Here is a 72089-nt window from a genome sequence, read left to right as displayed (position 1 = left end):
CGTTCATTTGCCTGCTTCCACAAAAATGGTTCGATGCGGAATCGAAAACCTTTGTGACACCTATGGGACTTATATTATTATTTTCTTTGATTTTCACAAAGAAAGATAAAGAGAAAACTCGAACGAATAAGAATGTAACTAAAATAAACCCTGTTTTCCTTAACAATGTTATATATATATATATATATATATATATATATATATATATATATATATATATATATATATATATATATATAGTGATGGGACGATTCCAAAATTTTTCCCTATTCTAAATTTCCGTTTCTGATTCGATTCCTGATTCCAATTCTTTTAAAATTTATAAATATTTAATTAAAGATTTCTTTTTTCAAATTATTACATAAACCACCAGGTAATTTCCGGGTATATTTTTTCTCAAATATTTTCCTTGTAACTGATTGAAAGTTACGAGACGCAAAGATTTATATTTCTTTTAGAACAAAGCTGGTTTACAAGATTCGTTCTCAATGTTATTTGAATTTTTTTATAATTGAAAATAGTCGACGATTTGTATGCACAACTAGAGGACGATGTAAAAAAAAAAGAAAGAATAGTTTACAACATTTTTCTTTCCTAAAATAATTTCCTTAAAAAATATTCTTAACATGGGAATTTCGTGGGGGGGGGGAGGGGGCTATTCTATGACTTCCCTCTGTCAAAAAATGTTCATATTCCTTATTTAAATTATTAAATTTAATCGGTTATTAGATTCATTTGTTTTACGGTAAAAAGAAAAACATAATACAGACCTACTACTACTACTACTACTACTACTACAACTGCTACTACCAAAAACAACAACAACAACAACAATAATAATAATAATAATAATAATAATAATAATAATAATAATAATAATAACAATAATAACAATAATAGCAGCAGCAACAGCAGCGGCAGCAAATGTGTAAGATCTTCAGTTACCATTAGCTCAACCCACAAAATAAGATACTACTTTTTCAGGCGATTACGGTGAAATTATTTTTCAGTTGATTACTTTGTAAACTTTGAACAAACTATCGCGACTTGTTTTCTTTTTTGCCAGTTCGCAATTATGACATTTTGTTACGAAATAAATAAAGTTCTCATTAGAATTTTGCAACCCATGATAATCCACCAGCAAAATTAGAAATGTGATTCTTTATTTTTCAAGCGATTAGGTGTAAACGGCTTGAATAGAATGATAAATAAACTAAACAATATAAAGTCGATTTTGCATTTAAAGTTAATGAAAAATGTTCGTTCTTTCGGACCAGACAACGTTTTAAGGATATAGTCAACTTTTTTGTTTTAAAATTTTAGTCATGTTAATGTTCCTTATCAAATTTAGTAAAAATATATAATTGTGAATAGTCATAAAAAGTACGCCTTTTTTCGTAGTACTAACCCTAAGTCTGGGCAGTAATGCGAAAAATAAAGCGATTACAAGTGGTTTTATGACATAGTCAGTCAGACTTGAAATTAGTGGTAAAAAAGTTGCTTATCTGCCCTAAAAGTTAGAATGAACCGTCTAAGGGGATCATTTCATGCTTAGTTTACATGTACAACTCTGTCACTCTAAATTCTACAATGATTATTTGTTTTCTTTTTTGGTGTATTCACACATAATCGTCTAAAAAAGTAAGACCTCGTTGAGGTGGTGATTTTAAATATATATATATATTTTTTAATTTGATAAATTTCTAAACATTCATCCTTTTACGTATCTTACCCCCCCCCAGTTTTCATTAACTCATTATAGGCTTTCCATATTTTTTTTTCACTTTTGGCAATATATATATATATATATATATATATATATATATATATATATATATATATACATATAAAATAAATAAATACATGCAATAAAACGTAGGTTTATTTCAAAGGTGACCACTCCTAACAAAACAAGACCAGTTCAACACCAGAAAAATTAAAAAGAAACTGTGAACTTTGAGGGGTAACGCATCGACTTTTATCACCTAGGTGCAAAAATAAGTGCGAGCATTTCAAAGGATGTCCTAACGCAATAAAAGTAAGTGAACTCTTTATTATTTACTTTGTATGTCATAATTTAACAATAAAATAATTGAATTGGATCTAGAATTCCTGGTTCAGTGTCCCTTACTCTCCTGTTTAAAATAAATATTGTTCTCATAAATAAATACGCCTGGGTTGGTTTCTTTAGAATTTACAGGAAAAAAATAAAAGAATCGTTTTGGAATCGAAAATTAGGCTCAAATTTTCCCGATTCCAATAGCGATTCCGATATCGCCCAAAGTTCCGATTTTTCCGAATCCCGATTCCGATTCTGATTAATCGTCACGACACACACACACACACACACACACACACACACACACACACACACACACACACACACACCCACACACACACACACACACACACACACACACATATCTATATATGCATATATATGCATATATATACATGTATATATGTGTGTATATATATATATATGTATATATACATATATATACATTTTATATGTATATGCATACATATACATATATATATGTGTGTGTGTGTGTGTGTGTGTGTGTGTGTGTGTGTGTGTGTATAGCTATATTGAAAATAAATAATATTCCATGGCATCATTGTTATACAACAGAAAAAACGAAAACAAATTATGTTCTCTTAATTTTGACACGAAATACATGAAAATAATACTTGTTGGAAACTTTGAAAACTAATTTAGCGAACAATTAAAAAATAATTAGTTCTAATGGGTTTTCATCCTGAGTGAAATTGATCGTGTTCTCTACCCATTGAATTAAGTAAATAGAAGTATACATTTCTGTGTGATCGATTGTGTGGCACGCCATATATATATATATATATATATATATATATATATATATATATATATATATATATATATAGATATAGATATAGATATAGATATATATATATATAAGATGAATATAAAACCCACGCACATGAGAAAACACGTGCGCATATAAGAATATATCCGTATTCTACTCTAATCTCTAATAAACACAAGAGGAAAAAAATACATAATCAATACAACTAATAAATGATGAATGAATGCAATAAACACACTGAAATAAATACGTTGTATTATAATTCTATTTGCAAGCAAAAAATATAACAAATAAAAACACGAGTGTTGTGAAATTTCTGATTTTATATACGTTCAAATCATATAAATATTGACAAGGTCGTTTAAAAAAAAAAAACATTGATAGACGACCACTCAGGTGGCTTGGGGGATTTCTGGTTGAACGTAGGTTGCTGTCACAAGAGGATTGGAAATAGTAGGTGGAAAGTGTGGGAGAATCGGTCCAGATTAAGATGGTGACTAAAAAGAAACATATTGCTGTTGGTTGTGGAGAATTTGTAAGTTTATAGAATATTAGAGCTGAAACTAGAACATTATTAATGGGCATTACCTCAGTTTTTTGGGAGAATAGAGTTTAGAGCGACAAGAAATTTTAGAGTGTCGTTTTTTGTTCCAAGATTCTCATGTCCGGAGTTAAAATATGTTGGTCCACGGTTGATGATGTAGATAACCCTGATGCCAGATTGTGAATCCTAAAAAGATCCAGGTAATGTATGAATAAATGCCGAGGGTAGCTCTCTTGGTTATATAGAAGCAAATGCAAGTAAAAATGAAATTCAAGCCGATGTCAAAAAAAAAAAAAAGCAAAATGAAATACAATGTGACATATAGGCTGAAGCAAATGGAATTTGGTGGTAGGAACTGCGCAAAAAAAAAGAAAGAATTATAGAAAATTAGTAGTAGAATGATAAACACTAGGAGACAGGGGAATGAATGGGGCGAAGAGAGTGCGCTGAATTTCAGTGGTAATGGAACGCGATGGATTTTAAAGCATGGATAGTTGGAAGAGGGGGTCAGTTTTCAAGATTATATTTTTTCTCTATTTCGACTGATGCTATTTATATTGGGCTATCTGTCATATGTAGTACTTGAGGATTCTCTACTGTAATTAAAATATTTTAAGTTAGAGTTAGAATTAATGTTGAAGCTTTTTTTTTATAAAGACATGGCTATTATAGGGGGTTATTTGTAAAAAACAGTTAAATTCTGGACAGAGAAAGCCAAGTGTACGCTTTTGGATATTAGGATTGAATCAAGGGGACGGGACGGCGGATACTGATAAATTTAAATTTAGGCTTTAAGTGAAGGAGAATAAAAGGGTTATGGGCCAAAGCTGTCTGGGATGCGTATTAGGGAGAAATTACCTCCATACCCTTACACTATCATGTGTTTGTCTTCTCTATTATTCAACTGTAATCTTATATTGCATCTTTTATAATTTATAATTTCACATTTATTACCTTAATATTATTCATAATGCGCCCCTCTCTGAAATTTACACAGGACACCTGCTTTTTATCACGTTAATCTCATCGAGTACAAACGTAACACTCATGAGTTTGAAAAAAAAGAAAGTTTTTTTTTTAAATATCATTTTTATGATTTTTATGGTTGAGTTTGATGGGGTATATTTTGTAAATATGACGACGGGAATACCCTGCCCCAATAATCGCAAAAAAAAATATATTTCGTGCCCATCAAACTTAACTGAAACTCGAAATGAAATGAAACGTCATTTATTTATTTATTTATTTACTTATTATTATTATTATTATTATTATTATTATTATTATTATTATTATTATTACTTCAAGGTATGGTGGGACAAAAGTGTCATAACGACCAAGCAATTGGAACATAATCGTCCGGATTCGATCGTCATTTACATGGTCTAAAAAACTGGCAGATTGTAGAATTTTCAGTGCTCTGGGACAGGAACGTGAGAGAGAAGGAGAATGAGAAGTGGAGCAATTATGCTCCATTGGCCTTGGAGATGTCTGCCGTAGTTGGTACACTAGGAGTATTATCAAGTCGTCTGCCAGGACAATTGAAAAAACTACAAATCCCCGATGTTTTAGACGGCCTTCAGACCACTGCAATTGTAGGTACCACCAACATCCTTAGGAACACCCTTGATCTTTGAAGCTCCTGGTTTGAAGCCGGTATTGAAGGAAATCCTCTGGAAATGAATCCCATCCCTTTCCAGAGAGACGTTTATAAACGAAATCAGTTTTACGAAGTAGACCGAAGGTAAGAAAGAAAAATGTTAAATCATATTGTAAACACGTTTAGCGGAACTGAGGGTCAGCTGATCGAATATGCGTGTGAGTCACGTGATCAGTTTAGCTGGAGTCAGTGAGTTTGGATTTGGACGAAGACAAGAGCAGACGGCTTAACGGGTCGTCCCCTCCCCTTCACTGGTGAGGGACGAGCTGACGTATGTGAAAATGACCTTAACCGCGCAAGCAAAGATTCACTTCCCATTCTTCTGCGATCGATCTGGAAGGTGAATAAAATCTATATAAAACCAATTCATCGTCTTGGAGTGAATGAATATTCGTCAAAAACAGGTCCAGTGTCCCCTCCAAGAACACACACACACATACACACAAGCATATGAACAATTACATATGAACATATCACAAATAGACAGAACATTTAGACGATCACACACACGGCCACTTTTTATGATATAACAATATAACAATCAGAAGTATTATTATTATTATTATTATTATTATTATTATTATTATTATTATTATTGTTGCTGTTGTTGTTGTTGTTTTGTTGCTACTGCTGCAGAACTTTTCTTTATTTAGGCACGCATTTCCCAGAAAATAACGGATTATTATTTCGTTATCCTTTGAACGTACCTGTTCGAATCACTATTTCGGGTTCTCCTGACATTTGTGTCTCCCAATTTTTGGTTTGCTAAAATTTTAATCCCGTGATTACGGTGTAGCGACAATAAAACAAACCATTCATTTAATTGCCTCTTGTTATGGATTTAGCTGAATACAATATTAAAAATGACTTTATTGTACATATGCACTTATGTTACCGGGCTGGCGAGTGTTTTGCAACAGTTCTGTAGTTTCACATAACAATTTTATAAACAACAAAATAAATATCGTAAAACTTAAATTTATATATAGGGAAAATCATTTTATTATATATATTCTTGGTGTTCTCTGGAAGCTGAGTGATTTCAAGTCTCCCCAGTTTTCAAGTGCTCTCCGCTTCTTCTGATAAAATTTGCAAATGAAGTTGTGTTTTCGGAACAGCCGGCCACGTTAGTTTTCTCGCTAGCAGCGGCCATTGTAATTATAAAAAAAAATCAGGTAAAAATTCCATATATATATATATATATGTGTGTGTGTGTGTGTGTGTGTGTGTGTGTGTGTGTGTGTGTGTGTGTATTTGTAACATAGTACACACCTCTCCTCTACTGATGATAAGCGTTAGGATAAAAAATACATAGCATAAAGGACTATCAAAACCATTACTACATAAATCTATATTTATCAGTAAATATTTTTCTATTAACTTTTACTATATTATCTTAGCTGTGCCTGCGTGTCAACAACAAAAGGCCTGGCATATCAAATCAACAGTAGGTTCTTTTATATGACAGAGGCGCGTTCGAAATGAGTGTTTCTATTTATAACACAACTGAAACATGATACTTGACGTTTGCATTTTAAACTTGAATTCAAGCCGTTATATATAAAATAATTTTATAAAATGAACAGTAGGTTCTCTAGCGTACAATATAGACTACTATGCATTGTGGACGAATCACTACGGGGAAGCATGTAACATATAAAGTTGTATACATATATGCATATATATATATATGTATATATATATTAAAGATAAAAAAAATAAAAAGTGAATAAATAACACACACACACACACACACACACACACACATACACACACACACACACACACACACATATATATATATATATATATATATATATATATATACGCATGTGTGTGTGGGCGCACGCGTGTGTCTGTATCAAAATTCACATCCGACCAATCTAGCCAGTAATCAAAGTTGTTATGTCGTACACGAAATCAACAGCGGACAGAATATCGAAGAAACTGCTTTCAATGATATCAGGTTTGAGGGTGTGGATTATATTAAAAAGGGGAAAGCATTAGCAATAAAAGATTGGCGCGATGGCAATAAGCTGCATCGTTATAAAAACGCCAGCAGATGACTGAAACCTAAATAAACGAGGAAAGATAGAAGAAAAACAAAACAAAGCCAAAATGATACATTCGTGATTCTTATAGAAATAAAACTAAGCTCTATTGAGGCAACTTACATTTTTTTTTTATCCCAGTTGTTTCATTTTCCCGGCCACGCAGTAGACGCCAAGTATCGTCTGCCTGCATAAACCACAAAAGAATAATCAGAAGTCTGATTAGCTTGCTCGTGCGCTGGTAAGGGACAATTCCTTGGACGAATAAAATCTCAGCTCGAACATAATATGAATAACACTGGTAAACGCAAGTGTATGAGATTTGCTTTCATCTTTTATTCGGGCCCGCGGCAGAGCACAGCAAATTAGTGGTTGGTTTATCACCGGGTCGGTGATAAAACAACGCGAGATTTAACATCGGGAATTGGATTTATAGCCGCTGTAAAGTGTTGATTAAAAATAACGATATTGTCTGGAGGAATTCGAGACGAAGCCGTTAAGTGGATTTTCATAACAGCCACGGCTGTACGTAGCTAGAGGCTGGATACGATCTGTTTACTCGTCTAGGGACCAGTCGAATGAAAAATCCTGAGCTTGGCCAGTTATCGCCCTGCGGGTACCGTTATCCTTGATTACAAACGAAGGAAAACGAATACAATCTCATGAGATGATCTTGTATTGGCGACTTCAAACCAATGCATGTCTCCTGGTTATTTTGTTCAATATACTTTAAAAATAAATAAAATTTCAGAACAATGAGGTGTATCTATTAACAGTAGATCTCAGAACTTCATGACACATTTTTGCCCTTGGAATTCCGTATTTTCTTAATTATCTCTGCTCACTTACTCCCTCGCGAGAGCAGTTAAACACGACGCTGGTTTTACATTAATCAATTAGGTCAAACGCTCCTTAAATAGGCCACCAAATATTTCCACTTTTAAATCTATAAGATAGTATATATGATGGCAACTTTCGGTCTTAAAAGACAATAGCATTCTGTATCTAGTCTGGTGCACTGCAGTATCTGCTATGACTATACAGTTCGAAGCTGGAATTGATTCTCCAGATGCAGACCTAGGCGGATGATAAGGAGGCCTGGGTTTACCCAGTTACCAGGGTTCCCCTCTCGACGTTGCAGACAAAGTCGGACTAAAAGACCAACCAATACGGTCGGAGCCATCGCAGCAGCAGAAGTTGCTGGAAAGGTGTTGCACTGCTTCATCAGCCGCCTTTTGGAACTCCAAACCGGACTTTTTCATGGTTTACCCCCCCCCATCCTTTGTCTTTCCGAAGGCATCTACACGGTAGTGGAGCTATTTCCCCATAACAGGCTCCTTCAGTCTTTGACAGATATTAGTTACTCATGAAGGGGTGCCTGCGCGTGAGATTTTTGTGGCATAAGGTGCGCAACCTCCAACTACACCTCTCCAGAGTCGACATTGTTAAATACCTGTGGCAAGTGAAGTGTATGTTCAGGACGACTGAAAACAAATGCCGAGATAAGCGGAGATCACATACTGCGCCTAGAATTCCCAAATCATAACTTATCTAGAACTAAATAGGCTCAACGTTGCTTAACTTCGGTGATCTGACGAGAACCGGTGTGTCAGCACGATTATGCTGTACAATATTTGTCCATAGCTGGTGAAAATTTGAAAATATCTTCAATTTTAACGAAAATAGCGGAGATCCTCATTGTAGTTATGTTTATCTCAAAATGACAGCGAACATCCTTAAATGATTCTTCTTAAAAAAGAGTCCGGCGGAAGAAAAGAGAATTTGTAAGGGTGAAAATTTAGAAAAAAAAATTAATTTTTTACGAAAATAACGGAGACCCTCATTGTATTTATGGTTTTATCAACATTAATTTAATTTAAAATTGAAAAATAAAATCATGGATAATATATAATAGTACTGCTTACTGAATAATTACTCTGCAGAAAGGATAAAATTTATCTAAATTCATCAGCTTTTCTCTCAGAATTATTGAAACCCTCTTAAAACTTATTGTGAAATAAGTTGCTAAACTCCTATTTGTTCCATGATGTATGAACTTATATAAATGAATCTTGCAATAGTAAGTCATCAACTTAATACTAAAAGTGCAATGTAATTGTCTAAACTGCTTGCTTCCTATCTTAATATCTAACTTTATCCTGATTGTATAGCCACGGTCAACGCTAACGGAAGGCCGCTTCACTAAACGTCACGTGAACTGGAACGTCACAGAATAAAGCACAACTACTAAGGTACTCACTATTACGAAATATTACATCTATGCTTCTATTTATTTATATTGACTAACAATCGAAAAAACTGACATATAAAACCACCAGTAAGTTCTTTGATATGACAGGGGCGCGTTAAAAAGGAGTGTTTTTATTTAAAGAACAATTTTACCATGATACTTTACTTTTTCATTTTATAGAATTCAAGCCATTATCACCGCCCAAGAAGAAAGGGCAGGCATATCAAATTAGCAGTAGGTTCTTTTATAAGACAGGGGCGCGTTTAAAATTAATGTTTCTGATTAGAGAACAATTGAAACAGGATACTTGACGTTTGCATTTTAAACTTGAATTCAAGCCATTGTATATAAAATAATATAATAAAATTAACAGTAGGTTCTCTACAGTGCAATATAGACTACTATGTATTGTGAACTAATCACTGCCTAGAGACATGTGAAGCTTACTCCGAGTGCAATGTGATGTGTCCTCAACTAGGACAAGCAATCAATCGATTTGATTAAAAAATGATCAATTTTACCGATTTCGATGACAATAAAAAATATTTCGTTAATTCCCAGGCAACGTCGGATCTTCTTGCTAGTGAACATATATTAGCACGGCGAATTTATCAGCAAACATTGATATCGTTTGTGAAGTCAGTAATCAATATGGCTGTGACAACAGCATATTCTTTTCATTGTTTTGACACTCGAGTATATATCCGTTAATGCCTTATATGTTTTTATACAGACGGATGTGGTTATCGGTTGATTAAGTGTGTCTAACTGTCTCGGAGTCAAAACAACCAAAAGAATATTCTGTTGTCACATGCCTAGTAATAAAAAATAAGTTTGATCACCTATTTTAAAGCTTGCATCAATTTTATTGTACGTCAGTATAACCGTGTAGCGGCTAGAATTGGATTCGCAACCTTTCCAGCCAACTGTTCGTTGCATGTCTATTAGTGTCACACTCCATTTACTGCCATTAACCTATCTCTATCAGAATCAGTGGAAGCTGAATTCGATGCAGCTAACGAATTCCCCGAGCGCAGATCAAAATACAATCAAATAAAAAGCGTCTGATTCGTCCGTAGACACTGGAACCGTGTCTGCGACGCACGGTGACAAAGGAATGAAGAAGAAGAAAAAAAAAATAATAATAACTACATATAGGCCAGGGGGTCACATTGATTAAAAACGTGAATCCCTAACCTCTTTTTCACACCTCCCTTTCCTTTCTCCCCCCCTCCCCCTGTCTTACCCCCGTCTTCCCTCCCATCTTTCTCTCCGGTTGTTATCGTCTCACCTCGCACTCGACTCGACGCGCCGACATTCGATACCGACCCAAATTCCATCTGTGAGCGAGGCGCATCAATCCAGAGTTGCTGAACTGTAATTGACACGAATTCTGCACATAATTTCAATTGGATGTTTTCGAAGATCGAGCATGCAAAGAAAAAAAAAGTGGTTTATGATTACCCGCTACGATGTAATAATATAATCCATAACTTTACACAGAACTCGTCTTCATTGTAAATAATGTTAAAAGCTTTGCAATGCATCATGCAAAAGAACTCCTGCGATGTCTATTCGTTACGTGTTGTTTCATGTTAAAATATGCTCGATTCCATATATGATACAGTTGACAAAATCGATATAGTGTAAGATACATACGTAAGATATAGTTTACCTAAACGTGTTTCACGACTACTTCAGCATGCGACAATCACGCGAATGCATTTAAGCATGTGTGTACTTGTGTGTCTCTGTGTGAGAGTGACGTGCATCAGTTATGTTATCTTTATGCGTTGCAATAGGTTAATATTAATGCACATGGGATTTACATAAAAATTATACTTACGTATGTGAGTGCCTGTCTGTATGTGTATGCACACACACACACACACGCGCGCGCATATATATATATATATATATATATATATATATATATATAGATAGATAGGGAGAGTGAGAGAGAGACTAGATCATAACAATATATATATATACATACATATATATATATATATATATATATATATATATATATATATTTGTATATAGTAGTGTTCGGACGATTAATTGAAATCAAGAATCAGTCAAATAGGAACTTTTTGGGGTATCGGAATCGGAAACCCATTGTGTATTTTCCGATGCCAAAAACGAGTCCTTTAATTATCATTTTTAAAAAATGTCATTATGAATAAAACAAAATATTCCACTTTTTATTATAGTGATACAATTATAAATATTTATTTATTTTACACTACTAGTGACATTAGAATGTGTAGGTCAGACCCAGGTGTGGTTTTACGTTTTAAAAAATATATTAATATGTAACTTGTGTTTTTACGATAACGAGAAGAATAATCATTTTATGGTTAAATATTTAGAGATTCATAAAGAATCCGAATCGGTGATTGTATCGGATATTTTATATAGAATCTGTAATTGTATCAGAATCGGGAACAATATCGGAATCGTCCCATCACTAATCTATCTCTCTCTCCCTCTATCTATCTATCTATCTATCTATCTAGATATCTATAAATATATAGTTTTAACACACACACACACACACACACACACACACACACATATATATATATATATATATATATATATATTATAAAAAGTGAACCATATCGTAAATTCAATCAACTAAAAAATGGAAACCGGAGTGAGGAAAAGAAAAAAAATATATATATATAATGGGGCAAGTTATATGTACAATTAAATAAAATAAATAAGTCGATTAAAAAAAGATCGTTAAAATATACCCAAAGCGCTTTTCGTTCAGACAAACATTTTCAAGGGTCATAAGTCTGAAAATTATTATTATTTTTTTTTTTTTTTAGAATATTTGGTAGTGATATGGAATACGAGCGGAGAGGTTAAGAAGAAAAAAAAAAAAAAAAACCTGACTACCCAAATAATTCTAACTGAAGCCGGAGGTTTCTCTGCTTGCACAAAGTAGGGGGGTTAGCAATGATGGCAAGTGCTTCGAGGACAGACAGGTGGAACTTTGTGCGTCCTCGGTGCAAAACAGAAAAACACTCCGGAGAGAAAACAAGACCGCATTCCTTTTTATCGACCAAGTGTTGGCCGATGGACGATTCTATCAGTTGAGATTTTCTGGTAGTAGGTTGATGATCCCGGATGAAACGGGGAACATGTTGGGCGATTCTGACCTGAAGACGCTGGGTCGTCTTGCCTATATAGACGGCACCACACCGACATTGAAATTTATAAATAATATTACTAGTTTGGGAGATAGGCAAGACATCCTTACGAAATGAGGGAAAGGCGGTTTTTGTGGAAAAGGCAATACGGAGCGATAGAGCACCAAAATTAGAAGACACCAGAGAGGAAATCTTATCGCAAATAAGTTGGCCTTCAAGTCCAATCCAGGGTAACCTAAGGTATACCGGAAATCTACATGGACCGTATTTTGGTAGCTCAGAAAAGGATTGAATTTTTTTATTAATAACTAAGTTAACTAATGGAGGTGGATATCCATTAGTAATAAAACTCCTTTTAATGTTTTCAATTTCCACATCAATAAAAGGTGGGGAACAAATAGCAAGTGCCCGATGGGTTAAGTTTCTAATAAGATTTAGTTTCCTGGTTGTGGGTGCAAAAGAATCCCAACTAAGATAAAGACCAGTGAAAGTGGGTTTTCTATAAATAGATGTCATAAAGGAAAGCCCACGTTTAGAAACCAACACATCAAGGAAAAGAAGGGAGTTATCTTTTTCCACCTCCATCGTAAATTTGAGAGAAGGGTGTAAATTATTTAATAAGTGGAAAAAGGACATAGCTTCATCATGCGTTGCGAAACAAGAAAAAGTGTCGTCAACATAACGCATGTAAAATGCTGGTCTAGGGCACTTGTCAAACAACGTCTGTTCTAAAAAACCCACAAAAATATTGGCCAAAGTTGGGCCAAGGGGTGATCCCATCGATATACCGTCGAACTGGCGATACATCACATCGTTGTGATTATATATATATATATATATTTTTCTTTTCCTCACCCCGGTTTCCATTTTTTAGTTGATTGAATTTACGATATGGTTCACTTTTTTATAATTATTCTAAAATTTTGCCAATCGAATAAAGTTATATATATATATATATATATATATATATATATATATATATATATATATATATACGTATATGCAGGTTCCTTCAGTCTTAGACAGACTATGGATATCCACAAAGGGATGTTTGCACCTGAATTTTTTGTGGCAGGTGGTGCCACAAAAATCAACAACACCTCTCTTGAGTCGACATTGTACAAATGCCAGTGGCAAGTGTATGTTCAGGACGACCGGAAACAAATGCCGAGATAAGCGGAGACCACATGCACCGCCCAGAATTTCCATATAGTTACCCATCTGATACTAACCAGGCTCAACGTTGCTTAACTTAGTGATCTGACGAGAACCGGTGTGTCAACGCGATTATGCTGTATATATATATATATATATATATATATATATATATATATATATATATATATATATATATATTTAGTTAGTTAGTTAGTTAGTTAGTATATTATACAGCAAATATTGGTTACATATTCGCATACATGTTGCAGTGGAATACCAATTCAAAGTGACAACTTTATCAGACCTAAAAAGGAGCGATAATGAAATGAGTCAATATTATATTTGTTTTCTATAAGATATTCAGGTGCGGTTGTCGCTTAGGAAGCAGGGATGTATACTTTGTGAATGTGAGCAGTAACCCCTACTTTGGGGGAATGTGTGATGAAGGAAGATAGTATGGATGAGGATGAAAGAGGAAGGGTAGCATGATCCCATGTGGCCAAGCTGTAGCAGCGGGGAGGTAATTGTATTATTTAAACATGGCAGTTGTTTATTGGCCTTAGTAAAAATTAATGAAGTAATATTATACTTTCATTGCCGTTATTTCCCTATCTTAGATTTTTTATGGTTGTTTCTTTTTATTGTCTGGTGGCAACTTCATTATGCATCTATTTCATTGATAAGATTAATTTATTTATTAATTCATTTATTTTATTCTTCGCTTTTTTATCCACTTCTTTATTTCTTGTTTTCAAATTATTTATTCATTTATTTATTTATACGAGGGACGTGCAATAAGTAATCCCCCTGACCCACTTCCCATAGCAGTAGAGCAACAAAACTTGGCACAGTTATTAGTCTTTCTCTACATGGAAACCACACAGAGTTATGCACTTCTCCCAACGTTTGATGCAGCTCTGGAGACCATCTTTGTAGAACACCCCAGGTTGGTCTTCCAACCACGACGTGACTTCAGAAATCAAGGCTGCATTATCTGGGAAACGCTTTCCTTTCCAAAACAACTTCATGGCTGGGAAGAGGTGAAAATCAAAGTCTGCAAGTTCAGGAGAGTAGGGAGGATGGGGGTTGGAATTTCATAACCACATCCTCGTACTTCTGATCTGGCGACATGCGAGTTGTGGGCCGGAGCGTTGTCCTGCATGAGGAGGGTACCTTTGCTAAACTTGCCCCGCCTCTTGATTTTGATAGCATCCCTTAATTTCCCCAAACATGAAGCATAATAGGCTCCTGTAATTGTGGTATCCTTTGCCAGGAAATCTGTCATCACTACTTCGTCCTGTGTCCCAGAAGACTGTGAGCATTACCTTGCCAGCGGAGGGCTGCACCCTTGCATTCTTTGGAGGTGGTGAGTCCAAGTGCTACCACTTCATTGACTGGACTTTGGTCTCTGGATCATAGTGATGGACCCAGGTTTCATCCTGTGTAATCAGTCTATTGAGAAACTTTTACTCATCTTTTTGGCACATCTCCAAATTCATCCTCGAGCACTCGACGCATTCTCGCTTCTGGAATGGTGTGAGCAACCTGGGAATCTATCTGTCAGACACCTTATGCATATGCAAATGGTCATGAATGATAGTTTCCACAGACCCTGTACTAATCTTGACATCTTGGGCTATGTTTCGAATAGTAATGCGCCAATCTTCCAAAATGGCAGCCTCAACTTGACGGACAGATGCCTCATCAATGGCAGAAGGGTGGGCGACCATGTTTCGGAGCTGTTTCCATAGACTTCCTGCAATGTTTGAATTCACGATGCCAGCGTTTTACAAGGTCATATGATGGGGCATTATCACCATAAATTTATTTCATTTCATCAAAGTCTCGTGTGGTGTGCGTCCTTTTAAATACAAAAACCGGATCACTGCTCGACATTCAACAGGCTCCATTTCACACCTAACTTAGTTCAAACACCTGTAAAACAGAAACCACACTTAGTTCAGAGCTGTAATTTGCCACATAACCCGTAGAGATATAAATCATTGCACATGCAAAATTTCAGCTAGATCAGACAACGGAAAGTGGGTCAGTGGCATTACTTATTGCACACTTCTCGTAAGATCTATGTCTATATAGTACAATAAACAGCTAGCGAACAGATATGCAAGCTAATTTATAAGATTTAAGTAAAGGTGGTATACGAGGGGGGTTATATTTCCCATTCTAATGCTAGATCTGAAGTTATTACAACGGCAAAGGTTTTCATATCGATATATAAACTTAATTTTGATGGCTGTCATTCTTTCGGTTTGGTCGTTTATATTTTCTTCAGCCAGAATACTATAATATGAATATAATTCATAAGTTTATATGTTTCGTTATAGAGATAAGCTGTCTACACCATATACACGAAGACGGGTACATAATAGCATATATTTGTCTATATTAGTGGAGTATTCCGTTCCCAAAACCCTGTAGTTAGAGTACTTAGTCATCGTTTGCGTTCAATTATGTTTCTGGGTTCTTTATGTAGCTGCTTTACAATAATATTTCTCGTAAGTATTTATCAACGTTCCAATTACAAGCATGCTAGACGCATAGATTTTCGCGTGTTCAATAATTAAGTATTCAATGTGCACTCACCTTTATCCAGTATGTTTACTTGATAAATAATTACTATATATTGGGTCTAATATAAGCTCCATATTGCATAAATTCCCTTCTAGACCTATATACCTTAGGTCTGTAACAAAAGATACCACATAAAAATATCTAATGTCCAGACTATAAACCACTATCTTATGTTACTTTAGAACGACATTTTAGACACATTAAGTATTTATCATATAATCCTACATTTCATCCTCAAACATCACCATCATAATTGCACCATCTTTAGAGGAAATAGTTCCTAATTTCCCTGTAAATATTATGCCGTCCTACCGGCCCCAGGCATCACCGGGAGGAAAATGCACCCTTCGTAACTGGATTATAATCTCATAAACATAACATAATCTTTCCCTTTTCCGATACATACATTATGAAGGAACAACAAAAAATTCCGCTCATTCTGATTGGCTGAGCTCTGCTAATTCTTAGATTAAGGATTACCGGTATTTGTATGCTAATCGAAAGCTAATGTACGATTCAAATATGGCGTCGCAATGCTACCTACTTTTACTCTCTGAGTAAATTACTGCGTTACTTTCTTACATTTTACGGCGTCAACAATATCTACACCAGATTTTATTTTTTCTATCTCTCACCCCTCTATCTCTCTCTCTCCTTCCCTCTCTGTATATATTTTCCGAACTCTCTCTCACTCGCTTTTTGTATTTCTTCTTATGCTGAAAATACATTTTACGGGATCAATATTACCTACAACAGTTTTAATTTCACATCTTTCTGTTTTGCTCGCTCGCTCGCTTGTTCGCGTTTTACATGTTTCTCTGGCGAAAAAAAAAAACAACATTTAACGGCATAAACATTATCTACAACAGTTTTTTAAAAATCTATTCTCTCTTTTTCTCTGTCTCTCGCTCTTGCTTGCTCGCTTTTTATATTTCTTCCTCTCTTCTTTTCTCCTTCATCCTTTATATATTCTTACCCACTCCCCTTCTCTAACTCTCACTCTCTCGCTCTCTCTTATCTTACTCCGATTATTTCCTTTGCTTTTCATTCAGCCTTTATTTACGTATTCCCAGATTGTCGTAAAACAACAACTATAGGAGATAAAGATAACAGCCCGCAAATAAATAAATACATAAACAATTTTCTTTATCAATCAACTTACTGATTATTTTCTATAACAAAAAGAAAATTTTTGCCACGCTAATTTCTTCTTAAAAATGAATTTTGTCTTTTTTGTGGTAAGGGAGTTACCATTAACACAAACTGAGCCACAGTAACGCGTTGACAGGTGCTGCTTGTATAATAAATACGATATCTGCATTAATCAATATATCTTAAAGCGTACTTTACGACCGGGCAATTCCGGGCGCCTACTAATATATACAGTGGGGAAAATAAGTGTTGGACACATCCCATTATTCTTTATTTAACACATTTTTTATGCAGCGAGTGACGTGAAAATTTAACAAAAAATAGTTACTCATTTAACAATTACAAATAACTTTAGAAATTGGAACATTTTAATGCATAACAAAAATTATATAATAAAAACGAGAATAGCCTGGAAAAAAAGTGTTGGACACACTAACACAATTTCATCTAATATTTAGTTGAAAACCCCTTATTGGCTATTACAGCTTCGATGCGTTTTCTATACGACGAAACTAATTTGTGACAACGTTCAGGCGAGATTTTGGCCCACTCTTCAACACATACTTTCTTCAAATCCTGAATATTACGTGAATCTCGCTGGTGGACCATGATTTTGAGCTCTCTCCATAGATTTTCTATAGGATTTAAGTCTGGGGACTGACTGGGCCACTTAAGAACATCTATTTTGTTCTGTACGAACCAATCGGAGGTTATTTTAGCAGTATGTTTGGGATCATTATCTTGTTGAAAGATCCATCCCTGTCGCATACCTAACGCATTGGAAGCAGGCAAGAGATCATTTTCAAGAATTTCCCGATATTTTGCTGCATTCATCTTTCCATCTATAATATGAAGTGACCCAGTACCATTTGAAGAGAAGCATCCCCAGAGCATGAAATTTCCACCACCAAACTTTACAGTGGGGAGGGTGTTCTTGGGATCGTGCGCTGTGCCATCTCTTCTCCATACTCGACGTACAGAGTTAATGTCGAAAAGTTCAATTTTCGTCTCATCGGACCAGATCACATTCTTCCAGTAATCATCTGTTTTCAATACCTGGTCTCTCGCAAACTCCAGACGAGCATTAACATGATATTTTTTAAGTAATGGTGTCTTTCGAGGTGTACGCGATTTAAGACCGTTGCGTCGGAGTACATTACTAATCGTTGGTTTCGTTACTACTATCCCTCCTTTTTCCAAATCTTTCTGAAGTTCGCCTCGTGTTGTTCTCGGTTGCTGCTAAACTTTTCGTACAATCTTCCTTACTGCTCGATCTGACATCTTACGAGGAGCTCCGGTGCGCGCACGGTTCACGGCTGTAGTCATGCACCTTCCATTTCCTAACAAGGTTTCCTATGGTGCTTACAGGGATTTTGAATTGAGCAGATATATGCCGATAACCAATTCCATTCTTGTGTTCGGCAATACTTTTATCACGGACGACTTGAGAGAGTTCTTTACGTTTACTCATTCTGAGAACCTTCAGGCGTGATGGCTTACTGATGACTAACGTGTTCCAATACTTTCCAACGACGTAGAGTATGGTTGTGCTGAAATAAAAGAGAACTCTTTAAATTCCGCTTGTACCTTCCGGAAGTGAATTACTTCCCTTGACTTTTTCTTTCCTTCTTTATTCCAGCATTATTTATAAAAAATAATAATAAAATATAATTTAAAACAATGTGTCCAACACTTTTTTTCCAGGCTATTCTCGTTTTTATTATGTAATTTTAGTTTATGCATAAAAATGTTCCAATTCCTAAAGTAATTTGTCATTGTTAAATGAGTAACTATATCTTGTTAAATTTTCGCGTTATTCGCTGCATTAGAAATGTGTTAAATAAAGAATAATGGGATGTGTCCAACACTTATTTTCCCCACTGTATATATATATATATATATATATATATATATATATATATATATATATATATATACATATATATATATCGAATATACATACGTATCGAATATATATATATATCGAATATATATATATATCGAATATATATATATATCGAATATATATATATATATCGAATATATATATATAGAATATATATATATCGAATATATATATATATATCGACGATATATATATATATATATCGACGATATATATATCGAATATATATATATCGAATATATATATATATCGAATATATATATATCGAATATATATATATATATCGAATATATATATATATATATATTGAATATATATATCGAATATATATATCGAATATATGTATATATATATATCGAATATATATATATATATCGAATATATATATATATATCGAATATATATATATATCGAATATATATATCGAATATATATATATATATATATATATATATCCAATATATATATAATCGAATATATATATATCGAATATATATATCGAATATATATATATATCGATTATATACATATATATATATCGAATATATATATATCGAATATATATATATATTTTTTTAATCTCTACGAAATTTTATCTTTTAGACGTAATCCACTACACTAGTTTACTCTAATTTAGTTTTTTCTCTCATAAAATGTATATACATGTACATATGACATCTAATTTACATAAGGAAAACACGCTGCTCTCCCCCATCATTATATATAGCCCCAATCCTCCGACTCTCTCGTCAATGACCATCCCTCTTGAAGAAGCCCGCATAAATCGGGCGAAACGTTGAGTATCCAGGTCCTTCCACCTCCATTTTATTTCGTATATCGAATATATATATATCGAATATATATATATACATATCGAATATATATATATATCGAATATATATATATAGAAAATATATATAAATATATATATATATATATATATATATATATATATATCTAATATGCAAATTCTGCACCATCAGATTTTTTATCATATTACCTATTGTGCGGCCATGTTAGAGCACTTACTAATAATTATGTCTAAGCTTTGAACTTAAATGTGCACACACTTTCTCTTTCATTTGAAAATGGTAGAAACTATCTGTATGAAATGAATGAGACCTTCTCTTAGAAAAACAAACAGAAATACTTTTAGGGCTTAAAGTACTTTCTATGTGATTTTTTCCCTGTTTTCTCCCAGTTGTCCCCTGACATATTTCGATCTTAGATATATTGTTCTTAATCGTTATTAACCTCCGTTTTAGCTATGTTGAGAGAGGTTATAAACTGGTCTGTTAGCTATTTCGCTTTATTTATACATCGTCATGATTAATGTGTGCTGTCTGTACATAGCTATTATTAAAGTTTTTAACCCTAAAAGATATATGAATACATATATAAACATGCGTATATATTTCTAATGGAACGATTTTAATATTTTCCCGATTCTAGTACAAGGGCCGACAATATTTTTCGGACACTTTGAAAGAACTACTACAAGGTGGTTACAAGTGCCAAAATCTTGTGAGATTGTAAGTACGTAGTTGAGGAGTGAAAACACTCTACTAGTGTAATGATTTTTTTTAGTTTGGCTTTGATAATTTTAGTTTTTAATGATGTTTGCGAAAACTTGCGCGACACTATTTTTCGGACATGACAAAAAATTCTATTTTATTAAAAACTATGTTAATGTATATGTTACTGTATGCACATTTTCTGCTTGTCATCATTAGAAACAATTTTCTGTTCTATTCTACTTGCAAAACAGTTGAGTGTAATGAGGTAAAATACATTCAAAAGAAGTCGTTTGTTTGGCACGGAAGAAGCGGAAAGAAAGCCACATCATACAAAAAATATCACCATGGATTTGAAGCTGTGGAAATCAACGGTCGAATACATGCTAAAGACGAAATCGGAGCAGAAAAAAAGAAAGGACGGAAAAGATCAATTAGCAAGAGGACTGAAAGTAGAATGAAGAGGACTGTGACACAGCTTTTGACATCTGGAGAAAAAGTTACAGCAAGAAAAGTGAAGGAGAAATGTGGATTGGATGTAAACTCTCGAACAGTAGAGAGAACGCCGCATATGATTGGTTTGAAGTATGCAATGGCTAAGAATAATTACACTAACAAAGAAACACAAAGGCGCACGACTAGCGAGAGCTAAAAGGTGGTTAACAAAGCATGTTTCCTTTAAGAAGAGTATATTTACTGATCAGAAGCGTTTCAAGTTTGATGGGCCCGATTGATGGTGTACTTGGTTGAGAAGGGGTGAGCCTGTTGTACTGAAAAAACGACATGGGAGGAGGAGTTATGGTTTGGGGTATGATCTTTGCTAATGGAAATATATGGTTGGAGTGGCTGAACGGACGACAGAACAGCGAAAGCTACAAACAGTTGTTGGATGAGAAAGCCCTACTAAGGTTAAGAAGAGAGATGGGGAATGATTTTGTTCTACAGGAAGACAATTGCAGCTTCTATGTGTCAAAACTCATGAAAGAACTGATGGCTAAATTGAATATGACTATTTTGGAATGGCCTGCAAAAGCCCAGATCTAAATTTAATGGAAAATGTTTGGGAAATGCTTGCACAATTTGTCTATGATGAACCTGAAATACCGAAGGACGCTCACCGAATACTAGGTGCCAAAAACAACTAATAGAATAACGTAGAGATGTTATTGTGTATATGTTTGATCATTATGAAAAGAGATTGATAAAATTTATTGAGAAAAAAGTTGATATTATAGACTATTAACAGTTTTTCAACGGTGTCGGAAAAATAATGTTGCGTGTGTTTTGCATAAAATGATGAAAATTAAATATTTTCTTCCATTTTTATGACAGGTATTGTCTTTATATGTTTATGCTATTCTATTGAAGGATTTTCGCTACCCTATAGTACACGCAAAGTTGAATACTAAAGTGTCCGAAAAATATTGTCGGGCCCCTGTACAAGTACCGATTCTGATTCTTTATAAATCTCTAAATATTTAAGTACAAAGTTGTTATTTTATCTGATTAACGTAAAAGCGCAAGTTAAAGCTTCATGTATTTTCTCCAATGTATAAGCACTTGTTTGATGTATAAAGTACAGTTTTACTTGTTTGATGTATAAAACACAGTTTTACTTGTAGTTTAAATATTTACTGTTTTATTATTGCTACCAGCAGTCAAACATTTTGCTTTAAACAAAGTCAAATAAAAAAGTAATTAAAATGAATCGCTTTTGTCATCGGAAAATGAGCACAATTTTTCCAATTTATGATTCCGATTCCGAATTTGATTACACGTCCTAACAGTGATATATATATATATATATATATATATATATATATATATATATATATATATAATGTTTGTATGTATATATATATATTGTATATATATATGTATATATATGTATATATGTGTGTATATACATGCATATATATGTATATATGCGTATGTATTTATATACGCATGTATATATGTATTTGCATGTATGCATATATGTATGTGTATATATGTATGTGTATATATGTATGTATATATATATATGTAAATATATATATATATAATTATTATATAATATAATTATTAATTACACTTTGTCTCGTGTTAAACGCATATCTTACTTTTCTTTTATTAATATAATTGGAATTTTTTCCCCCTTTGTCCTCGTACATATTTGTGAATTATTTCACGGATTTCGGCTTTTGGATTATTTTGGACAATCTTCCAATTACGCGATTTCCTTGGATTTTACTTGTGCGAATGGAAGTTTAATTAACTTTCTTGGATTTACATTTTTGGATTTTACGGCCATTCGATACTTTACCTTTCACCAGACTGTCCATTCACGTGAAATAACCCTTTTCCTCACCATATTCCCTCCGCTGCACTTTTTGTTATCGAGTAAGATCTTTGACTTACTTGCAGTTTCATCAAATACTTTTGTATGCAAAATCTGATCCCCCATTTTACTAATTCCTACCCTCTGATGAGAAGGAAAGTATTTCTTCGAAACTCCACAGATTAAGGACTATCCACTTATTAAGTGTTTCCTTTTTAGATTAAATATGTTTTAAACTCTTTTTCAAAGTGTTTTTCACATGTTTTATTAACTATTTGCTCTTATTATAAGCTCTATCTCCTCTTTGGTTTTATCGAGCCTTTACATCTGGCTGAGATTACTTTATAAATATTAATTCTTTAATATTTATAATTACTTTAGTTTTACCATCTTGGATCATTTTGGTAAATTTAATTGTATTTTTTATTATATATCTATATATATCTATATATATATATATATATATATATATATATATATATATATATATATATATATATATAGCCTTAGTCAAAATTATAGAGCACCAATGAACAATCGAAATTATGATTCAAACTTACATATTTAAAGGTTAAAATAGTCGAGTAAACATTAATACATCTATTTTAACAACAATCTATATTTGGCATTTCCTTCTTTTACCTTTATAACAGCTTTTCTTCGTTTTTGCATATTATTGACTAAATTGTTGCAGGTGATGAGATCTACTTTCTGCCACTCTTCATCAAGTTTCGTGTCTAATTCATTTTTGATGAACATTTGTGCATCCTCACTTTCTTCCCAAGATGGAACTACAAATATTTAATAGGGATAGGTCTGGGGACTGAGGTGAGCCTCTTTATCACTGTAATTCATTTTTCCTCAAACCAACGTATTTAAACTTTTGACATATGACATGGGACACTGTCTTGTTACAAGATTACTTCACTTGGAATTGTTATTACATATTTTAGCCAGAGAGGTTTGGTAAACCTGGTCCAGCATGTTAGTTTAAATTGTTGAGTTTATTCTACCGTCACATGTGGACAACAGTCTAGGGCTTGAAGAAGCCATGTTTTCCGAAAATATTACGCTTTCACCTCCAAATTTGACAGGTGGAACAATACAATCAGGATGGAATGCCTCTCCTTCCCTACGGCGAACAGAAACTGTTAAAGGGGATGTCGAAGATCTGATGAAAAATTGAGAATTTGCTACCATTTTTGAATAGATGTTATGGATGTGTACTCACATAAAATTTTCTATTGTTCTATTCAACGTTCAGGAAGCAGAAGCTGTTAATTTACCTCAAAGTTACTTTCGTCAGACTAAACAATTTTGGCTTGATCATCAAGTGTCGAATTTCCATGTTTTTTCAAATTCCAGTCGTTTTATGGTTTCTTCCTTATTTTGCATCTTTTTAATTCTGCTTTTACTGATCTTCTTTTGCTGTTTAAGCTGCTATTTCTTGTTTGCACCCTCCGTAAGGTCAGAAGCAAGCCCTGAAGAACGTTCCCTGCTATTTGCAAGGGATGCTATTTTCAAATATCTCTTTTTGTTGGCGGTTGTTGACTTTGTAGTGTTTTGTCCTTTTCTGTTTTTTTTTAAATTTGGCTTAATTGTACCTTTTAATTGTTGTTTGAACTCCCTTCCGTGAACATTCCATCTCCCTGGCAATTTCTACCCGGGAATAATCTATATCTATCCATATCTATATGTATATCTATATCTATATATATATATATATATATATATATATATATATATATATATATATAGGGTGACCCCAAAAAATGGGCCCCAACGCTGATTAGGCCCCGTTTCTTAGTGTTTTGTCTGAATTAAATAAAACTTTGGTCATAACTAGTTTATTATGTTCAAAACATCACATCAAAACGCTAGGGCCTTTGGCCTTTTTTTCTCCGTTCTACAGCATATGTTATAGATGTTCTCCATTTAGCTTTTGTTTTTTTGGCGTCACCCTACATATATATCATTATTTAATTTAATCACATAAATCAATATAGGAAAGTATAAACTTATGCGTAAACTTAAAGTATTTACTTCAACAGTGCTTAATACGCAGGTAGCGCTAGGTAGTAAGTTATTAAATATATATGGCAATTAAACTACACCGAATATTCCGCGTTTCATTAACGCTAGGATTCATCTAGCGTATGCATTAGCCTGATGAATCCTAAACGCGAAAGATTAGTGTAGCTTAATTGATATATATATTTTTTATAACTTAATATATATATATATAGATAGATATATTTATCGCAATTTTCCTCGATTTAGTTCTGTTAAGCTAGGAACGAAACCCAGTTAGCTAGATTTTTTCATTTTTTATTTTGTTTAATCATCCTAGTTATTGGTTTACACTTAATCATGATATATATATATATATATATATATATATATGTGCGTGTGTGTGTGTGTGTTTGTATATATATATATATATATATATATATATATATATATATATATATATACAGTGAAAGCAAAATCAAGGCTTCCAAAAGGGTGTTGATGGCAACAAAAAGTGTATTTCATATCCAGTCGAACAATTTCAAACATTATATCGTTTGAAATATTTCCAAAACCAGCATTTCTTCAGACTTTATGAATAAACACGCTTTTGACAATAAAGCATTTTTTAAGAGAAAGAAAAAAAATTCCCTTAACGGGAAAAGCATGTGAGAAACATTTACCTTTGTTATAGATATGGAAAAGCCCATTTAAATATTATTATATCGCCTAATTTTCGTATTCTTATTTAAGAACAGAGTCATGAGAAGTTTTCGCAGAAAATCCTAAGCCATTTATTTTTTTCATATATCCCATTCGTTGAGTTTTTAAATTAGATCTCGCTGTTTTTTTATTTCTCTATAATTAATTTTTTTTTATAAAAATAAATTTTTAAATTTATATTTCTATATTTATGGTATGGCCGTACCAACCTTGCAATAACGTTACGGTTAAATTTAGTTTCGTACTGGTGGCTAGTAATGTTTACATGTTATCGTTATTATAGAACTTAGATTTAAGACTATTTTAGGTTTAAAGATGAATTGAACATGAGAATAAATAAAAAGGCTGTATTATATATAAATCCTTGTATAACGTTTCGAGTGAGGTATTCTAAACTATTTATTATTATTTAATGTTTTAAATCATTGTCATTCTACTTGAACATGTTTTCATATCGTTTCTAAAGACAATTATGAAGGGAGATAATCCAATTCGCTTGTTAATTGCTACTAGTTTCACTGTATATTAATGCTCAATTATGAAATATGATAATTTTATAGCTTACTCCTTAAGTCAACTCTTTTTTGCTTTTTGGTAATTGCATCAGAAATGCCGATTCATTATGTAATCAGTCATTGTATCCGAATCGGAAAAATATTTTAATCTTTATATCACTAACATACAATATGAGTTATCGCTTGCCATTTTCTTGATTTAAATTTTCTTTTCAAGTGTAAATGTTAAATCTAAAAATATTTTCCTCGTTCATTTTTAAATACTATGAAATAATTAACTTTTGTATGTTTTCTCTAATTAAAAGGTAGTTTTTTTATAATTTACTGTTGTATGTATATACAATTAGCTAGTATATTGTTTATCTATTTTTTTTTGCAATTGTATTTCAGTATAATTTCTCAGAAATAACAGAGTTGTTTTCCTTGAAGGTTAATACTTGTCTCCTTATGAGATATACAGATATCCTAGTGTTTCATTATAGTTCGTTTTACCTCGCATTCGTTTTTAGTAAGGATGTAAAAAAATATTATTTTCTTCTCTCCGATTGAGCAGCCATGTTACAGTATATCTTTCTCGTAGTTTTTTGATCTTACTGGATACTATGACAATAATTCTTCTTGTTTAGTGGAATACTTAGCTTGGCGTTGCTATTAGATGCGACATTACTCTATGAATCTGCATCATTCACACATAAGTAAGTGTAGTATAGTTTTACCGAGGGATTCTTAGTTGAGCTTATGTTATTTCGAATAATTCATGAGGATTTAGTTGTAAGATGTATGTTTATGTCATGACCCTTATAAAAAAAACAAACAAATAAAAATCTCCTTTACAGAGAGAGCTTATATACTCGAGGACAGTGTCTAGTAGGCTTTCAAATTTCTTGCGTTCGATAACACGAAGAACTTTATAGATATGATTTAACATAACACTCTACTGCATTTTCACGGATTTCCCGATCGTTAGATGTATATTGATCATACAATTGCGGTCCAGAATGTGGCAGTAAACTTTTATAAGGCATCACGATTCCCGAGTAGGTTGTTTATTTGTATCATGGCATGATAAACAGTAGCAGTGATACCGAATCTCCTTCGAAAAAGCTTCTATCCTTATACAAGTGAGGTATTGTCATTCGCCTGCCAGCCCCAGTCTCCTTGTTCTCATTTTTTTCTTAATAAAATTGATAATCTTGTTTAGAATCTTGTACATCATTAAGCACTCGATTATCCATGGTTGACAGATTCTGTCGGAAGCTTTCTTGTAATCTAACTGTGAAACATTGCAACTCCTGACAATCACCGACACATCGTTGTATCTAGTCGCACCATCTTTTTGACGTTCAGTTCTGGCCATATAGCCGTATTTCATTTTTGAAACTGTCGAAGGCGCGAGCACTGGCACACACTATAGAAAGCAACACAAACGAAAGCTCATAAGAGGAAGCAGAAATATTGAGTGTAGCTCAGTTGTAATCTGGGTGTGTTTGTGATTCCATCGCGGAAAACTACCCGCCAAACGATAACGCCCATGTTTTGGTTGTTTGTTGAGGTAAGAACTGTAATCTCTTCATGTGCTAAAACTCTCCAGATCTGCTCCAAGCCACAACCTGCCGTCAACTGTCCCAAATTAAACAAAAATAATGACTAAACTAAATCTGACTTCTAAGTTCTTGAATTTGGATTGGAAATCCTAAAAGTCTGGTTTTTGTCATAGAGTGACTGATAAACGGAAATTACTCACGCGTTCAGTCCCACTCAGAAAAGTGACCCATCTCTTCTGTGTGACCTGGTGAATAACTTCCCCTACTTTACTTGCTAATGTTTTTTTTACACGCCCAACAACTTCTTTTCTTTTTCCATGATAAACTTTCTAATGCTTCATGGGTGTAATTTTGGAAAAGGCATCCATAGCATAAAATATCCTTGCCATATTATTATTATTATTATTATTATTATTATTATTATTATTATTATTATTAATAATAATAATAATAATAATAATAATAATAATAATAATAATAATAATAATAATAATAATAATATCAACAGTTTAGCTTGTCTTGCTTTCATTAAAATTCATCATTATAATTGTATACAGACTCCGACTTTTGAACTTTGGATGCCAGTAATCACTAACTGTTTGTCGAAGCGCCCACTATCATAATAATATCATATTTATCTTGTTACGTAACGTAAATGCAGGATACACATGGGCAGGAATAAACGTATCGAGTAACGGAGACATATTTCTGCAATTTAAGGATCAGAAACGACATTATTTTTTTTAAAATTCCGTTGGAGAATTTCCACGCTTTTCAAACGTCAAGACGATCAGATAGAAAGCCGTATGGCGCCAAATAGATTCGTGCGCTCGATCTTTTTTATTATTTATTTCGTTGCTTACCTTTTTTAAGTGGGTTATTTATGTTTATTTATTTTGGTTGCAAAAGGCGACGTAGGGAAACTGGAATCGGAAAGCATATCAAAGGCTTCATTCAGAACTAAATTGAAATTGAAAAAAAAAAAAAAACGAAAAGTAAAGAAGTAGATCAGAACATCTTCCAACCCATAAAAGATCTAAAAAAAATCTGAATGAATGCACAGAACGACGTATGGATGCATATAAGACCTAGTTTAATCGACGTGTATAACCTTACGTTTAATGCTGAATCCAGTTCGAATATATATGAACTGTAAAGATGTCTTAATCCCCTCACACACGTATGCACACACACACACACAAACACACACACACGCACACACACACATACACACACACGCTCGCGCGCACACGCACACATACACATACACAGCATACACACGCACACATAGCTGCATAGTGAAGAGTTCGAATGCAAAACGCGGCGAATCTAATTCTCTTCAACTAAGACATAAATCTCAATAGTACGAATACAATACAGTAAAACCCCGAGATACGTCATTAAAGATTAGTAACAAAATACAGTACAGTATAAAATATACATGTATATAATGAAATAACATTATCAATAACACCGTAAAGCGGGACAAATTACTTTAACCAGGGACCGGAAAAAACATCGCATTCTACATCCTAACATTAAAACACCGTATGCCGGGGTTCTACTGTATATATATAACCTTGAATGAGTATTACATAAATCAATCTCAAACAATGCATGATAACCAGTTAGGATAGACTAATTTGTTGACATTAAAAAATTGTTTATGAAATGAATATGTATATTGGAACAAACTATACAAAGAGTCAATGTTTACATAAATAACATAAATAGGTTGTGGAATAAAGACGATTTAAAAATAGCTTAACCTTGAGCAGTCTCTCGTAGAAGTGACTTTGCGTTGACGTGTATCTTGAGAGGATGTTTAGTTAAAGTTTTAGTTCAGTCTAGTTCTTGAAGCCAACGAGAGAAGACAAGTTTTCCGAAATCATCGAGGAAGCAGATCGGGGCAACAGACTTAGAGATGTGATTTAGAACTTTTAGAAGATGGGACGATTACAGAATAAAGACCTGTATGTATAAATTATCAATGTTTCTTGTTAGTCTCACTCCCCCCCCAAATTGAAAGTTTTTATTTCAGTCCAACGATCCAAACAGCTTAACCGGCCAACATGGAAACCGTTGGAAAAAGATATGACCCTATTTGATGTTTTTATATCTCAACATCTATACGTATAACGATTCCACAGACACCTATGAATGGACGATCACGCGTATAAACATTTCATAAATAGACGTATTTAAATATTCATAACTTCCCTACGACGATATAACATACGCAGTCTTGATGCCAAATATATATCACGACAATATAGCATAAAAATACATGTTTAATTGAAAGCAAACAGAAAATATGTCGATGCTATACAATGTAAAGCATACTTAAAGCGTTTTTAATTTGAATATCAGTATACAAAAAAAATTATTGGAGTATAGATATAATGCCATTGATTAGCATTAGGTGATACAATTTTCGTTAGTTCCTATAAATGTGTACTTTACATTACATCTCTTAAACATATTGATGAATAGCATCTTTGTTATAACATTTATTTTATGTAATGTACATTCTGTTGCACTTTTTAAAAGAATAATTGAACATTTTATATCTATATTATTAATTGCTAGATGAAAAAAATGTTTTTAAATTGCAACAAAATGTAAATTACATACAATAAATCAAAGGTAATTTTTTGATTCAATTTAAACTATATTTTTATACCTTACTTTGTAAAATTTATAAAAGTGCAGTTTGAAGATAAATAACTTTCAAATTGAATCTTGTACCTTTATTTTGTTTAACAATTTTCATGGCTTGGATGAAATGTTTTTCTAACTTGTATCTTATCCTTTTAAGATTATATTTTAAAACTATCCTTCTCTCTATTTCAGTTTGTATTTCTCCTCACACCACAACTCATTTTTGCAACCCACTCTTTGTATTATTACAGGTCTGAATATTCTCTTTGTTTCAGCTTGTATTTCTCCTTACACCACAACTCATTTTTTGCAACTCCCTCTTTGTAATACAGGTCTGAATTGTGAGAAAATCTGAATTTTTTTAAATAAAAAAACTTAAAAATAACTTTTTTAGATTAAACTTTTTTAACTACTTTCAGAATAGAAAATCTTTAAAAATTTAATAAGGAACATATTTCATATAGGTTTCATTCATAAATATTCAGTACATAACGAGAAAAATTGAGATGAAAATTTCAAAAGGACTTTATAACTGGGTACGGTCAATAGTAGTCCTCGCCAGCGAAAGTCTGTATTATTGTTATTCTATTATTATTATTTAGAACATTTTGTGCCCTGCTCTTTCGCGCGAGGAGTAATATATATATATATATATATATATATATATATATATATATATTAGAAAAGGATGTGAAACTGACCTTTGATAGTTAGTTCTCAGTTGGACATAATCTTTTTCTCTTGGAGAAATAATGATAGTTTTTATTAAAATGATGAGAAATAAACAATGATGTTAAAATACTCATTTAATTTCTAAAATGACTTAGGTAAACCAAAATAAATTGTTTGATATAATTTTACAGCTTTTCCTTTAAAGTCTTTTTATATCACCTTCTAAAACATCGAGGTTATCAAAGTATGACTGGGCAATAGTAAATCTCTACATGTTATAAATTATAAGTGAAAAAACTTAAAGCCGGATCAATATAAACATGTGTGAGCCTTTTATAATAGCAGAACTTCTATATGGGAGAGCAGCGAAATATCCCTTTAAAACATACGAAACCGAACATCATTTTAACAACTGCTTTAGTATAAACTGATAGCCCACATATGCTTTGGTACAACGGAGCAAGTCCCATCAAGGCTGAAAATCTGTTATCAATCATATGGTGAAGCTATTTGGAGATAGTATTGTTTAGTTATTTTTTAAAGTTATCATAACAGCACAGGAGATCAAATTTAGAAGATGACTCTTGGATATACACTTAGTCTTTAGACGTGAAACAAAGTGTAATATCTGTTCTGATACTATACTTTATCTTTGTTGTTGTACATTAGTGAAGGAGTGATCCTTCAAGACCGAGGTCATTTTTTATGCCTGTCCAAATTTAGAGTTTTCTTCTTTCTTTTTAGAAAAGCACTACCGGCCAAGCTCAAACCTCTCTTTCATCGCCGAAATGTTGCACCCCTCTGCCTTTCCGACGTACATATTTCCGACTAATACGACAAGCAGCAAAACACCACCCATTCAATAAGTGCCAGAAAGAATCAACTCCAATGGTGTCTTTTCTCAGACTGCTAGAATTTTGAATGCCTTCCCCTTTTTCTTGCTTTCCTGCTCTCTTGATTATGCTAACCTACAGAAGGTAGCATGTATTGTTAACAGACATATTACTAATCAACTCGTTACAGTGCACTGGTAGACACGACCCCCCCACCCAAATCGCTCCTTACGTTTCTTTGTTAAGAACGAAAAAAAAATAAGACCAATAAAAAATTGGATGTTGTTCAGATAAACAAGCGAAATTTTTTTTTTTTTACACAGTGGTCACCACTTATCAAGGCCCGGAAGCCACTCAGGGATAAGGGTTATTTCAAGTACATTACGTTAGTGTGGAGATTTGATGAAGTGTTTACTTAAGGGGGCGGTTCATTAAGAATTTGTTAACGTTGGACTTGAAGACATCCAAGTTGTAGTCAGGTGGGAAGCAGGCAGGCGGAACAGAACAGAACAGAAATTGTGGCATTCTCTTCCTTTGTGGGGAGGCATGTAATAAGCTATTTCAGACAAATTATACAATAGTAGTTTTTATGGTTTTTCGATCTGCCTCTCACTTTAATGAGATTCAGGAGCGTAGCATCGTCAGAAACGATCTTATTATATGTGCGTGTTTCTATTCAACGATGTATTACCCAACGGCAAGCCTCGCTTTCGTTTACTCTCGTCTTGAAGGAAGTGAAGCACACGCTTGCCGATCAGTCAGTCGATAGTGCCCGGTTGTCTTTTTTTACGAAAGATTGTTGGCTGGCAGTTTGCGTTGTAAGCAATGGATTTCAGCCTGCCAATATTGCTTTGGTGGATGACTGAACAAAATAAAAAATAAAAAATAAAAATAAAACTATAAAAAAACATAAGTAATATAGAAAGAAAAAATAATATATATAGAGACTTAGGAAACATCAGAGCAAGAAGTATAGATATCAGCCTCCTATGATTGGACACGTAGTTTCATAGTTTCTATTTCAGAACAGAGGTCAAGTTCTTAAAACTCTACAAAATCGAGTATATCCATGGATAATCCTGGCACTTTCAGAAAGATTAACGATGCATAATCTTTTAACCGTAATATATATATATATATATATATATATATATATATATATATATATATATATATATATGCATATATATATATATATATATATATATATATATATATATATATATAGAGAGAGAGAGAGAGAGAGAGACTTTCTGTATCATTTTTCCAATAAGAATAAAAATAAATGCTAAAATAATAAAAAAAAATAATGTATAGTATAGTAGGAAAGTAGCTTGGAAAGGATTGTCAAGAAAAAAAAACATCTGGAATACAGGCTATATTTATTTGACTTAATCTTCATTTCAAATCACCAAGCAGTTATTGAGAAACAGAGAGATACCGAAAATCACTTTTCAATCAGATTTTATCAGCACATTTTAAATTAACATATTTATATACGTAGTTCAGCGACCATTACTCTTCAACGGGAATTTAGATGGCAATAAGCCTCTCCAAGAGCTCAGTCCTCATTGCACTACTCCAGCGGAGGTCTTACTCTCCTCGGTCTTTCCATTCTCCTTAACCATCACTTAGTTTATGGTGACACGAAAAAATGGGGATGAACTTACACTTTTGCAGTTTCAGTTTCAGTTATATTATTATTATTATTATTATTATTATTATTATTATTATTATTATTATTATTATTATACATGGTATAAGTATTTGGGTATGTTGCAGGTTGTAGGCATCATGAACAGAGAGATGAAAGGGAAAATCTGGAAGGAGTATCTTAGAAATGTGAAACTAATTGCAAAATCGAAATTGTATGGAGGAAACCTAATGAAAGCGGTGAATGCATGGGCAGTCGGTGTTTTGAGATACAGTGCGGGAATTTTTAGAATGGTTTGACAAGGAGTTGCATGCCATGGATATCAAAACAAGAAAAGTTTTAGCAATGTTTAGTATATTTCACATTCGAAGTAGCGTAGCGAGGCTGTATCAAAAGAGGAAAGACGGTGGGAGAGGGTTGAAAAGTGTCAATAATTGTGTTACAACTGAGGAGATGTCGTTGAAGGAACGTGGTTAGAATTGAGGAGTGGATGCTCAAGGTGTTGTTCGATGATGTGGAGGTATGTGAGACAAAGGCTGAGTATGTGAAACGTATGGACAGAGAAAGGGCAAATGAACTAGCTAGGAAGAAAATGCACGGAAATTCTTCCAGGATATAGCAGATTTGGCTGATTAAATATCATGGCAATGGCTTAGAGCTGGCTATCTGGCTAAAAGAACTGAAGCTTTTGTTTGTGCAGCACAAGAGCAGGCATGAGGAACACGACAGTTCAAATAAGTGGTTCTAGGAGAGGGAATTGCTGCGGAAATTGCAGGGTGTAGCGGATAACTAGAGAGAGAACCGAAAAAGACACGATTGCATGCGGCTCCGTATATATTAGGAGATCTGTAAGAAGGTTGAGATGAAGTGAGAACAGGTGAGGATGACAATATAGAGATATGGTGGGACAAAAGTGCCATAACGACCAAGCAATTGGAACATAATGTCCGGATTTGGTTGTCATTAACAAGATCTCTAAAAACTGGCAAGTTGTAGACTTCTCATTACCCTGGAACAGGCACGTGAAAGAGAAGGAGAATGAGGAGTTGGGCAATTATGCTCCATTAGCCTTGGATATAAGGCGTATACACGGGGTTAAAGCACAAATAATCCTTGTCTTAGTTGATACGCTAGGAGTAGTATTAAGTCGTCTGGAAGGACAATTGAAAAAAACTACAAATCCCCGATGTTTTAGGCGTCCTTCCCACCTCTGCTATTGTAGGTACCAGCAATATCCTTAGTAAAACCAGTGATCTTTGAAGCTTCTGGATTGGAGCCGGAATTAAGCGAAGTCCTCTGGAAATGAATCCAATCTCTTTTCAGAGAGACGTTGGTAAACGAAATCATAACTATTATTACTATTATTGGCTCACATGGAGATTTCACACAGGTCATCATAGGTCTGCTTGAAAACCTGTGGTGATTCCTGGAAGCTTAGTGACAACAAGTCTTCCCAAACGGCCAACACTTTCCACCTCCTTCAATAGCATTTGCAAATAAATTTGCGTTATCGCAGCAGCCTCTCACCATTATCTTTCGCTGGTAGTTGGTCTATACTGGAATTTGAGTGGCACTAAACCTCCCCAAGGTCTCAGTTCTCTTCGCACTTGTCCAGCGGATGTCTGGTCAGAGCTCTCTCCTCGATCTTTCCCTCCTCCTTGACCCTTATCGGCTATTTGGTTTAACACTTTTTATGGGGAGGGTTGTGATTGGGCAATGGGAGGAGATGCGCGATTAGGATGTAGAACATGTTGATATGCAGCTTCCTTGTTCTTCATTCCCTGTAAAGTTTCTTCCTTTTTTGCCTCTGCAGCAGGTTGTCTGGCTCACGCATGTGTTTCATGTGTATTATTCTCCGTATTCAAGGGTTTCTTTAATATTTTAGCCGCTTCCCTTATCGTTAGTCGTTGTATCTTTGCAGCCAATATTCTGGTTCCAATTTCTCCCATCCTTTTTTCTAAGTTTATCGGGATTGTTCCTAGTGCTCCTACTATTATAGGTATTATTTTGATTTTCTTCATCATCCAAATCCCTTTTAACTCTTTGGCTAGCTCTGTGTATTTGCTCCGTTTCTCCTTTTCTTCCACACTCACCCTGTAATCAGTTGGGAGAGCAAAATCTACGAGTTGACACTATTTTTCTTTCTTGTTAATTATTACGATATATTTTCTTCTTGCTTGGATGAGTTTGTCCGTCTGTATGTCCATGTCCCATAGGATTTTGTGGTTCTCGTTTTCAAGTACTGTTGCGACCTTATGTTTGTACCATTTGTCTGTACGTTCAAAATGCAGTTGTTTGCATAATTGTAGGTGTACTGCCCTCCCCCACTTGATCATGCCTGTTTTTGTATTTCTTTTGGGCCAGTTTGCTGCATTCACTTACTATATGAGTTATCGTTTCGTCTTTTTGTCCACAGAGTCTGCATTTGCTGATTTCTTGTGTTTTATCGACCTTGCTTTGATATATTTGGTCCTTATCAAGTTACCTTATGCTGCAGTTATTAGGAATTCAGTTTCTCAGTTTACATGTCCTTTTCGCATCCATGCCCAATTGTTTTCGTTATTGTCATCTTTTGTCATTCTTATGAATCTTCCATGTAGTTGTTTCTCTTCCCATTTTTCTTTTCTTGTTTTTTCATTTGTCTCTCTGTTTTCTGTTTTTCTTTTTTCAGTGTCTCCCGCTGCCATAATTATTCTTTCAATATTTTGCATTATTTTTCTAGTTCTTTATTTTTATGTCATTCACACAGTATTCTATGCAGACCAGTCCTCTGCCGCCGTCTCTCCTTTTCACGTAGTCTGTTAATATCATCCTTTGGGTGTAATGCATTGTCTGGTCATGAGTTTCTTGGTTTTTTGATCGAGGTGTCTCAGTTATTATTATTATTATCATTATTATTATTATTATTATTATTATTATTATTATTATTATTAGTAGTAGTAGTAGTAGTAGTAGTAATAATAATAATAACATTAGTAGCAGTATTAATTTTATTAATGTTATTATTATCAATAATATTATTACTGTTGTTATTGCTATTATTATTTTGCCATGTAATGTCATGGAAAAAGGTAAGCTATAAGCGGAAGAGTACCAATCAACACTCTTAAAATGGTACGAGATTACTGAGGCATTAAGGAGGCTTATCATCCCTCAAACTCCAGAGAACACTAAATTTTGTTACTAGTTATAAATCGATGAATTAACGGCTGTTGCGATAATTGCTGATAATTTGCGAAGTTTATTGAAAGAGGTACAGAGTGCTAGAAATTTGTCATAACACGGACTTCACTTGTATAAAAATCCTGAATGAGACTTGTATAACAACCTTGATGATGATGATGATGATGATGATGATGATGATGATGCTGATAATGATGATGATGATGATGATGATGATGACGATGACGATTACAATTATGATGTACAACGAACTGTACTCGAAGACAATAAATACACATAATGCAAATACAAAAGGAAGTCAATATTGAAGAATGAAAAACATGCTATGATATTGAAATGCCAAAAACGCAGACATGATATAAAAATGATCAACAAGAAATAAAAGGCTTTATTAAATTATTTAATTCATTTTACTATAACCTGGTCAAAAAGAGTTTCTATTCATCGTCTAATACCGACAAAAGTGGAAACACAAAATCATTTTTTTATTATTGAAGAAAATTTAGTTCGCGAGAAAAGGATACTCTGGTTTAATCAAACCACAGTAAATAGTCTTAGAGCATATAATCTAAGCCCAGCACTTTACAGTGTTTTAGAGCATGTATTGTCCGAGATAATATTATGTTCAGATCTCAATCGGCAGCGTATCGACAGCACAGGTTATTTCTAGGAGGCTTATATATAATATAATTCACAATCCCTTACCAGCGAGACATGATTGGTAAATAGCTAAAGCGGGGGAAAAAACAAGTCAGTGACAATATTGATGGGAGGGGAGCCAAATGTATAGGAAATCCAAGAGACTTGCTGTCACTTAAACTAAGACAGCAGAAAAAAAACACAAGAGAAACTCTGTAGTCTTCACATATGTATGTCAAAAAGCAACGGGGTAAACGTGTGCAGCAAACAAAAATGCTTCAAATAGAGTCTAATTATATGTTCAGTCTTTTGTAGGGCAGAACCAACGCATCCTTGCGGAAATCGTCAAAATAACAATACATAATTTCCTTGCTGACATGATTTGCTAGCGGGCCTGCTGGCATCATTGCAAAACTTAACAATTTATCTATCTTTATCTTTCTTTTTCTCACTCTTTCGCTATATATATTTAAATATACTGATTTGTGCGTGCGTAAGCATATTTGTACATATATGCGGATATGTGCATATGCTTGTATATATATTTATATACTTACATGAGTATATATATATATATATACATATATATATACATATATATATATATATATATATATATATATATATATATGAGTACGTATGTATATATGTATGTGGGTATGTATATCATTATCTATATTTCTATACATTTGTATTTATATATATAAGTATATAAGTGTATATATATATCTGCATGTGCATGTATATATATATATATATATATATAAAAATGCGTGCTTGTGTAAATGTGTGTATACTTATATTTGCTAAATAATTGTATATATATGTGTGTGCGTGTGCGTGTGTGCGTATGCATATATATTTATATACATGTAAATCTTAATCATCTTTCTTCATGTTTTCTCTCGTTATTCCATTTCTCTCTCTCTCTACTTTTCTTTCTTTCCTTTTTTCTTCCACTCTCTTCCTCTCTCTCTCTCTCTCTCTATATATATATATATATATATATATATATCAATATATATAAATTTATGTTTATGTGTATGTGTGTGTCTGTGTGTGTTACTTTTCATGTATCTACATAAAATTTTATGTAATTATTATTAGTATTTACTTCGAAGTTGGTATTGCAAGACGAATCCTCACGCAGAAATTTTTTTGTAGCGTGATTGCTATAGGTATTTTTAAAACTTACTATAAATATACGAATACATATATTTTAATTACTTTAGATTTTATAGATATTTTTTAGCTCCAATTCTCTGTTGATTATAATATTATATCTAATATATAGCAATGTTTTTAAAAGTTTAGGTGCCATTAGCTTAAATGGAAATTAAATTAAAACAGAGAAGTCGCTAGCCTTGTACGTTACCATATGTACTATGTCTATACTATTGAAAGCGCTTCGAAATAACGTTGTCAAATACCATGTAGCACAAAAGTGAGTACACCCCTCAAATGTCTTCAAATATTTAAGTATATCTCTTCATAGGACAACACTGAAAAAATGATTTTTGGACACAATAAAAAGTATTCGGTTTGCAGCATGTATAACAGTTAATTTAGTTCCCCCTAAAAATAACTCAAAATATAGCCAATAAAAGCTACACCCCTGGCAACAAAAGTGAGTACACCCTTTTACGAAAAATTGTCAATATTAACATACAACATGTTAACTCTCAATATTTTGTGTAACCACCATCATTATCCAAATATGCCTTTACTCTCCTGAGTATGGAGTTTACCAGAGCTTCACACGTAGCCACTGGATGTTCTTCCACTCTACAATTACGACGTCGCGAAGCTGGCGGAGATTTGAGACTTTGCACACTTCCAACTTCTGCTTGATGATGCCCCAAATATGTTATATTGGGTTCAAGTTTGGGGACATGCTTGGCCAGTCCATCAAATTTACAGTCAGCCTCTTCAGTAAAGCAGTGGTTGTCTTGGATGTATGGTTTGGGTCATTGTCATGCTGGAACACTGCTCTGCGACCCAGTTTCTGGTGGGAGAGGATAATGCTTAGCTGCAGTATTTGACAGTACATGCTTGCGTTCATGTTTCCGTCCATGAAATGTAACTCTCCAATACCTGTAGAACTCATGCAGCCTCAGACCATGACATTCCAACCACTATGCTTCACTGTAGGCATGACACACTCATCTTTGTACCCCTCACTTGGTTGCACACACACACACACACACACACACACACACACACACACACACACACACACACACACACATATATATATATATATATATATATATATATATATATATATATATATATATATGAAACTGTTTTTGATTTCCCTTTTGGTATTTTGTTTACATATGGTCCCACTCCAAAGGAACTCTTTCTAAGTACGTACACGTTTGAACGCATAGGTCACATCTAGTGTGTGTGTAAAATAATTTCTCTCTAATCCATGAATCAAGCTTAGAATAGGGTCGGGCTAGGATGATATGGGAAAATTTAAGGCCCGGGAGACTTGGAGCCTTTTGGAAAAAAACATATTTCTTTATAGATGGCTATTTCACTCGATTTGTAAAAATAATGTCACCAAGAAATATTTAGGGAGGACAATTATGATCTTGTATTTATTTCTGCGGGTGACATTTCTATCCGTGATTAGTTAGGAAACCACAAACTATTTCACCTCCTTTCTATCAGTTCTACGCATTTCTTCTTCAATTTGTCACATTATATGTCCATTTTTGGTACGGGCATTGCATTTCTTTTAACTGACTACGTCTACCAATTTCTGAACATTGCCTTGCACATAGGAATGACTATGAATGAACTGAGAAGATATAATAGGTTTCTGTTTTCACCAATTATGTATTATCTATAGGTTGGTACAAAAGTTTTCCTTTGCTTGTAGAAGTGTCATGTTAAGCAAGTGTAATTTACAGTTTTCCTGCATTTACCAACCCGCGATTTTAATAGAGATTGGCCGGGGCTCACCTAGGGCAACTGACAGAAATAACCGGAAAAATGTCGGACAAGCGTTAATTAATGTTTAACGAATATGTTATCTGCTTTAAGCTAATACGAATCTATGAAGTTTACTTTTTATAAATTGTAAAAATTAAAAAAAAAATTAATTGCGCAGGTTAGGGTGTAGGGTTGGATTAGATACATGTTTGTAATTTTATTTTTTGTGTTTCCATGGGTGTCTAGTTTATCATTATAATTTCCCCGTAGGGTTTGATAGTTTTGCGATCAGTCGCTTCCGGCTATTTCTGTTACCGGCCGAGTCCACCCGAGAAACTTTGTTGAACCCTATGTCGGTAAATACAGAAGTACCTAATTTACTTCATACATATTGTTATTGCTTAAACGTGTGATCATTATTGATTTATTGCTTTTATTTCATATTATTATTTTTCTGTGATATTCTCGCTCATGTTGTTCTGAAATTATTTGATGAAGAGAACGCAGTCATCTTTTATTATGACAATTATCGTTCTCACACTGCACTAGTGACTAAATATCAAGGGGGAAATTGAGTGGGAAATCCTGCTAAACATTGCATATCCTTCTGGCCTGTATTCATCGAATTTTCACTTATTTCAAGGATTACAAAACTGTTCAGATTCCATTAGGTTGACATCATGATGGAAGACTGAATATGATGCATTCACATTTCGCATCCAAACAAAAAAATAGTTTTTTCTAACTGAGAATTTATAAGCTAGTTACATATGGAATCGAGTTATGAGGAGCAAAAATCGGTATTATTGCGAAAAAGCATTTTCAAATGCAAGATGAAAATTTAAATCAGCGAAAAGTTTTGAAAAAATTGGCATTATTCACGTATAGTTATCACATGTGTAATTCGAACCGAATCATTACTATCACTTTGATATCTAGAATTATACTGTTACAATGTGTCAATGTTCAGTTCATACCAACGTGCTATTTCCAATGCTCAAGGCAGGGGGTCGTAGTTTTGTAGTAGTTATCTTGACTATAAGCCATAGTCACAGTCATTATCTCCTCATTTTAAGAGGTAATATAGCATTTGTTCTCCGTTAATGAAACACTCCTCTAAAGCATTACATCTTTCTATGAAGGACAATGAAATACATGTTCGTTCATTATATAAAGAATACGTGACTAATAAAATCATACTTTTGCCCGGAAAATGCTTTTAAAGAAAGTTTTTCATTATATAAAACATACCAATAATTTCATGATTAAAACAGCAGATTTCATTAATCTTGAACAAAGTATCATTTTATGTAGAAGCTTCGTAAAATTAAATCACAAACTATTTACTTCGTCACTTGTATATTAAGAACATTTTCTAAATAAAAATTAGTATACATATTATTAACTGTTGGACTTTATTTAATATTTTCATTTTATTTGCTAACATATAGATTTAAGAATAAGCGAAAAACATTTTCCTCTGAATAAAAAAAATAATAATAAAAATTAAACTATCACTTATTTTTCTGGTTTGAAAATTAAACTGTGTCAGATTTCAGATAAACTAAGTTAAATCAAATATAAATTAAAATGAAAATAAACTAAATAATTAAAGTTTAAATTATATTTTTAAATAATACAGTGGAAACTAGGCTATTATGTCGAATAAGTAATATCATCGAGCTAATTATTTAAATAGATTTAATTTAATGTGCTATGCAAGTGACCGTTACTCAATCAATGTAGATGTGGTTTGAAGAATGCTATATATAGAAATTACGCATAAAATATAATGTCTCCTCTGACAGAAGTATCCTATCATGGGCATTAATATTTCTTGACCAGGAGAGATGTACATACATATCACCTTCATATTTCTTTGAACATGGGGGGGGGTTGTACAAACAAAGAAACACACACACACGAACGCTACTACTTTATATATATATATATATATATATATATATATTGAAAATGGCTACTGAGTTACCAAGAATAATTTGATTAAAGCATATTTTCTATATATTTTAATCAGATGAAATGTATGTTGAAATATTCCTTATTATTTTTAAATTAATTAGCCATGATTTATAATTAACTCACTAATTCCCCCATTTCTTACGAAGTTGTTGTCTTAAATTTTCTCAGTGCACATTGTTTAAGACTCACTTCTTATATTATACTGTTTCTATCCTTTGTTCCTCCATCTCTCTGCTGTTATACTTGCTCTCGCAATTCATCTATATATTTTTTAAATATTTTTACATAGGCGTCACCACATTATCAAGGCCAAGAGGCCACTCAAGGATAAGGGTTAAAGGGTGTACAGCAGAAATTGGACAATATAGTAATCATTAGTAATGAAAATTTGGTAAATTTGATAACTGATATGGAACGGCTCATCAAGAACTTATTTACGTTAGACTTGAAAACAACCATATTGTAGTCAGCCGGAAAGCAGGAAAACGGAAGACAATTCCACAGGCGTGCAGTTCTAAGAAAGAAGCTTTGTTCATGGAATCTACGCTTAGGTTTAGGCACAGATAAAGAGTGAGGGGAATTATTGATAGTGTTTACAGCTAGACGAGTGTTTCTTGTGAAAGATTGGCGAGGGGGGACCATAGATTGAAGCTCAGTCGAACACATTCCATTAAAATAATGATACATCAGAGACAAACTCGCAACATCTCTTCTGTGAGATAGAGGTTGCAAGGAAGAGAAAAGGACATCTCCTACGAGGCTACGAAGTCTATTTTGAACTCTATCAAATCAGGACAAGTCCTTTCTAGCAGCTCCTGCCCAGATGTGGCAACAGAATTCCATCCTTGTACGTACCTGGCTCTTATATAGATAGAGAATAGCATCAGCAGTGAGATATCTACCGGATCGATAGAAACACCCCACCATTTTCCCAACGGCCTTGTATATATATATAAAAGCGAAAACGTATGTAGGTATGCATGTATATGTGTGTGTATGTTTGTGTGTCTGCTAAAAACTTTCGACAGACAGAAGAAAAATTCACAAATGTGGTCTCATATGAAATCTCCATCTTTCGCCCGACAAATATCGAAGAATTGGCCAAAAACGTTAATTTTTTCACCCTGAAATCAACACTTTTCTACAGGGGGGGGTTAGCAAAAACCGTTCTCTCATGACGAGATCGGTTCTACGCATGCGTCAGCCGACGTCATAACCTAATTTAGTTTAAATATTTGAAGAACTGATACAACTTTATGTACGTAGTGTTAGCTCAGTTGGTTAGAGCGTTGGGTCAAAACGTAAATGTTTTGGGTTCGAATCGTGGTGTGAGATGTCTTTTTTTTTCGATTTTTTTAAATTTTAATATAGAAGCAGGGTTATTTAAGCCATTTTTCACGTAACGTTCGTTTTTCTATTTTTTTACTACGCGTATTATTAGGTTTTCATTAACCCCACCTCGACCGACTACACACACCCAAAAACACCCGAGTACCCACCGATTTAAAAAATTTTAATATCGAAACAGGCTTATTTAAGCCATTTTTCACGTGTTTTTTTTGTTTTTATTTTTCAGATTTTTGTAAAGCAGTTTTAACGTTCGTTTTTCTGTTTTCTTTTTTTGTTTTTTTCGATTTTTAAATTTAACATCGTTCGTTTGCCTTACATTAGTTTTTTCTGTGTTTTATTCTTATGCTTTGATTACCCCCCCCCACCGCCCGGGTACCCCCGCGTTCGTTTTTCTGTTTTCTTTTTTGTTTTTTTTACTTCGCTTATTCTTAGGTTTTCAATTACACCCCCCAACCCCCGCCGACCACACACACCTCCAAACACTCGGACAACGCCGGGTACCCCCCCGCTAGTAAACAATAAAAGGTAATAAGACAATACAACACTCCAGATTAGAATAATCCGTTATAAAGAACTTAAAATATCACAAAAAAAAATTAATACTATTAAATGCATATAATTATAAAAAAAATAGAAACGAACGGATAAAGGGAGATATATCGTGCAGAAAAAATCTTTAGATTATATTTTGTTCATTATTTTTTAGAATTTTATTCTTCTTGGTTAAAAGAGTGCAACGGGAGATTAATGGACGAGCCTACAGGTCATATGTTCTAGTAGTATATCGTTATTCATAGAGAGTGGATCTGTATAAAAATATACAAAATAAACTGTCCCTAACCCGGCGTTCTAAGCACTTGCCTATCATCTGGCTGTTATATATGAGCATAAAATATTTTGTTAGTTTTGTAGAGATTTTGTAGAGCCAATGATCAAAACATATCTTTGGATTTGCAGCTTTAATGACTGTAAAAATGTAACTCTTTTTCCACTGACTCCTTATATATATATATATATATATATATATATATATATATATATATATATATATATATATATATATATACTAGCATTGGTACCCGGCGTAAAGTTCTGTTTTGATACTAAGGATATTAACCATTTTCATCGTGGGTAACGTCGATATCCCCCCCCACAATACACAACAATTTCAAAATAAAAAAAAAAACAGATAAAAACATGTAAAAGTATTCGCCCAAAAAAAGAAGTACGTGATACCTTTTCCACCAGATGAGATTCTAACAATAGTAAAAATCATTTATTTATGGCCGTCCGAAATGGCTACCCTTAAACATATGCGAAGGGAATGCGGTATTATATCGGAACACACTTACACATTTCCTTTACCCTATCTCCTCCCTCTTTGCCTTTGATGGCAATTCAACAGTCGACCGATGTAAAAGATTCCTAAGGAAACATCCTTATCTCGAGAAAGTTCTTCCGCCGGCAATGGGCAGCCGTAAAAAAAAAAAATGAAATAAAGATATTAAGCGTTCTTGAAAAAAAGAAAGTATATTTTTTTCCTGTATTTTCATCTTACAATTTACGTTTTCAGTAAACATATTGTACGTATTTTCTATGAATAAATGTATATATGTGTAATATTTCTGTGCCCCCCCTAAAAAAACTTGACTGAACAAAAATTCTTAAAAAAACCTGTACTTACACCTAAGAATTTACGGTTAAAATCGTAAAACTTTGATCCTTTCTTGAAGGAAAAAAACACAATCGTTTTGTTGATAAATATTTTGCAAAAAAAACAGACCCCCCCCCAAAAAAAATATATGAAATAAAATATATAAAAATATTTTCAGTCCTTTATAGATAGGTTTTTGTTGTTTTTTCATTATTTAAATTTGTAGTTTTTCCGGATTGTTTGTTTTTAAAGTGTCTGTTATAACGCTCGTCTTAAACCAATGATTGCCGGTCTCTCCGAATCCATGCTTGACGGGAATTCCCGAGAATGTGAGTCAAATTATGCAATGGTATCGACTATTTAAAAATAAAGCTAAACATCTTTCTGTCTACACGAAATTATTTTTCCGAGCTAGAAACGTCTTCCGATTACCAAATTAATTTATTTGGGAAGAATTTGTTTTTTTTTAACTTTCGAAGTTCGGAACATAAAACAACTAATCTACTCGTTTCATAAAAAAATCGATGTCGGAAGTAATAATTTCAAATAAATTGAATTAAATATATTATCAATATAAGTGTTATTTAGAGGTGATGAAATAACATCTTCAATAGAACAATTAAAACAACTCATTCGCTAAAACATTAAACTAACATACAGCTATTTAGTACACTCGATTTTCCTTAATATAATAAACAAATAAGGTGAACACTAAATCGTATATTTTTTAAAGAATCATACTATATATAGAAATAAATGAAATACTAAACTAACGGACATTTTGTATATATTAATCAAATTGTGAACAAGCAAACACTCAAACAAACAGACAGGAATACGAATTTATATATATATATTTATATATATATATATATATTTATACACATATATATATTTATATACATATATATTTGTACATATATATATATTTATATATATATAATTGTACATATATATATATATATATATATACAGTGATGATCATATTTATTGGCACGGTAAAATAAAAGTTAAATTTTGTCTAATAAATTCTAAAAAAGGGATTAAATTAAAGAAAATAACAAAGTATATTATGTATTTTTAACTGGCCTTTCCGATGCAGCAATCGGATTTTAGAAAAAATACAAAATTATACAGCTTAATTAGCCCTAAAAAAACAAGTAATTACGCCGTTCGACAAAATGCAACCGATAACAGTTTGCAAACACGAATATACGGAAGCCCAAAATCTCAGTTAATCAAAACGCTGTTTCAAAATGAAGTCATGATAATAAAAGGAGGTAGGAGTGTCAGATTTTTCCCCCAGACGTGCATCTATACATTCCTATGTTGAACGTTTGTATCAATTTTGATCATTTCTTTAGTTTAATTATTTTTTATGATCCTGTTTTTAAATTAATCTTTTTTAATTATTGTTCGAGATTATATAAAAATTATGTCACGCCGAAAGTTTCACATTCTTGCGAGCAAGGAAATTATAAATATCTTCCATATAAAAATTATGTGAAATCTGTAATTTAAAAAAAAGTAGACATATTTTTTTTTGCTATTATAATTTTTTTTTGTGTGAAAATATTAAATAAACAATGCTTAATTCAATCGTAATATCGGTAGTTCAAGAAATTCATTGTCCTTCGGGGTGCATCGAATTCATTAATACGGACTTTAGGCCTTTTCTCGTAATGTTCCTGTAAAAATTATTTTTGGTTTTTAGTGCTACAAATTAAGATGCTTTATTTAAAATGAAATTATGTCGTCTTTTCTAGGGTAATAATTTTATCGCCCCACCCTGTACTATTATTATTATTATTATTATTATTATTATTATTATTATTGTTATTATTATTATTGTTATTATTATTATTATTATTATTATTATTATTATTATTATTTTTGTTATTATAATCATTATTATTAGTGCGGTTTTAAACAGAGACAAATAAGAATAGGAACTGCTTATTTATATATGCGCATATATTTAATAGTATGACAAAATACATTTATGCCAATTAAGTTACACAGAGGCATCTATGCTACCTCTCCGTCCATGGTACACCAGCTTGCCAATTCTCCCCGAAGACTTTGCGTATCTTATTAGTATGTATTTATTTTCATAGTACTGCCACTAAACTTCTATATATATTGAGCACTGTTGCAGTCAATACTAAAATCTATACTCAACATAGTATATTATATAATAATATTATATATGTATATAGATAAAATAATAGTTACGTACATGTGTGTGGGTGTGTTTAACTGTACGATAATGGGTGTGTGTGTAGTGTGTGTACATGTATGAATACATTAGAGAAACCTTTTAGGTTCTCCAAAGTAAATTGGCGGTCTCTGATGGAATTTATGTTGTAATTTTGTCTCATATTTAATGCATTATTTTTTATTTAAAAAAATGTTAAGTGCAGACAATCGCGAGCAATTTTCAAAGAAGCGCTAACAACAAGGTTTAATTGAAAGTTGACGTTTTGATGTCAATCAAAAGCAATATAGGTTGGTTTGCTCGATCAGAAAATGCCTCAGTGCACAGACGTAGATGGTCATTAGTACGCAATAGAAAATGTACCGGATATATATATATATATATATATATATATATATATATATATATATATATATATATATATGTATATATATATATATATATATATCTGTGTGTGTGTGCGTGTGTGTGTGCGCGCATCTGTATTTTCATTAGTATGTGCCTATACATATTGATATATATATATGTGTGTGTGTGTCTGTCTGTGTATATGTGTATATATATATATATATACATATATATATATATATGATTGCATGTATGCATGTATTACCTGTATGTCTGCACTCGTGATTTAATGTTTACAAAATATCTTTTATGTAGAATTCGTCATAACAACTCTCTTTCACTATTTCACTTTCCATCCCTCTCGAATATTTTCTTCACATTTATGTAACCAGCGATCTACTTAGAAACATTTCGTTTTCGAAACACAAAGTCACCATAAATATAACACACTTATTCACCCAATAACAGTATAAAGCAATTGCATCGAAGTTAGAAAACTTTAAACGTGTAAATGATTACATCTAACATAGAATTGTGCGTGTGTGTGTGTGTTTGTGTGTTCCTCTATGCGTATATTTTCTCTTTTCATAGCTGTGTGTACTCTAGTCAATTTTAAAAGCTTTTAAATATACTCCACAGAAATGCCCAACTCAGTGTTTTGTCAGGAGTAATTGAATATTGCATTACTGTGAATATTGATATTGGTAAACGCTTACACATTTTCTAAACCCATTCCACTGTTTCCGAATTTTTTAGATGAGAATTGATTATTCGTATTATTTGGATTCTTCAGTCTACTGTTCTCATCTTGAGTGTTATTTTCACAACGTTCCGGTCGATGTAACCTCCGAACCTATTTATTCTATTAAATCAGAAGTCGACACGGAATTTTTTGAGGGTTCTTTCTTTTTAAACCACAGTGATAGCGTTTTCTCGTTCTGCAAGCTATGACTGTGTATAAATCCAAAGTAATTTGTCGTTGTATTTTTAGTATCGCCCCAGCAAGCTCAAGAAAAGTGCAACTTAAAACAAATTGTTTCCAACTACTTTATCCATTACGCCAAAGGTCCATGCAGATTTTCGAGTAAGTCATAACTACCCCCAAGTTTTACAAGATACACCCCAAACACGACCGAAAAATTGTAAAAATAACATTAAAAATAACAACAGTAGTCCGAAAAACCTAATTAATACTATTTCATTAAATTATGTCTGAAACATTCTTGACATCCCATATGTGGCGGGGCTGGTAAAATTAGAATACTACTACTACTACTACTACTACTACTACTACTACTACTACTACTACTACTACTGCTACTGATGATAATAATAATAATAATAATAATAATAATAATAATAATAATAATAATGAACATTTCTTCAGTATTATTCTGGTTAATTAGTCGATGCTTTTTATCATGTAAAACACATGTAGCTGTAACATTAGATTGCTATTATTACGGAACAAAAGTCGCTTACTAAATGGGAGTGTGATTGACAATATGAAAAGTTAAGATTTAATTTTTAGCTGACGGAAGTCGACAACATCGCTTGACTTTCGGCAATGAGAGTATTTTGCCACTTCAAGCAAAGTGGGCGCGTAAAAATTAGCCGTTTTCGATGGGATGGCAGTCGCGAACAATAGCTCTGTGTGTAACCTGACAAACTATCTAGCCTTCTGCCTAACGTTGTGTCCACATTTTCACTGTTTCTCTTTCTTTGACGCAGCAGTACACACGTTAAACTCTTCATATCCCGCTCGCCCCGTTTTCTTTTTGAATGACTCATGTTGTCTGCATTAATAAACCTTTCCATGAACTAAGACCGGCGCCCGGGTGATTTTGTCTGCAAACCTCATGAATCTTGATTCACGTCTACAATAGGTAAATAATAAGTTTATACACGCTTCAGCCAACGAAAATGTACTACTACTACTACTACTACTACTACTACTACTACTACTAATAATAATAATAATAATAATAATAATAATAATAACAATAATAATAATGATTATAGTAGTAGTAGTATTTGGAGACCTACATGACTTAATCGGTGATCAAAAGGTACCATTCAAAAGTGTAGTATAGTGCAAGTGAAAATTTGTAATAATAATAATAATAATAATAATAATAATAATAATAATAATAATAATAATAATAAAAAGAGACGAAACGCTAAACCATATAGTAAGTGAATGCAGCAAACTGGCCCATAAGGAATACAAAAACAGGCATGATCAAGTGGGGAGGGCGGTACACTGGGAATTGTGCAAACGAATGCATTTTGAGCGTACAGACAAATGGTACAAGCATAAATCCGCAACAGCAATCGAAAACGAGAACCACAAAATCCCATTGGACATGGACATACAGACGGACAAATCCATCCAAGCAAGAAGAGCAGATGTCGTTGCAGTTAACGAGAAATAAAAATCCTGTCAAATCGTAGACTTTCGCTTAGTAAATGGACTATAACATTTGTCCTTTTTTAACGAAGGAGAAAAGTATAGTAATATCTAATTAATATACTAGTTGAAACTAGTAAGTCATTTATAGATTAAACCAAACAAATGAGTGCTGTTATACACTATAAAATCGATGAATTAATTTATTCTATTTATAATACATATCTCGAATATATACATTGAAGATATTGCAAAAGCTGCTGCCAAGAAAGTTGACTCTTTCTCCCATACTAGAAGCATACTCAAACGTTCCGTCTGTTTGACTATGTATGAAGTATTTGTGCTACATCTGAGCTGGTGGAACTACCAATAGTTTCTCGTTTTATGGCAGAGTCTAAAAAGGTATACAACGTAATATGTTCCGTACTATCAAGCTTTAATTTCTGTCTTATCACCGCAATGTTGTATCTCTGTGCGTGTTTACCAAGTATTTTATTGGAATGTGCTTTAATGAACATATAACATTTATGCCTCATGACGTAAATACCCTTGACTAACCCAACAAGCAAGAAAAATCATCCCTTCCTCTTAGAGATTCAGAAAGTCTTCTATACTGATAGTTTATTCCCTAAAACGACTACACTTTGGAATAATGTGAATAGACATTAGGCCTCCTTCCCCTTGCATAGTGTTCCCAAAGATATGGTTCCAGATAGTTTTATTTAGGGCGAATAAGAGCAAAAGGGATTTTCTTTTATGCAATATCTGCGCATTATTATCATTACTAAGATTCGTAGAAACATTTTTTCTGGGAATCGATTGATTGTTGGTATTTTTTCAGTGGAACTTGTTTTATAATCTTACCTATTCAGCCAATCAAAAATACATACGACATTATCCAACCCACAATACAATTTATTTAAAAAATATTTCCAATCTTCTAAACCCATGTTAACTTACTGATGACAATGTACAGTCAGAAAGGTATTTAAAATGTCCTGAAACTGATTATTTTCCGAATAATGTATGAACATGTGTTAAAATGGCTCCATGCTAAATAATACTAGCCTCATAGTTTAAACTATGGACCGCAGTTTTAGATGGCTAGTTCTATTATTAGCACTAAGCGTAGCAGTTACTTTTATTGGTAGTGAGAGTATCATCTTCATTAATCTATAACACATCTGATATTCCAAGGACACGCCCTGTCAAAATTGCCCCCTTAGGATAGTAGTAGTAGTAGTAGTAGTAGTAGTAGTAGTATTTGGAGACCTACATGACTTAACCGATAATCAAAAGTATGGTATAGTGCAAGTGTTTACAATAAATTGAGACTTCATGAAAATTTATAATAATAATAATAATAATAATAATAATAATAATAATAATAATAATAATAATAATAATAATGATAATATTGATAATAATAATAATAATAATAATAATAATAATAATAATAATAATAATAATAATAATCCTGCCAAATCGTAGATTTTGCTGTCCCAGCTGACCACAGGGTGAGTATGAAAGAAAAGGAGAAACGAAGCAAATACACAGAGCTAGCCAGAGAGTTAAAAAGGATTTGGATGACGAAGAAAGTCAAAATGGTACCGATAATAGTAGGAGCACTAGGAACAATTCTGAAAAACTTCGAAAATAAAATGTCAGAAATTGAAATCAGAGGAATAACTGCAAACGTACAACGACTAACGATAATGAAAACGACTGAAATATTAAGGAAAACCCTTGAATGCGGAGAATAATACAAGGCAATATAACGACTAAGCGTTACAGGGAATGAAGAACACCGACGCTGCATATCTACAAGTTTTACACCCCCATCATGCATCTCCCCCATTGTTTCATATCCGTTCCCCCCAATGAAAAAGTGATACCAAAGGCCGAGAAGGGTCAAGAAGGACTGAAAGACCTCGGAGAGAGCGCTAACCAGACCTCGGCTGGACAAGCGCAAAGAGAACTGGGACCTTGAGGAGGCTGAGTGCCACTCAAATCCCAGTATAAACCAATGGCCACTACCAGCGAGAAATCAATGGTAAGTGGCTGTTGCGATGATGCAAATTCATTTGCAAATGCTATCGAAAGAGGTGAAGAGAGCTGTACGTCTGCGGAGACTTGTTGTCACTCAGCTTCCAGCGAACACCACAGGTTTCCAATCAGATTGTTTGTTGACTTGTGTGAAAGCTCCATGTGAGCCAATAATAATAATAATAATAATAATAATAACAACAACAACAATTATCATTGGCTCACATGGGGCTTAGTGCTATGTGTGAAGTCAGCGACAATCCTATTCGGATTTAACCGGATTCCTCCGAAATATGAAATTCACAAGCGGTCCCCAGTCATATGTATATCCCCGTTAGGGGAGGTGACGACGTTAGTTTTTTGCAACTTTTTGCAGGGAGGTGTCAACATTCTCCTACATACAGCACCTGGAAGTGCTAAATTGGTACCCCATTTTAGCAATGACCAGACTCAACGTTGCTTAACTTCGGTGATCTGATGGGAACCGGTATGTCAACGTGATTATGCCGTATATGAGTGCTATATGCTAAATTGATTGTTGAATATGGCTAAACGTGTACTTACTTTTACATTAAATACAAATCGTATGAATCTTAATCAGTCTATACATAGAACAGATAACATAATAATTAGTTTGCTGCACCTTACCATAGATAAGATGCATAAAAAATCTTAGCCATATTTGCCTGGTAGTTTCTAAGAAAACAGCTAGAGCAAAAATTATTATCAGTATGGTGGTGACGTATTTGCATTAATCGTTATTAATCTCTATACTATACATAGAAAGGATAATACATTACTTAGTTCGCTGCACCTTATCATAATAAAGCTCCATACAAAACATCGATCGAGTCAGTAGTTTCTTGGAAACTGTGAAGCAGACAAACAGATAAACTTAGAGTAGCATAATATAGATTACTTCATCCTAAACTGGAAGTTATTTAAGCATTTTTTGCAGGAGAATTATTTAAGATTATTTTCAAGTTTAATGTTAATAAATTCTTGTTTAGCCACCCACTTAACATTTTACGAATCGTTTATTATCCTTCCATGCTGTTAACTATTATCAACTGGCGATCTCATTAACAATAAAGCTTGAGTGGAGTTAAGCATTTATAATGGTAATACATTAGTAAAAACAATGCTAATTAACAGCCTTTCAAAATTGTAGACAAATCTTCTGTAAAAATTCTGACATTTTAGTACGTATTAGCTGTTGTAAACGTTGTAGTGTACACGACTAAGGTCTGCGGCTATAACTGCAACATCGTTTAAAAGGAAACGCTATAATGTTCTGGATATATTTTCTCTGTGTAAGCAGGGTTCACAACCGGCTTTGAGACCTAATATATGACATCCTCTTCTCCTTAAACAGAAAAGATGTTGTGAGTCTATCTTTTGCTCTATCGTTATTTTCATGGCAGGTTCTCGACTGAACTTGAAAACTTTCGCAACAAACACTCGTCCAGGTACAATTTGTCAACAATTTCCCTTACTCTCTATCTGTGCCTAAATCCATACGCAATACTGACGAACAAAGCTTCTTACATAGAATTGCCCTCTCGTGGAACTCTGTACCACGAGCCTGCCTTTCATGGTCGTCCTAAAATTCAATGTAAACAAGCTATTTTTTAGCCGACTCCTTAATTAATCAAATTCTACTCAATTTCAACTAGTACCGATCAATTTCTATTATAAGGCACAATCACGATGACACACCGGTTCTCGGCAGATCACCGAAGATACGTAACGCTGAGCCTGGCCAATGCCAGATGGGTGACCATTTGGGAAGCTGAGGCGCTGTATGTACTACGAAGTAAAATATCAGGTTGAGAAACTTATCCTTATCTCCTGGGTAGATGAGATTCTCTTAAGCCGTGGTTAGCACCCCATGTAGTGATGGAGTCACGATAAAAATACCCTTGATAGTCCTGGCGAAGCATCAAGTATTCAGTTACCGACAAGATTTGAATTACGCTACAAACTCGTTCAATGTCGGCTACAGCTGCGCTGGACTGGACTGGACCGATCACTACACTGGTGTCTCACTGACTTCCTTACACTCATGAACCCTTATCCTTGATTGGCATTCAAATTTTGAGAAGTGTTGACTCGTTGGTAAAAACGAAAAAGAACACTGCACTTTGCAGTATTAATGATTATGGTATAACATTAGTGAACTTGTAAAGAACATGCTTACGTTCAGCTTGTAGATCAACACAAAAGCCATGTTTATTGTATGCATGCATGTAACGCAAGTAAAAACAAACCTAGAATCGTTTCATGTCGAAAAACGTATCTGGAAAGCACTCAGTTCTCGTTGGATCGAAACAATCGATTGAACGACATGCAAGTATGATGTGCCTATGTATGCAGAATTATTCTAACGCGCATGCGAAAGGTAGAAGAAAAAGCATTTATTTCAGAAATATCGACTAACATCAAAACCTTTATTTCTTTTATCTACCTCATCTTGCTGTCTTGTAGCTCGATTAAGATTTCTGACAAAGAAGCTTCTTTGCGTGATATTGGTCACTATATTTTTGATACATATGTTCCTATGCAACGAAAATAGTAGCAAAATATGCCCGTGTATTTTCTTATGCATACTCATTCATGTTGACTGCTTGTATTGTTTTCTGACTGATTACTGGGCGTTTTTGGTCACACACGCATGCGCACAGACAAATAATATTTATTATTCATTTGTGCTTAAATGTATGTATGTATGTCTGCCTAAAACGTTTGACAAAGGGGACGGATTTCCACGAGATGGTTATCGTTTTAAAGCTCCACCTTTCGGAGGACAAATATCGAAACTTTAGCTAAAAACATAAATTCCGTCATCATCAACTGGGCACTTTTCTTCAGGAAGTGGTAGCTCTTTTCGATTGACTAGCCTTAATTTAAATCTTCGCCACTTCTGGTTTGGCGATGGACGCAACGGCAAAGGCCTAACGTTTTTCACATTCTTTTCCTCCTCTCCGGTACGGATTCAAGCCTGCCTGCCTATTACCACTACTGGGCACCCATGCTATTATAATATAATACACAAATACCCAATCCCCCATATATATATATATATAGTAGCCCAGAAAGTGTAGTGGAGAGGAAGAACATTCGTTTATTGTTTAAATTACCTGTCGCATTGTTTTAATTACATATAGTGTTATAAAAGAAGTGCTCTCCATTGACGTTTATGCATTTCTGGGCGCGTTTAACAAGGATTCTTCTCTGGTGATTCTCCTGATAGCGTTGGCAATGTTCTCCTTTTGTTGGTTTAGATTGTGTGGGTTATTGGCATAAAGTTTTTTTGTTTTATAGTCCCTTAAAGATAAAAAATCACATGATGAAAAGTTTCTTCCGTAAGAATGTCATGGACTTATGTCAGTAATCTGTTAGATGTGTGACATGTAGCGCCATCTTGTTGGAAAAAGAATTGAATATTTTCTTGCGGTGTCATTTGGTCGTAAAAGAAAGATTATAGATATTGGGCTACTTTAAAGTGCGCCACCAAGATCTACAGGAGGTATATACAATCGTTGTTAAACGTGCCCAGAAATGGGCATTATATATATATATATATATATATATATATATATATATATATATATATATATATATATGTAGTAGCATTTCAGCGCGGCGTTGCCCGGGTGATTGAAAGTGTATGTTGAGCAAAAAAAAGTGGTAGTAGGAAGGTAGGCTCGAACCCATACCGCGAAGGAGGAAAAGAACGGGAAAAACGTGACGTCTTTACTGTTACGACCACCGCGAAACCGGAAATAACGTAGGTTTAAATTAAGGCTAGACAATCGAAAAGAGGGTATGATTTTCGAAAATATCGGCGAAAAAATCGACCACCCTTGTTGGAAAGTCCTCAGTGTAAAGTGAATAAATTAATGTTTTTAGAACATTTTTCGCTATTTGTCGTCTGAAGGGTCCAGCTTCAAAACGATCGTGATCTTGTGAAAATCCGCCGCCGCTGTCAAAAGTTTTAGGCAGACATGCAAACATACATACATACATACATACATACTTACATTTATATATTGGTAGCTCAAATTTTCGATCCAAACCGATTAAAAAGCTTGCCCTATTTCTGAATACCCTTTATGTAAATTTTCAAATTGTTAGACCGGAAAATGTCTGAGTAATTTGGTAGAGACCGCAGAGGTCATTTTTTTTTATTTGACCTCTATTATGACCCCTTAACATATATTGTTTTGGGCTGAAATCAAGTTATTAAGTTAGATCCATGTCCAAGGAACCTATATCTAAAATTTCGATTGTTTATACCCAAAGATATCGGAGGAGTTATGTAGAGTTTTCAAAGGTCAAATTATTGAACTTTAATCCCTTAACAGCCCAATTCCTGGCCAAAAACGAATGACAAAGATTTTCCCAAATCTCAGTACCCTGTATATCTAATTTCGAGTCTGTAGACTGAAAATTGACAGAGTAATATATTTTAGGGAAATGTACACAAACACACAGAGAGACACGTTCACTTTTATATATACATATATACTAGCATTTCAGCCCGGCGTTGCCCGGGTGTTTAGAGGTATATGTTGAGCAAAAAAAAAAAAAAAAGCGGTGAATTTTTAAAAATTTTACCCCTATCATGACCTTAACACTTATTGTTTTGGGCTCACATCAAGTTATTAAGTTAGATCCATGTCCAAGCAACCTATATCTAAAATTTCAAGTGCTTAGACCAAGAATTGGCGGAGGAGTTTGGTAGAGTTCTCAAAAGTAAAATCGTTGAACTTTGACCCCTTAACAGCCAAATTTCTGGCCGAAAATGGATTACAAGTTATTGAGTAGGAAAATATACAAAAACAAATACATACACAGACACACACAGAGACCCGTTCACTTTTATATATATATATATATATATATATATATATATATATATACACCACTTCCGTTATATACATTTAAATATGATATAATGCTAGTTATGTCTAGACCTTGAATATCTATGTTATGTGTAAACTTTGAGTGTCCTCACAATGTTCTATGCACAACACATATCGGGTATCTATTACAGAGGTGACATTATTACGGACATATGAGAGCATAGTTGTTTCATGTTCGAATGAAAACAAGTAATTTCATCATATTTTTCACCTGTTCATGTTGACAAACTCTAAAAGAGGACGATATAATCTCCAATATTTAAAGCCCGTCGTATCTGCCTGGCATTCACGACCTCTGCTTTAAGACATGTCAACAGCGATATTTATGTAGCTGGAAAATATGAGGTCAATGACTCAAAAGAGAATAGCTAGAATTTAAGAACCATGATAGGAAAGGTTGGTCGTCACCGAACATAGTAAAGCAAAACTTGCAGAATAAAATGATCGTATTCACAGTTTTATACAGTTCGCTATATCTTAATTTTGAGCTACCTGAAATTACTGCCACCGAATCTTATTACAAGTGTACTTAGTTAAACTTCCTGAGACACAGTTTAATCAGATGCTGATCTGTGTATAGTTAAGAGAGATAAGCAGGACGCCACACATCTAGTTGCTACATATATTATATGTTTCACATGAGGCATGCCCAGTCGCAGCATATGTTGTCGAAAACGATATTGCAGAGATTCGCAGAACAGCCTCAAATAGTTATGCACCGTACTAAGAATGATTACATGTTTGTGAGGCAAGGCACTCATTGAAGCCAACTTAATGATAAATCCAGGATTAAACAGTTACTTAAAAAAAATACCGGATGGACATAGAATTCTGATGAATCTGTTAGCAACTAATGAACCGCCTGTCGCCCTTTGATATTCATGTTATAGCTAATATATGTAACATAATAATGCAATTCTAGTTTAGCTTAATATGTAGCGGTCGTTTACTACTATAATATATCTGAACATACATCCTGACTAGTATCGTACTCTTTTTATGAATATATTTTAGGTGATAATTTATTTGAGTATATGTTCTAGCTGCTCCCTTAGATCATTTGCAAATATTTTGTTTCTTTGCTTTTATGTATTATAAATACTTTACATATTTATTTCAACTCTGAGTTCTATTTTATACTTTAAATATATTTTGCATGTTTTATAATCCTAGACTCAACCACGTAACAACATTTCATTTAAAATCTGGTATATCTTGATATATTAAGGAATACATCATGATAATGCCCTAAACTCGATGGGCAAAACTCCGACAATAAATATAATGTATTATATTTGGAAGATTACAAAACTGGGTTTGAGATATTCTCTTCTTTTTTATATGCCATTTCTTTACGGAAGAAGTGTTAATATTTTTCCACTATTATATCCTCATGATCACGGAAAGTGTTTGGCGGAAGCAATTATCTCTGGTTCCATCTGGTTTTCTCAATGCAAATCATCCACAGGAAAAACTCCTTTAGCTACTAAGTAGTTACTTCTATGGTTGGGGAGTTTGTATCCCTAGGTCTCTCTACTTTTCTGTATTTTATTGGCCGATTTATGTCTTCGGTGAGCCGGTTTTGGTTCGCTTTCCCCGCTTTCTAGACATCCGTAACCTCTGGTGTTCATCATCATCAGAGTTATTCCTTTTTTTTTTAAGATTTGCATGTATTTGTATTTAACTTCTGATTAGGTTGGTAGTGAATGGGTTTTGAGGGTCACTTGGTTTTTCTTTTTTCTTAACTGAAGTATTTTGTTCTTCTCCAGGTGACCATTTTCAGACTCGTACTAGCCCATTATGGTTGAAATGCACTTACTGCGGTCTTGCCGAAGCACATCCACAAAACTTACTCCTTACAGCATAAATCGAGTTACTGCTGTAGAATTCAGCTTTGAGTACCCTAAATCTAATTTGAGCCCCCACCCCTTGGTCCCTAAATCCAGTTAATGTTATTTAATGAGCTACTCTTTTATATGACAACTTCGGAGTCACTCGCGTTGTCTCACAGTTGACAAGGCCTCCGATAATGTTGTTGGACTTGATCTGACCACATCCGCATTGATAAAGGGGTTAATTAACGCATCTATAGGGAATTCAGCTAATTGCACTTGCTCAATTTAACCATTCCTTATCTTTGGGTCTATCAAGTCTGTTCATCCTACTTGCTAAGCCCACCAGTACCTCTCCTCGATCTTGTTTATTAGAGTCTGAGCATCATAGGTAGCATTTGAGAACTCGCCGTACTGAGCTGCTACTTGATCGAGCAGATCCTTACTGCTGCAGTTCGAATTATCATCGAGATAGTCGATCATTACCGATACTAGGCCGTCTGTAAAGTCGTATGCCAGGTTTACTAGTTCTGGGTCTGTAAGCTAGTAGATCCGCTTTTTCTTTTTTTTAGAGCTCCTAGACATGGCGTAGAGTCATACGGTTTTCCAGTAAAAATTAGGATCTTCGAGCCACTTGTGAGGGCTCTGCTTTATTGGGCTTGGTTAGAGATAGCCATTTAGTCCAAATATATATATTATTTTCGTTGTAGTCGACCTTTAAACAAAAAGCTCTATCCACAAAATAATATTTACAAATTTTTAAAACCAATAAATTTGCAACGTAACAAAGAAGATCAGAGGAAATAATCATCTACCTTAGTTTTCTGCAATTTTATGACGTCTTCTGTAGATGCTGGATTAATATGGATGTTTTTAAGTTGGATTTCTTGCATTGTTATGGTTCCGTGGATTTTGATTCGTCTAGTGGTCGTTTTCTAGAGTTGTTTAAGTCAAGTGCTTGGCCGGTGTTGTGTTTTCAGTTGATTTATCTTCATCTAGTGGTTGATGTCTTGGGTTGTTGTGTCCATGGAATTGTTTTGTCTTAGGGTGTCTCCTGGTTTGCAAATGTTACAATGTTCGTGATCGTGCATGGTTAGGGCCGCTGTGTTTTTTTATTACTCAAGGTGTATTCTGGTTTTACGGAATCAATATGCCACCCGATCATTTACACGGGGAGAGTTACTTGGTTGAGACTCGTCCTGGGAACGGCAACCAGCTCCCCGGCTGTTAGACACGATCAAACGCTATCAAACGATAGGCACATCCCTTATATCAAGGTGTCGATATGGCGTCGACGGTAATCAGTTGGCAGGTCTGATCCTCAAGGCGTTATTGCAGGCAGACATAAGGGACCTCTGCTGAAAAGAATGATATTGTTGCAGCTAGAACGCTTGTATAAATAGCAAACAAGTCATCTATATATATATAAAAGCGAAAATGTGTGTGATTGTGTGTGTCTGCATTTTTTCTGTATGACCGGCAAAGGTTTATTTCCGGCTGCTTCTCGGCTTGCTCGCTCATTTTTATAACTTTTTATATGCTACCGAGATCATAATATCTTACACTTACGAAACGACGTCGTAAATTTCGTTTATTTCGGCCACTTTTATCTTACAACAAATTTTTTTCTGCTCCTGCTTCTGTTCCTGCTTCTGCTCCTGCTATAGCATGATATCAGACCTAGAAAACCACCTTCATTTTTAAACGCTTATTTTTGACTCTTTTTAAAGTCCGTAGCTTCATGACGTAATCCTATGTCGTCAGACTATAACCTTCAAGGCTTCGGGCTCCGGTCTACCTTTCTCCAAAAACATTTTTTTGCTGTTTTTTTTTGTTTTTGTTCGTTTTTAAAAGTATAAACAGGGTTAGTACTTTTACTTTCCATCTAACTCCTCGCCAACTGAAACAGGGTTATTTATGCCGCGTTCGCTGTGGGTTTTCCTTTTCTCTTTCACATTTTTAAAAGAAGTTTTAACATCGTGAGTTTTGCATCACGTTCGTTAACGGTGAATGCTCCGACGAACTGCAAGCATTTGTACCTCATCGACGTAAATACCCCCGACAAACCCGACACGCAGCAAAATCTCACCCCTTCAGATCCCTAGATGTAAGAGAGCCTTCTACTCCAGTAGTTTCTTCCCCAGAACCGCTAGACTTTGGACTTCCTGCTTCATCAACTGTACTGACATGCTGAAGTTCAAGTATAACGGTAACCGACATCTTGCTGCCCAACTCCTCACATAGTACCCCTGTAGCTTATGTCCCTGATAGTAGCTCCCTACATCAAAGTGGCAATGTGACTTGTTTGGGGTGAAAATGTAATTAAAAAAATCACGTTCGTTTTTTTTCCATCACGTTCTAATTTTCATTTTTAGTTTTTGTTTTTCCGAATTTAAAAATTTTTTTAACATCGTTCGTTCAGGAATATTAATTAGCTTATCTTTTGTTTTGATTTAACACACGTCAAACAAACACACCCACCCACTCACCTCTAAACACCCGGGCAACGCCGGGTACCCCAGCTAGTTTTATATACAAATATAATTCTTTTATTTAACACTGGAAGAGCATAATGAGTTAACATCTTTTTGTGGCGGAGGCCGCAAACTACTATGCGTCTGTCACGCACAAAATCTAAGCTTGGACTATTTCAGTGATACAATTATAGTCTCCTCTCTTTCTTCATTGAAAAAGAGAAAGAGGGCGAAAAAGGAACGCACGAGGGAGAGAGAGACATTCATGCATAGTATTTAAATGTTGTTCTGTTTTTACAGGCCTCGATGACGAGTTCTTTTAGGGTTTGACTTTTCGAATCTGGGGTCTCACATCGTTAAGATTTAGTTGAATGTTATAAGCAACTGTCTATCTTTGGCTCGAATCATACCTGATTGACAACAGGTATTGAATTCGTCATGTATTTTTCTTCAATTATAACGAATTTCTTTCTTGCTTCTGTAGTGGAGTCGGGAAAGGTGAAAGTAGGAAAACACGACAACTGGTGAGAATACGAAGAACATTTATATCCAGAACAGGGTTAGTGATACAGGAAGATTAGTAAGTCCGTGGGGAGTCGTCTATGTACGACATCCGGATAGCTCTCATTGAACGGTCTATACTTGCTGCTTATATGGCTAATGGATAAGTCCATCTTAGTGATTATAAGGGTATGTATGTCCCCACAAGATCTTCCCACGAGCACAGTCAGTTACATGTTAGGCATAAAGATTATTAATGTAGAAACCCCTAGCTCCCCCAGAAGAGAGCTGCTCCATTGTACTACATAAGTACAAATAAGAGTAAATATTGATGTATGAGGAAATAGATTTGAGAATATTAAGCTACTTCTGTAGTAGCCGTTGTTACAAACACACACACCGACTCGTGATTATTATAAAGAAAATTTGCCACTTTTCTAGAAAACACAACTTTCATAATCTTCCCGAAATCCTATCGACTTCATCTGCACTAAATTGTTTTTTTTTCCTCAGAAAAAGATCATCACGCTACACACCTTTGTCGTGTAGACAGGTAGTTGCGTTTGTACAATATACAGAAAGGTGAAACAAGGTTGAATATAAGCTGGCAATTGGACACAGTAATTGGAATATCGATATATTGATCACAATGGACACGAATTATTTCTATGTCGTGAAGAAGCAATAGACATATTGATGAGGTGACAAACGTGAGGCTCTTGTAAACACGCACAACTCATCAAATCAACACAACCACATGCATGCACATACACATATGCACTGACCTCAGAACTCAAAGCATTTACATACACCAACAACCTCCTTCGCATATATATATATATATATATATATATATATATATATATATATATATATATATATATATAAAGAGAGGGTGGAACGATAAAGTTGTCGTCATAAACAAAACAATACGACATCTTTATTTAAAAACTTTATTGCAAAATACATTCATCTAGCTTGATTATGTAGTAAGGGTGATATCTATTTAATGTAGCCGTATTCAACCTCAATCATCGTCTCGATACTAGTACGGAGCTCGGGTTTGCTTTGGTCTTGTGGGAGGTCATGTTTGTAATGTTCTCTACGTATGAAGTAGTCCAGTAGGTTCAGGTCAGGGGAGAAGGGGGCACAATGAGATGAAGGTACACGATCGTAGCACTTTTCTGAAGCCAAGTTTTTTTCGATTTTGATACCAGACAAAATTTCGGATTTTCTGATTTCCAATACCGATTCCGATTAATTGTACAACCCTAATACGTAAATACATGCATACATACATACATACATACATGATGACTGCAACGTCTTGTCAGACGAGTGCCACTCCCTCAGACACTTAAAGTCCATGAGCCCAAAAATTACTTCCATCACCACAGAACCATTTTAATAGACAAATGCATGAGGGCGTATCTATACACAGATGATGTTACAGCGTCTTAGCTTTGTACGACAGTTAAGTTTCTCTCTCTGTTCGAAATGTTGAGATCCGGCAGCAAGCAAGAGCAAGATAGCCAGCAACAAGTTAAACTACAGACCAGCTTAATGCGGGTACTGGTCTCCCGCTTTATGTCTTTTTTTAATCAGAGATTTGCTTCTCCTAGAAAGGTTGCCTTCACCACGGCTTACGGGAGCCCTCTCCACCCCAACACACACATACATACACACAAACACACACGGTGCTAGCTGGCCGCTGACCCAAAAAAAGGGTTCATACTTACATACATACACACACACACACACACATATATATATATATATATATATATATATATATATATATATATACGCATACATACACACATACATAAGACTTATATAATAATTTATTTACTGGACTCATCTAAACAAAGGAAAAACCAGGGAATTACGCCTACTTTGAATTGTTACCTTGTGCCGTGGATTATTCAAAAATACGGATTGGATCACTTTACCTTACTGTTACCAAAGACTTTCACTTCGGAATTTAACATACAATTTGGATATGAAATTCAATATCCTTTTCATTTTGAACCAATATATAATTTCCCTTACTCTATGATTTAAAAACTTTAAACACTTTTAATTATGATTTTCTATGTTTATTGTATTTAGCAAATTAGATATTTGCTAACATTTTCTCCTCTGAGGAGATGGGTAAACATCGAAAACCTATAGGTTATGGGAATTTACTTATTTAAATGTATTCTTTGTCTTGCGTATAATAAAAATTCTAGATTTGAAATTTAACCATTTCATGTCATAAAATTGAAATTACTAAATTTTGATATATATATATATATATATATATATATATATATATATATATATTACACACACAGACACACACACAGATATGTATATATGTCTTTATATTTGTCAATTACAGTACTTAAACATTTAGTATTTTTTTCATCCTATCTACAGTCTAGCAAGAGATTGATGACCACTATTAATTTAACTAAAGTATTTTTAGCATTTAAATCATATTTTGAAATATATATTTTTTTAATCAATTTACGGTTTGGCGATTTAGAGTGGGGCTAAATATATTTTACATAGACTAAACTTATTTTTTTATTTTGTTGTCTTGTTTTTCTTTTTGTTTAGATTCTACAACCATGTTGACAGATTTCTCAGCAAAAACTTTTTTCAGAGAGAGTAGTTTGAGAAAGTTTCTCGAATCACGGCCAAAGTTTAGCCACTTGACGAATATCTTAATTGTCCACCCACTTTTTCAACATTCCACATACACCAGTAGGAGAACTGTTGCCAGACTTGCTAGGGAAGTGACCATTGCCTGGAAGCAAGTGCAATTAACATTTTTCGATATTTCCGATTGACCCAGCAATAAAAATCTTGAGACCCACACGAAGAAAGGTATTCAACAAATATAAATTAACAGCTTTTGACTGACAACAAGATGAACGTGGGTGGACAGATTGAGAGGTCAAAAAAGAAAAGAATATGGAGGCGATTTTGTTTGTTTTGAGGAAGGAAGGTCATCGTTCTGTCCAGCAAAATGGAGGGTATAGACATACGTGAGTAGAAACTCACTTGGCGTAGTGTTTGTAGAAAACTATCTTCACCCTCTCGATGTGGTGACATAGTTTAATGGCAGGGCCCAGCTTCACATCTAGATAATCTCGCATTGTCGGAGAGTCAGCAGAAGCAAGACCTGACCATCAACCTTCTCTTGACGGAACAACCGGCCAAATTGGGCACAATCAGTTTTGCGGATTAAGTTGACAACGTCGGTCACCGTCCAGTGAAGGGGATTGGATTCAATATCTACATAAAGTTCTTATTCTTCTTTATTTTTCGGAGAACTGTCATCCTCTTCCTCCTCTTCTTCCTCCTCTTCATCTTACTCCTCCTCCTCTTCTTCTTCATCTTCCTCCTCCTCCTCCTATGGCTCCTCCTCTTCTTCCTCTTTGATGACTGGACTAATTGTATGTGATACAGGGACAGCAGTTTGGACAGGAGTTTGACTCTCACTCTCCGATGGTCGGGGAGGCGATGACAGAGGAGGAAAAATCATTATCTTTTTATGAGTTTTTCTTTCAAAGCTATACCGCGAAAGTTTTCCTCTTCGCGTGTGGATTTCTGAACGTGGGGCTACTGGGAGAGGAAGTTTCCGTTTCGAAGGTGCTTTTGGTTCAGCAGGTTTCTTCACCTCAATCTTAGATACACTGCTCTCACTAACAGGGGGAGACGATGATGACGACTTCCTGGCCGGAGCTTCGGGCACTACTTCCTCTTTTGGGGTGGTGCTGCCGGCATAGATGTCATCATCAAACGATGATCGAGTTTTTTGGTTTATCAATTACCCTTTTCTTCGTTTCCGTCGCTTGCCCGGGGTTTTGGTTACTGTAGCCGCTTGAGGACGGCCGATTTTCTTTCTCTTCTTCCCAGAGTAATAGGTATATTTCGTCTTTGTATGATGTGAGCAGTTCTCTGGGTGGTCATCATCGATGCAGTGACGACTGATCAAATTAGGGCAACACTCCAGTTTGATACAAATCTGTCGATAAAACTCATCTAGTTGCTTGATATTACGGCATAGCTCAATCACGACACGATAGCTTTTCCCCTTATACTTGGCTTTAAGCACTTGCTGATGCATATTTGGGTTGGTCTCTCCATCCATTCTCGTAAAACCCTGCACGATTTATAAGCTACACTTATCAACATAGTCAGCACCTCACTTATCACCAGTTTAATCGGTCCGGACCCAATAAATTTAGGGGTCTCAGCTATACGGCTCTTGGCAAGGTAAGGACCCGAAAAGCATCGGTAAATTTTTGGACACCACGTATGCTCTTCCATGTAAACTATTTTAATTTTATTATATGTGCTCTGAATTTGAATTGGCTCCGGTTGTACAATAGCTAGTCGTCTGTGTGGTCGCCTGAGAGAAGTTCTACGAGGAGGTTTCAATTGGTATCCATTACTTTCAGACCAACCAACCGGGAAAAGATTGTGAGACTCGATATCCTCAATTAAACTCGACTTCATTTTGGAACTATTATCCAAATGTATCCACATAAGCCGATCAATAATTTTGGTGATGGTCGCAGCACAGATCTGATTGCCATTTTCGAGGTTCACAGTCTCAAGTTTATAACCACGTTGGAATTTGTGAGAGGGGACATCCATGCAGAGAAGTCCGAAATAATTCCTCGGAGCAGCTTTCGATTTACAATGATGGAGATATTCAGACCTGGGGAAATCACGATTCCAACCTGGTGGTGGTATGAGTCTTATTGCCTTCGAGCTGCACCACTTGACGGGGAAAATGCCCGGTCAATCAATATGACAGCCAAACTGAACATTTGATCGTTCCCTTTCTGATCTTAAACCATCAATCTCCACGATGACGTATTAATCGTCAATAATCTCGATCACGGTCGCGGGGCAAATCTCGTTTCAGGTCAGGGGGTTAATGGCTTCAAGTTTCACATTTTCCTTGAAATTATGTTTACGGATATCTATCTGGTCCTTAAATATACCAATAGGAATGGGCATGACTTCATTTTCCCTTAAAGATTCCTGAAGTATTTCTTCCCATTCTTCTTTTGAATATTGGTCCTCAAAGTCTTTACGCGGAGCATAGGTATAACCATTCTCTTTGGCTCAGTCAATCGGATGAAATAGATTATTAAGATAGAACAGCCGAAAGTGGTGACTGTTATGATCAAGACATTCGTGTCTGAGATAGACTCGACCACCAACATTCTCAACGACCTTTACAATCATAGTCGGCTAATAATTTACTTGTGTGAACCTTGTTTGTATTACAACCAACAAATATTCGCTATGTCTATCTACCCTACTAATTATAATGACAACAAAATGTAATACGTTAAAACCTGCCTGAAACCCCGAAAGAACAACTGAATCGCCTCCTCTTTTGAGGGCCCCTTTTACATTTATAAAATGACTTATAAGTAAGATCGACAACGTGCACTCAGTCCGTTTTATAATCTCATTATATATCTTAGCTAGCAAAATTAATTTTAAACTCCTCAATCCCCTCTCATCGTTTTGATGTGGCAGAATATCTCTTACTCTGTAAAAAAGACTATGCCAAACATACCCTTAAGCTCTGAGAACTTAGTCCAGAATTTGAAAACCTAGCTTACTCGAGCTTTGGATAACCATGAAAACAGAGAGGTTGTTATGAAGTTTCTTCTACCTCGATACTGGACTGTATCCTACTAAACTGCGACTCTAATGGTATTTCGTTGGATATAAGTTCCCAAGTCAATGTATTGGAAGATGTCAACCACGAAAATTGGCTTGGTTTCTCAATCTACTTATACACAATTAGTAACATAACACGCTGTTTCTCAATTGCACATTCTCTCTTACAAAGAATCCCTTTTCTGACCTGTTTCCCAGATCGTGAGGACAAGCAATTCTTATTTGTGGATATTTTCTATACAATCCTGGCGCATATATATATATATATATATATATATATATATATATATATATATATATATATATATATATATATGTATAAATGGTTAGAGGTACAGAATTGAAATAAAGTTTTAAATATAATGGGCGGAAGTCTCTCGGGAGCTCTTTCAGCTATAATCTCATCAGGAGAAAATCGATAGCGTAAAAATAATACTATGTCGAAAGTAAAGAGTTCTGATGGGGAACTATTGAATGTGCCAAAAATTACGAGGACACTAAAATAAAGTTTAATAACGTTTAAAAACCGATTAAAATAATTGCACGACGATGGGGGGGGGGCAAAAGATTCACAGTTCCCCAAAGAGAAACAATGTGTTAGATGTTTCTTTCTGTCGGCACAAAGAAGGTTTCCGCGCCGCAATAAAGACAGATTCCAAAATCTTTAAATGGTTTCTGGAGTCCGCTCTATGTAGCACCTCGAACCATTCAATTTTACATTTATCGGCACAGCACGGGTTGTCAACCAAATGCTGGCCAATATATATATATATATATATATATATATATGTGATTAATGAGTCTATCTCTCGAACTATTATAATTTGTGATATACACCTATTTTATAAAGGAAAACAATACCGATGATATTGATATACTATCTTTGAACAGATCGACCTTACACCAAATTAGTTTGAGTTTTCCATTTGATAAAACAGCGAACCCAGATCAATTAAAAATATTGAATAGAGAGGTGGATGATACAGTACGTACAAACAGTAATATAGTGTTTATAGGTGTATATTTTCTTTCCAAAATTAAAAAATATATATATATTTAAATTGAAGGGTGTGAATTCCATATAAAACGTTAATTTATTTTGAATAAAATAAAATACGCATCAAGTGCGCTTGAAAGCCAAATCACAACGTAATATTAGAGAAATAAACAAATATTTTACTTGTTTGAGATTTATAGCAAACATATATTTTAGAGCTATACTCCATCTTCAGTATGTTGTTTTCTTTCTTTTCTTTTCTATTCTTCTTCTCCCCATGTAAAGTTGGAGAAAGAAATGCCTTTTTGTAAAGAACCGCTAAGTGGCTACATTTTGAAATGAAATGCGGGAAAAGTGCGTAGGTTACGCGAGAATAACATTCTATTATACTAATATGCAGTTTATTCCAGATTTCGCTTGAAATGCTATTTTGGTAAGTATTCTACTGTGCATTCATTTACTTTGAGGGATGCAACTAGTTTTATATTAATTTATTTACTGCGGAATATTATTCTCATCTTTATTAGTTGTTGTTTCACGACGTTTTGGCCAACTTTCAGAGATTCGAAGTTCTTATCCGTCGGGGTTACCACCTGACGAAGGCCAGAGGAATAGTTGGCCGAAACGTCGTGAAACAACAACTAATAAAGATGAGAAAATAGTCTGCAGTAAATAAATTAATATAAATAATACTCATCCCAATTAAAATACTATATGCAACTAGTTTTACTCTCAATATAATCGCAGCTTTTAATGAACAGGTTATTACTGAATCATATCAGTTCTTTTGTAGGAGAAACTCTCATAAGTTTTACACTTGATTTAGCGACTGTAACCTCAAGGCTAAGTCGTTAATGCTTATTGGATATAATTTATTTGGGAGACGAAAGAATTAAGTGGTGGAAGCGTTTCGATAACTCACAATTTGTTCGTGGAATCAACGGGTAAATCGTGTAACTATTTCCGGCGCTGAGTCGAGTCTATTAAGTGAAAACTAATGGAGAAAACACCGGGGACGACGTAAAGAAGATAGCGATATATTAAGAGACATGTAGTCATACCGCGTGAAAGGTGATAGAAAGGTGACAAAACGGTATCTAAAATATATGCCCATCGATAGACGTACGCATATACTTACGCAGCTTATTTGAAACTGCTATATAATCATATCAAGAATAAGAACGAGGAGCATATTATCTATGTCTGTATTAGAGATGTCATGTGTGCGTCTGAATGTCTATTTACTGTCCATACTTTTCCAACCAAATGCAGACCTAAAATTCTAAATCAACATGCTTGTTTAAAACTAAAGAAAAGAAAAAAGGAGTTCATGTCGTTGCAGTAATCGAATATCGAATACACTAGACCGTGACTCTAAGACTTATGACCCGTGGAGAAGAAATAGACTTTAAGTCTTCATGTTGAGTTAAAAGTCTGTTGTGTTTATATATATATATATATATATATATATATATATATATATATATATATATATATATATATATATATATATATATATATATATATATATAAAGCATATTTCCCTCTACAAGGGTCCAAATACTTTAAACCCTATCAAGCACTGAAGGATGCCCTTCGTGATTCAGGATATAACATTATTTTACCTTCATAACTCTATCGGCTAAAATACATTAATATTTTTCAATATACATTTATATATATATATATATATATATATATATATATATAATTTTTTACGACTGGGCAATGCCGGGCGACCTTCTAATACATATATATATATATATATATATATATATATATATATATATGATTATTCATTCAGTTACATACATTTATATACGAAAGTATAACTTTATGCATACACTTTAAGTATTTACTTCAACAGTGCTAAATACGTACGTAGAGCTAGTTAGTAAGTTATAAAATATATATGCCAATTAAGTTACACAGAATATTCCGCGTTTCGTCCACGCTAGGATTCACCAGGCTTATGCATAAGCCTGATGAATCGTAGCGTGGATGAAACGCGGAATATTCTGTGTAGCTTAATTACCATATATATTTTATAACTTAAGCTTGATGATTCCTAGCGTGGATGAAACACGGAATATTCTGTGTAGCTTAATTGCCATATATATTTATAACTTACTATATATATATAGATAGACAGATAGATAGATAGATAGATAGATAGAAAGAGAGAGAGAGAGCGGGAGAAGAAGAGAGAGTGACAGGGTAAATGTATGAGTCAATGAAATACCTATAAAAGATTACTTCAGCAAATATTTTACAGAATATGAAGCATATTAAATTCCTTTAAAATACTTTTATCTACCTTGAAGCGATTGTCACTTAGGCAACAAATAAATAATAATAATTTAATAATAATTTCCTGTCTTTATTTCCCAATATAAATATCAACCTCATTAATTGATTAGATTGTGCTTGCTTTAGCGCGGGGTATGACAGCAGTTGTATGTGACAGCGAAAAAAACAAAAAACAAAAAAATCAAAACAAAAACAAATAAGAAATAAAAGGTACTTCATGTACCCGATCCTAATTTGCAATTTAAAATATGCCTTCACTTGCATTGGCACGGAAAGCATTCAAATCAAGTTGACGTAGCCGGATCATTCTGCAACGCAAATAACACTCTTCTCCTGCGCTTTGAATTTTCGAGGAGACACCTAAGTCCTAATCAAGAGGCCATTACTTCATACCTCCGAAAGCTGATCCACATGCAACGTCTTCAACATTGTTCGCATTTTGAAACAGTTTAAGTAAATTTCACATTCGTACACCATTTCTTTTTTACCCCAACAACACGAGGAGTTGATTTTTGACATTCCTAATGAGATGCTTTCAGTCAGTTCAGTAAGTTACTCTAATAGCGAATTTAACAGATCTGTTCTACACATTGACTTTTCATCTTTAATTACTTAAATTTTTAGAAAATCCAAGAATGTATAAACATCTTTAAAAATCCCGTGCTTTCATTTATAAATTGTGTATTACACTATACAAAAAATATATGTTTTAATAATTGAAAGTCGTCTACATTTCCAAAGCCTTGTTGGGGGTATTTTTGTATTGCTGAATCAAGAAATGGTATTCGTTTTTCTTTTTT

General features: G+C 34.0%; 1 pseudogene; it reads right to left on the bottom strand.

The window, feature by feature from the left end:
• Positions 1-32905: 32905 nt before the first annotated feature.
• Positions 32906-67304, bottom strand: LOC145296202 (scm-like with four MBT domains protein 1; annotated as a pseudogene).
• Positions 67305-72089: the final 4785 nt, after the last annotated feature.

The sequence above is a fragment of the Euprymna scolopes genome, chromosome 16 (genome assembly GCF_053919585.1).
Source record: "Euprymna scolopes isolate OS-2025 chromosome 16, ASM5391958v1, whole genome shotgun sequence".
Classification (NCBI taxonomy): Eukaryota; Metazoa; Mollusca; class Cephalopoda; order Sepiida; family Sepiolidae; genus Euprymna; species Euprymna scolopes.
The sequence above is the reverse complement of the archived record's forward strand: the minus strand, read 5'-3'. Positions and strand labels throughout refer to the sequence as shown.